We start from the raw sequence: 72,089 nt of genomic DNA on the forward strand, positions 1-72,089 counted from the left end.
CTAATGAACTCCAGTGAAGTCAGATCAAATTTATTTATGAAATGCTTTTAGCAAACAGATAAAAACAAGAGAAACAAACTCAAAGAAGAACAGCAACAACAGACAAATGAGAGTCAGAGCCAACATGTCCAGGCTTAATAATCCTCCTGCCCTCATTAGTGTTAACCAGTGTTTCTCAAACTAAGGGCCAGGAGCCAAAATGGGTCTCAGGCCCTGTTTGTCTTTCTGGGTCTCCACATGACAGGTGCACTAGTAAGTTTTAGTGATAATATGCACCAGAGCAAATATAAACTTGAAATCTGCGTCCCGGGCTCGAAAAGTTTAAGAATGGCGTAAAGCACGTCAGTTTTCGACTGTTTTAACTTGTGAGTCACCGAGGAGAAATCTGTTCAAATACGCTCTCCATGTGTCAAACCCCTCTTTCATCCTGCTGGATTAGCTACTTGAATTCAACTGGCAACCAAATGAAAAAAAAACCCACCACACACCACGTTTTCTGTTTGCGTGGGCGAGTCGCAGGTCAGAACGTGGAACTGGAACATTACCGTCCTGGATTTTCATTTTGCGTTTTTGCGTTCGCCAAGGACTGAGAAGACTGGAGTACGTGAGGTTTGGGGTCGCAGTTACGTGCCTGGTCTCCTGACAGCATGACTAATGCTACACACAGAGAGAGAGAGAGAGAGAGAGGGAGAGAGTGAGAGAGTGAGAGAGAGAGCTAGTAATGACTGGCTGCCCTGGAGCTTGGTCAGATCCAGGTCATGACGTCGACAGGCCTCCAAACCAGCTCTTCTCCCTGCAACTGCAATTACACTCACTGTCTGTCTGACACACACACACACACACACACACACACACACACACACACACACACCGCACACACACACACACACACACACACACATAATCTCAGGCACAATCATACACAAATGGAAATACACCCGCATGCACACCTGGAACAAAGTGCACACATGAAGCAGACACACAAGCATACATGCACACATAGACACATGCATATGACCCTATATGGATATACATGCACAAACACACACACACACACACACACACACACACACACACACACACACATACATACACACATACACACACCACACCGCCTGATCATCTCGAAACTACTCCTCACCTCAGCTCTTCACTGCACCCCGCCTCTCTCCTCAGAGATGTGATGCATAACTTTCCTCCACCCCCGACACATGCACGCACACACACACACACACACACACACACACGCACACACGCACACACACACGCACACACACGCACACACAACCCCATCAGGAGTGAAGGACATTTGTGGGGAATTGCTTTCCTCCTCTGATAAGGCCGCTGTGATGTCAGCAGCCCAGTCGCCGTGGGGGCGATGACTCATGTGGATCACTGGAGGAACCCCCCCCTCCCCGCCCTCCCTTCCCCACACACACACACACACACACACACACACTCTCCGCCCACCCAGCCTCCCGTCGGCCCACTGGCCCGCTTCACTTCACTTTACCTCCGCAGGACCGATTCCACATTCCCCCACGGGTTTCCCCCTGTTGAGCTATCAGTGCGGTAATTGGTTGCTTGGGTTTGCTTCGCCACATGGGGACCAGGGAGAAGGGGGATAAAGGGAAAAAAAGAAAAAAGAAAAAAACACAACAACATGGAGATGAGATCCAGAGTATGAGTCATGCGTCAGGGAAAGGAATGAAAGTGCGGCTGAGCAGAGCGGCTCCTGTGACATTTCTTACAGCCAGCCAACAGTCATTCTGTCTTATTTCCAGCCAGGAAACCAGAAGCATGCCAGAAGCATTTTAATTAGCCGTCAATAGCCCGCTTTTCCTGTTTCCACACAAAACAAGCCATTTAGTTTGTCTGTGGAGAGCAGCGATGGTGTTGGATGCCCACATTCGCCCGTGTGACCCCAAAGACCTTCATCTGCTGAGTCTGGCTGCCCCAGTTCAGTCCAAACCAATCCCAACACTTCATGCAAACGGGATCTTTAGAAGTCTGTCTTAAAGCAATACTCCACTTGGTTTTAACACGGGGGTTATTCGGCACTTGACCACCATGGAAACCAGAATATAAACTAATCACTAAAATGGATGCAGCTGGACGAGTTTGTAGCATTCAGATTTTTTACTTCCCATTCCCATTTCCCCGAAAAATAGCCTGAAAACTGAAACTTTGTGAACAGATTCAACAACAGATCCTGCTTTTAAGACATTTAAGGCATTTTTATTCTTGGTTTACACTAAAATGAATATTTAAAACAACTATCTCTCCTAAATGGTATCCCTCTGCTATGTTCTCTTCTATCAATAAAAATGCTATTTGGTGAAATTATGGTCTAAAATGCTGGACCAACAGTTCATTTAAAATCACAGTAGTGGGTTCTGCTGTTGAGTCTGTTCACAAACGTGTTAAATGTCACTTTTCAGGCTATTTCCGTGGCTCATTCAAATGAATGGGAAATAAAAATCTGAACGCTACAAACTCGTTCCCGCTGCATCAGATCTTGGTGATTAGTTTATATTCTGGTTTTCATGGTGGTCAAGTGCCGAATAATCCCCCATGTTAAAAGAGGAATATTGCTTTAACTGGTCATTATCCAAGATTATTCTCCACACATCCAAAAGCGATCCCACTCCACTGTTTGTGTTTGTGAGAAACTGGCAGCGGTCTCCGGATAATATTTGTCAGCAGTGCCAGTGCGAGCCGATGGGGATTCAAACCATTTTTTTTTTTTCCAAAAACCACATCCGGGCGTTTCTATTTTTTACTTACAAATGTGAGGCAAGGTGCGGACTTTGGATAGTCAAATGTTGATACTCAACTATCAGGTGACAGAAAGTAGATGTTCAACAAATTGCCACTTGCCTCTTCTCTCCTTCTCCTCGTCTCTATGGACCAGGGAGAGGCAACCATGTGTCATGGATATTAAAAAGTTTGGGAACCCCTGAGACAGATTTATGCTTTCTAAATTTAATGCTGCGCTGCTAGTAGACTCAGGTTTCTACACAGTCCAGAATTCACATCAAAGGTTTCCGCTCTAACAAAGCCACAGAGTTGTAGATTACACAATGCAAGTTTAACGATGAAGAAAAAGTCGTAGCAGTCCCAACAAGCCCTGTTTGGATTTCGCCATCTAATCAGGAAGCACATCCACACAAATCTTTCCAAGAAGAAGAAGAAGAAGAAGAAGATATTGATCACCAGCCAAGACTCATGTGTTGATGTTCTGCCAGCTGTCACACCGACGTTTCCGTCTTGGAGAAGTTAGCAAGTTAACAAGTTGTCAAGTGAGTATAATGTGTCACTGAAAGGTCTGATGAGTTTCAGGAGATACAATGTGTGAAGTGTGAAAATTAGTGTATAGTTATTCAGTGTCTGGGTTAGGGTTAATCTTAGGGTTAGGGTTAGGTAAGTAATAGGGGTAGGGTTACACAGTCTATAGTAGGGCTGCAACTAACGATTATTTTCATTGTCGATGAATCTGTCGATTATTTTCTCGATTAATCGATTAGTTGTTTGGTCTATAAAATGTCAGAAAATGGTGAAAAATGTCATACTGTCATAGAGAAGTAAAGAAACCAGAAAGAATTTTGACTTATTTTTCTTAAAAAAATGACTCAAACCGATTAATCGATTATCAAAATAGTTGGCGATTAATTTAATAGTTGACAACTAATCGATTAATCGATTAATCGTTGCAGCTCTAGTCTATAGCAGGGAGAGGCAACTGTGTGCCATGTAGGGCCGAGAGTCTGCAGGTTTTCATTCCAACCAAACACTACAGCAGCTGATTTCACTGATGAGTTCCTCCTCTCTGGTTCAAGGTGTGTTGATCAGATAAATCAGCTGCTGTAGTGTTTGGTTGGAATGAAAACCTACATTGCACACAGTTGCCTCTCCCTGCTATAGACTATGTAACTCTAACCCTAACCCTAACCCTAAGATTAACCCTAACCCAGACATTGAAAAACTATAGACTCCTTGTCACATTACTGTATCTCCTGAAACTCATCAGACCTTTCAGTGACACATTATACTCACTTGACAACTTGCTAACTTGTTAACTTCTCCAAGACGGAAACGTCAGTGTGACAGCTGGCAGAACATCAACACATGAGTCTTGGCTGGTGATCAATAGCTTCTTCTTCTTCTTGGAAAGATTGGTGTGGATTTCGCTTCCTGATTAGATGGTGAAATCCAAACAGGGCTTGTTGGGACTTCTACGACTTTCGTTAAACTCGTTAAACTTGCGTTGCGTAATCTACAACTCTGTGGCTTCGTTTTGAGAGCGTAAACCTTCTTTGATGTGGACTCTGGACTGTGTAGAAACCTGAGTCTGTAGCAGTGCGGCATTAAATTTAGAAAGCATGAATCTGTGTCGGGGGTTCCCAAAACTTTTTAACATCTTGGAGCCTAAAATAGATTCACATTACTGCAGGCCACAGATGCCCATAAGTCTGATTTGTCTGATGAACCTCCATCTCCATGTTGTTAGATATAATTTAAATCAGAACTGCATGACTGTCACTACTGTAGGAGGGGAGATGACACAGGAGAGAGGGAAACTTATGATCAGGATAGTCATTTTCTTATTGTGCAAGTAAACTGTTTCTCATTTTTCATTTTAGTTGAGGCAGATTCTGTCAGTCACCTTCCCTATCTAAATTTTCTGCAGGGATTCTTGTGACCTCACAGCCTCGCTTATCCTACAAAAAAAATAAATAAAAAAATAGATATTTGCTATTTTTTCATGCTGTGATCTCAGCAGGCTCTCTGACGTGGGAGAGGATGCGGAGCCAGGAGATCTGCAGTGCTTTCCTGCAGCCTAGTGGTGTGGTAAAATGTAAGCCTGGGCTCCTCGTAATGTTCAAATACGCATTTGGGGGAGTGACGCTGTTACAGTTGCCTTAAACGACCCTGGATGTACTGGATGTACTGGATGTACTGAATGTACGAAATATTAGGGACACTTCGTCTTTGCATGAAGCACGCTGATGAGGTGAATCCAAGTAGAAGCTGTTATCCCGTTGTTGATTTATCTTATTACATCTATACCAATCACAGAGAAGATTTAGATAGCGAGAAGCAGCAGAGTTAGAGAAGGATTTTTTAGACAACTGAGATGTAGATTGTGCAAACAGGGGCTCAGTATCAGGAAGATGACCCAAATATTTTGTACATTCAGATTTAACTTTGCTCTACGCCAGCTTTTGATTCTCCAAGATTTCTGCTGTGATTTTATTCTGTCTTCATTATATAATTGGCTGTCATGCCTTTTGATTGAAATGCCTGAAAAGCCCCGATTCACTGTACAAAGAGTAACACAACATACTAATACAGCATGAGGTAAATTCCCAGCTTTTCTTTTTTTTTTCCATTTTCTACATTCCACAGAGCGGTTTTAGCAGCACACTGGTTAAGCCTGTGTGGTTCCCAAAGTTATATCCCAACCTACAGTGTAGAAACGTAAATAAATCTCTATCTCTTCTTTATCAGCTATGCTTTTCGTTGAATAGCCTCTTGTCCAGTCACACCCTAAAATGGTGATTAGGTCCAACATCATAAATTAAAATGGATCTGGGTTCATTTTCCCCATTTTCCAAGGCATCGACTCACAGGTGAGTTGACTGTCCCCCCAATTCAGTCCATCACTACAGTGTGTATAGACATGATCCAAACACATTTCCATCAGTGTGTTGTGGCTTGATGTGATCCAAATATTTAAAAAGCACATACAGTCAGTGGTGTTAATTCTTACACATAATGGAGAGTGGAGAGTAGAAAGCATTATGGTTTTTAAGAGTCAAGTCTGATTGTTTCATTTCCAGAGCAGCTGCTCCCCCTAGTGGTTCAGTTCGGGACGTGCTGTGAGAAAATCTGCAGGCTGGGTTCATGCTGTGTGGTTTTGTTGTGTTGCATTCTGTCGGTGTGTCTGTTTGGTTTGTTGGATCATGGCACAGCAATGTTACCATGCATAACTATTTACTTCCCAATTGTGTTTTTTTTAACACACGTTAAAACTGCACTAGAATTTGCACTAATCACAATCACAATCCCCACACTCAATTTTAAATTTATTTTAAATGTATTAATTTAAATTTCTTACACTGGATAACACCACTCAGACACTGTGGACATTGAGACACTTTTAATTGTTTTATATTTATATTGTTATATTGTTATGTATATTGCCTACATCCTTTCTGCCCTATTCTTATTCTATTATTTTTTTTATTAATTACCTTCTCTTTGTTCTGCTACTGTACTGTACATTGCTGCTGTGACACCCGAATTTCGCCTAGGGGATCAATAAAGTGCATCCTTATCCTTATCCTTATCCTTAAAATGGCAACTAAGTAAATAACTGCCTCTCTTTCACTGTGGTAAGATGTAGAAGTAAAATAAGTATTTTGGATATGCTAATGATAGTCTGATAATATGTCTTAATCCTTTGTTGATAGATACTGTCCTATTGATAGATACTATTGTACATAATACTTATTTAGAATACTTACCTTAATACTACATAAGCTGATCATATCCCATGTCCTTGGCCTATAGATACCATTGATAGATAGTATGTCACTCAGTACTTAACAATATTTAACTTAATTACAAAATATATTTATTGCACATGTAGCTCCACTATTCACATTATTTCATCTGATCAAAGTGAAAGATTGGGTTTTCAAGGTAAGCTGTACTTTCAACATCCCCTTTTTATAAACCACTGCCTCTGTTTGTCCTCTAGGCTGCAGCATCACACTGAGTTTGACGCTCAGTGATATTTCAGTCCTGCATGCAGCCTGTTAACTGTCCTCTGCAGCTACTGCACTGTCAACAAAATGGCTCTTGTGTATCATAACATTCACCTCTGGAAATAAAAGTCCAACACCTTGGAGAGATTCTGTCTGTCAAGCACAGTTTAGGGCAATAACAAGGGTTTGATGCATTCACCTTCCCATTGTATTTTCATTTTAACTCATATTCTACATTTTTGTGCCTTCGTAATGAAGTGATAAATAGCATAAATTCTCATAATGGTTCATGGTTATTGCTATGAGAAGCATTTAGCTGTGTCAAAAATTTGCAGTATTTGCCTGTACACTTAATCTTTCCTTTATTATGATGAGGCCAGGGCACAATTCATTTGAAATGTTTGAAACTCCTTTAATATGCCTATGATGATTATGGATTTCAGCATTAAATGTTCAAAAGGATAAAAAAAGGGAAAGTTTCAGTTCAGAGTGTGAAACCCTGAACAGAGACTGTGATGAGACACGTCTCCTTTGATTTTTGACACAGATCCTAAACTCTTCAACAACGATGTGTCCACTTCAACACTTCCTTGTTTCTAGAGTGGAAGATAACATGTTTGCTTCACTTTTAAGACGTAAATAGCAATACATGTGGACACAACCTTCGTTATTAGCACACACAGCAAATCAGCCAGTATTTGTAAGTGTTGATTTTTCAGTGACAATTATTTGGAGTTGACAAGTGTTGATTGAACTAAAATGTTCAATTAACTCTGAAGGGTGTGAACTTCTATAAACATTGGCTAAGGCTAAGGTTTATCTTTTTTCCACTCAGAGTTAAATTCATTTTCTACTGTTGTCTCAAGTTTGACACATGGATATGTTAATATGTTTAAGACTGCATATTGGGCAATTTATCTTGACAACGCATCTTAGAAAGCAGATGACTTACAGTAAAGAGTTACCAAGAGCTTTTCGTGGAACTGAGGCTGCAACACCCTCAAAAGAGACTTTCTCACACTGGTGCAACATTGTGGTTTTGTTCAACTTGGGAGGTTTGTCTCTCTAAAACCACTTTTCACAAGCTCTGACCGCTTGAGAAGGATATTACATGTAGTGGATGCTCATGTGGCTTAGCAAAAAAAAAAAAAAACAACCAAAAAAACCCCAAATAACAAAAACACTTTGCTGTGTGTAACTTTCCCCACAGATTCCTTTGATCACAGAAATCATGTGATCTTAGCCAACAGATTTGTAGCACGAGTTTACAGTCTGTGTGACTGTATGAGTAAGAGTTTCATTCCAAAACAACACATCCACCATTTTGGAAAATGTCACCTACATCGACAAAATGATTGCTGGTATTAAAAAACTACTCAGTATTATTGCAGTTATTAACTATATTTCGCTAATAAGCACTTTACTTATAATATAGAGCAGTGGTTCTCGACATTTCAACCCATGATCCTAAAATATGATGCGATGGTTGCTGACATTTTCCTGTCCCATGTAAACACTAAGAATTGTGAACTTTGACACCAAATGATGATTTTCATTTTACCTTTACAAATTATTTCACTGGATTAATCATTGGGAAAAGCCTAGACACTGCAAATACTCATCATTTCACAAGAAAAAGGGAATATTCATTACAAAGTTTAAACCATGATTTGCACATGAAAACAATTTTTTATTTTCAGATTTTATGAAACATCTCGTGACTATCTGGGGGCCCACAACCCCTAGGTTGAGAACCACTGTTTTAGAGGATGTAAACATCTGGGTTTTTCAGCAATGGACAGAAGTTACTGGGGTTCAGCCAATATGGGTTGTTGAAGGCTGATACCAATATTTTATGCTGCTATTCAATCTTTACATTTTTCTACTTTTATGCAAAAAACAAGGATTCGGTGTGTTGTGTCTCTCCAAAATGTTATACTTTAATATAATTGTATATATACTGTATATAACTATAGTGTTTTAGACTGATACTCTTTATATTTATTTTGGGTCCACATGAGTCTTTGCTCCTGGGAAAAACAGACTGTTTGAAGCATTCAGGTTTGACAATCTTGGTGTTTTTATTGTAAGTATTGCATCTTCAACTTACACAGCTAGAATCATCATCAGAGTGCATGTTTTACAAAGGATGGCCACAAGTTCAGAACAACAGGGGGGGTTCCCTAAAGTGGGACTGCTCGTCCGGGAGCACGGTCGGGCCGACTTGACCTCGCCGCCCCGTCCGGGAGCGTCAAGTCTCCCACGCCGCGGAGACGGAGAGAGACGGACGCCGAAATGGAGTGTGGGTTAAAGAGACACACTGCCCTTCCACTTCGACAGGCTGTCACCTTTCTGACCGAGCTGCAAAGTCAGAACTCAACACCACTAAAACCCTCACCTTCACCTTCACCACACTCAACACCTTATGTCTAACCCTAACCTTAAATACAGAGGCAAAAATATAGCTTTTAAATCACCAATTTTCAAAGATATGTCGATTTTTTTTGACTTTGCAGCTCAGCCAGAGTGTGAAAACCACTTTACTCATCCTGATCCAAGACCTGGTGGGATCAGCACCAGAGTTGGGGTCAATTCACTGTCAACTCAAAATGTAAATTGCACTGAAACGGCAATTCATCAGATGATAGAGACTTCATTTGCTATAATCTCACACTGGATGTCCTTGTCCTTTTATGACAAATGCTATCCAGTTATTTGAATTTTAAATATCTGCTTCATGAAGTACATGAGTAGCTGGTAAACGGACCCCAACTGTGATCAGTGCGGACTAATCTGGGCCAGGCGTCTTTCCCGCACAGCCTTAGTAAAAACATGGAGAGCACACACACACTCACAGGAGAGAGGAGGACAGACCCGGGGTCAATAGCATTAAAATTATTCTTAGCGTTTGTTTTATCTTGCTTAGAGTACCAGATCGGAGCGGTTTGCCACGTAAGACGATACAATGAGTGCAAGAGAAAAAAGGAAAATAGTTGAAAGTCAATGTATTCTACCTTTTTGTGATTGACATCTTAACCCGACACCATCACAACTGTCCCGAAGCGGTAAACCCCACCCATCTGGTACTCCCAGCAGGTTAAAACAAACACCGAGAAGATCTGACCCAGGTCTGGAGGGGGAGTGAAAACTATTTGTTGTCAAACGTGGGCCCTTTTTCTCTCAGTAGTGCAGGTTCATAAAACCAACAGATGAACAAGAAAAAATAAACAAGGAGAAGATGGAGGTTAATAACTTAAAAAAAGAGGCAGAGTAAAAATGTAAACTGCCCCTCAGAGCGAGAGAGAGAGAGAGAGAGAGAGAGAGAGAGAGAGAGAGAGAGAGAGAGAGAGAGAGAGAAGAGGACACTGAGGTGTTCTGAGGTGGTTTTGGCGTTTTTGTTTGAAGATGGAGCACCAGCAGCGGTGACTTTCTGATTCAATGCCAAGTCCGCCGACATGTCAGACGATAAACACCTTAACGACGTCCTTCTGGGAAACCAAAAGATTTGTTCTGTGTTTTTTTTTTGTTTTTTTTAAATCCTCAATCGGAGGTCCTTGTAAATGTAAGACACATTTTGTCGACTAAAACGCAAGTCTAATAGAGACTACAATCCTCCTAATAGAGGAAAGTGGAGTTTTAGACCCCTTTATTGTGTAGTAGCCGGCTCAGTTTTTGCCAATTTGTCTTGGCTATTGGCAAGCCTTGTCCAGAAATAACCGCCTTTCCCCCCCGAGGCTCCACCTTAACAAGTCATTTAGTCTATTATCGAGTACTAAAATCATAATTTTCTTAAAACAAGTGAAAAAAATGACTCTTGTCTCCAATGCAGTTTCACTTGTTTTCTAGAAATGTGTCAGTATCTTGAAACAAGTCAGAATAAGGCAGATCACTGCACTACTATCAAGAAAACACTTGATTCTACAAAATACTTGAAACAAGTTGATTTGCGCTGGAAACAAGTGAAATTATCAAACCCCAGTGGCAGGTTTTTCACTTATTTTAAGAAAATTTGGATTTTAGGACTCAATATTAGACTGAATGACTTGTTAAGATGGAGTTGTTTTTCAGTGTGAGACACTTCAGAAGACCCAAAAACAACCGGACAGGTACAAGTGTGAGCACAAATGTGCATCGGCCGGCTGGGCACGTAGGGAAGTGGAGGTTCAGCCATTTTGTTTTGACCTATCCAGCTGCTTTAGATCTGCATCACTGTCCCAGACGTAGATGGGGGGGTCAAAGGTCGGCTTCGGACGAGGCTGTTGACTCTAAACAGGCGAGGCTCAGCACTAGGAGCAGCTTAGGGGCCAATTACATTTCAAGTGTCCATCGAATAAAACATCAGAAAGAAATGAAAATAAAATGGCTACATAACTTTTTTTTTTGTCCCCTCCCCTCCCAAAAAAAATAACAATAATCCATAACATATACAATTCTTAAAATAAGGAATGAGGAATAAGCATCAAAAAAGAGGAGTAAAATAAGACAGAACCAAAATAAGTTAACCTTTTTCTTTTTTTTTTTTTCATTCTTTGTGTTCGTTGAGGGATTGAGAAATAAATACTTAAAACAGTCAATTCAGGGCGGTGTTTTTTCTTTTTCTTTCACACACGAAAGGAGTCATGAGAGTTGAAAATGACAGTGGGAAAGAAAAAAAAAAAAAAAAAAAAACTGGTTGAAGTGCAAATTTCGGGGCGACCTCAGTAATGCCAGGGGAGTTGGGATGGCAAGTCATTGACATCATACCCCCTTTTTTTTTTTTTTTCCTCACACACTTCAAACTTCTGCTCCACAGATTACCAGACCACTAGTGGAATGCCATACAGCTTTTTTTATTCCCATTCATGAAAATTAAAAACAAGAGAAAAGAAAAAAAAAAATTCTAATAAATAAAACGAGTGCCACGCAAACTCAGCATTCAGGAACAGAAGTCCTGCAGGGTCGCTTTCCCGCAACTGGAGAGGAAGTTGTTCTGTCTCATTTTTGTCATCTCGAAGTGTAACTTTTTCTTTCTTCTTAGGGCAGCTACAGAATTAGTAACTTTTGAACGTTTCAACCAGCAAAATGAACAAAGTAATACTGTCCATGCCACATTCACTGCCACTCTGAAGAAGATAAAATCTTTCCAAAAATATAATTTAAAATGCACAATAAACACAGGTCAAACAGCAACAGAGGCAATAGTTCTATCCATGAGCTCTACCTTTTTTTTTTTTTTTTTTTTTTTAACTCCTTTTTTATCTTTAATTTATTAAGCTATTTGTATATATGTACAAAAAAAACCCAAGCAAGTTGAATTTGCTTTTTTGGACGGTCTCACACACACATGGGCATGTGTCTTTAGAGAGAGAAGAGAAAAAAAATGGGAGTAGTTCAAACTGACGAGACAAAAACGACTACAAGAGTTATTGCTTGTTACTGCTGGAAAGAGGATGGACATCTATTCCAAAGTTTGTTGTTGTTTGGACTTGACTTTTTTGTTTGTTTGTTTTCTTACTTCTTGGTTTGTGCCGGTTTTTATGAACAGCTCTAAAGTAGGCAAGTGCAGGATAGCTTGTTGAGTAGCTGCTTGTCGAGGGAAAAAAAAATAAAAATAAAACAAAAAACACACACAAGTTACAATTTCCACTCTTTGAAAATGCACCGAGCACCCACATTCGACAGGAATGTATATATTTTTTTCCTCCATTTTTTGTTGGTGTTTTCCTCCCAGGCTTGGATGGAAACAATCGCGGCAGACACGCTTGCTAGCTTTCGAAGCTTGGTTGTGGATCTGATCTGCTTCCCCCGTTGGTTTGTTTCAGAATAGCACCAATTCGAGTGTCCAAGCTGCTGCGGTGTCAAGCAGAGGTAATGAAAGACATAAGACAAGGATTCAATTTAGAAAAAAAAAAAGAGGACGTTTAACAGGGCCAAGCTATGTTGATATGGCAAGTTAACCCACAGTGTTCGTCAATGTCCAGATTTAGATGTGCTCCTGTTTATCCAGGTCCGACAGCAGAACGTTAAGATTGAATACACAGGATCAGCTCAAGACCCTTCCACGTACACACAGAACAAAGAGAACCAAACAGAAACTGAATTATTTCCATATGAATTTAAGTGCATTTTGGATAAAATCAGGGGTTGTATGTCTAAAAAAACCAACTCAGACGATTGAGGGTTCAAGGAGACATCGTCCTCAAAAAAGAAAGAAGTAAAATCAATCGTTCCTTTCGATTACGTGGGTTTAAAAATCAAGATGATGCTGATCATAGATTTTTCATATCAACCGAGCGTCTGATCTCCCTTTAAAAGAAGCTTAAACCTAAAACCAATTGGCTCTCGTATCGCGATCATCAGCTACTGATTGAAGAGCTGGCTCTGTGTTCGGGTCGAGCGCTGGATCCCTGGCGTCGGTGATGGTCTGTTCTGCTCAGAGGTGAAAGAGGGACTCCCAGTAGGGACTCCTCCGACTGTGGGTTCAGCAGCATGGAGAGGGGTGGAGGGGTGAAGGGGTGAAGGGGGGGGGGGGGGAGTGGAGCAACTAAAGGCTAGGGTGCAGGACGGGAAGTTGCTGAGAGGCAGGAGCGTCAGGGGGGCGACGAGAACGCCATTAGCTGGGGGGCGTGGTCGTCATCGGAGGCGTTGGATGCATGAACGTAGGCATGAATGGGTGAAGAGACGGGCGGGCAGGCAGGTTTGGCGAAGGAGGTGGAGGAGGAGGAGTAGGGGAGGAGGAGGAGGAGGGGTGTGCGGGGGGGGGGGGTCTAGGAGGAGAAGGCAAGTTTGACGCTGCAGGAGGAGTAGCCCTCGTCGCTGGCCAGGCTCTGCAGGCTGCTGTGGTCGTCCAGGTCGCTGGTGCTGGCCGTGCTCACACTGTCCAGCTCTCCATGGGAGAACTCCGTGCTTTCCACGTCCACCTCGATCTCCTCTGCAGCCGAGAGACGAGCGGAGAGACGGGGAGAGAGAGAGAGAGAGAGAGAGAGAGAGGGGAGGGAGAGAGAGACGAAAGAGAGATTAAACAACTATCCCTCACAAGAATCGCTTAACCTTTAATAATGACTGCTAACAAGAACAGATTCAGTTCAATTCCACGGAGCATTTGTGGTGATGACATGCTGATCTAATAATCAGTTTATTTCATCGTGATCTCAGCTCTCTGCTCTCTCTAGTTCATCAGCTGCCTTTTCTATAAGAGAATACAGTGCACAGAGATTACAGAGAGTACATGTTAGGCTCCTGGGCTTCGTAATCTTAGCAGCTAAACCATAAGCAAACATAGCACATCATAAAACATACAGAGAAGCATCACTTATACAACAATGTGTTTTATTGTACAGTGTTAAAGTATGTCTTGTCTTGTGGCCATAAAATTATTTAGCTATATATATCTATCGCTATGTACATCACTGTATTGCAGCAGTCCATGCAAACTAAAAGATGAAGAACCCAGAAGTAAGTTCGGCCATCGTGTGACATCGCCAAAACTCTTTTGCATGCGAAGAGGAAAATTGTAGCTAAGGTGTTGAGATTTGTACAACTTTTATGTTCCAATTTGGCTCTTGAAGAATACGGCACTGTGGTAAAAAAACAATAAAGTCTTTAATATATCGCTGTTGTTAGGTGAAAACCTCCTTCCTCAGGGAAGGTTTGTTTGTTGAACATGCTTCTCACTTTCAGCAACACCGTGCTTAAGATCTGGGTCCTGACCAGTATAACCAGTTCTACCGAGCAGCTCTACCGGAGCAGCTGGAGGTTAAGTGCCTTGCGGTCCCTAAGCTAAAACCCCGGTTAAAGCCTGCAGCCCGACTCACCTTGGTCAGAGTCGGAGCGGTCGGAGCAGAGGGTGGAGCCCACACTGTCCATGCGTATCCTCTCTCCGTCCCCCGGGCTTGGGGCCCCGGCACCGCTGCCTCCACTCAGCAGGTCCAGCTGGCGCTGGAGGTGCCTCTGCTCGCGCTCCAGGGACTCCAGCTGGTACTGGCTCTTCCTGTCCGCCTCTTCAAGTTTCTGGCCAGGGAAAAAAGAAAAGGAGAGAGAGAGAGAGAGAGCAGGGAAAAGGTTAATTACCTCAACATTCTTAGACCAGGGAAAGACTGCAATGGAGGCAGACTAAATGAAATAGTGTGGAGGAAGAGGAGAGAAAGGTGGAGATAAAGAAGAGGGTGGGAAAAAGAAATAGGTGAATGAAATAATAAATGGTGAGGGAATAGAGATAGATAGATGGGAAGAGAAGAGAAGCGACAGGGAGAGTGGGACTGTTACCTCTACCGAGGAAGAGATCAGAAAGAGACTGAGACGAAGGACAAGAAAATGACAGAATGTAGAAAAGTGAGTGATAAGAGTGAGAGAACGAGGAGAGTTGGAAGAGGAGGTGAATTACTTAAGAAATAGTGGTGAGATACGGTGGAGATAGATAGATAGATAGATAGATAGATAGATAGATAGATAGATAGATAGATAGATAGATAGATAGATAGATAGATAGATAGATAGATAGATAGATAGATAGATAGATAGATAGATAGATAGATAGATAGATAGATAGATGTTGTCGGTGATGGTTTATTAGTCCATAAGGAAATTCTTTTTGCATCACAAGGCTGTCAGATGAGAAACACAAAACAAGCGCTATCGTTCCACAGCGTCAGCGTCGGTCGGCACTCAGCCACTAAACTTATCTTGTCCTTTGGATCTTCCACCCGCCAACAACAAAACGCCCAGGTGACTCCCCTCACTCGCCTTGTTTACACCGTGTCGACCTCTTCACCAGATGCCTTTGTTTACGGCTGGTGCCATTACAATATGAGCGAAGGCCGTGGCGGCGATTGATACGGCCGTGTTGTGCGCTAACCTTGTCGCCTCGCGTCACGGTCGCCAACGGCGACGAGCGTGACTCCCGGCGACGGACCAAAACAATGAGCCGTCAATAAGCGATGGAGAGACTCAAGTTGACAGCAGCAGAAGCGTAGAGTGTGGGGGGGGTGGGACGGGGGATTCGCAACAACAATGTCGGCTTTATGCTTCTCCTCTCGGTTACGTGAATGCACGCTACGCTTGGCTTTCCACATGCAGACTGCTCAATCTCAGACAGTCACATGCTTGTTTTTAAAGTGGATGGGAAAGCGTGAGATAAGATGCCTGAACGGGTTATACGCTCCGACAATACTGGACTATCAGGGTGGGAAATTAACACCAGCGACCTGCCGCATGCTGGTAAAATCTGGCTGATAGGTTTGTGTCCACAAACCACTTTTTGAAGTCTGCGGAAAATGTATTATGTTTACACACCCAACAATGCATTTTTGTTGAAACAGTCTTTTAATGTGTTAAAGAAAAATTATATTTGAGTATATCTGACTTTCTACATGCCAACTTGGAACAACTGTAGCAATATGATATTTCCATTACTTGTCATTACTAGTCATTTAAGCAATGTGCTGTCTTTCGGTTTGCCTCCTTGTTGAGTTTTGTTATAGTTCAGTTGTGTCTTTGCCATCTTGATTTTTTCATTTTTTTGTGGTGAAATTTATCTTTGTCTTTCTCTCACTATCTCGCTTGTGATTTTTTTTTTTTTGTCCTCTTTCTCTTTTTCTCTTCTTTATATGCCCAAATAACTACACTGAACTATGCATCAACTGTGGATGGGTTAGTTACCTTTATGTGTGCTTTGGCTTTGTTGAGCAGGCCCAGGGTGGTGTGGCGGTTGCAGTCGGGTCCCAGCGGTATGAGGGTCTTCAACCGCTCCAGACACAGCCGGAGGTGAGCTCGTCTGCACGGGACAGAAGGAAAGGGAAAGAGAGGAAGAGAAAGATTAGATAAAATGACACTTTTCAACCTTTCCCAGTTTGTGGACCATGAATTAGAAAATTATTATTCCATCCTAAGGGTTAAGTGTCTTGCTCACGGGGGAAAGTGTGTTACTCATTCACTTTTCCTGGCCAGACTTTTCCGGCCGGTGGTGGGATTTGAACCGGCACATTTTGGTCACAAACCGGCTGTTCTAACTTGTAGGTTACCGCTGCCCCTACCATATATCTGATAGCAGGAGGTTCTTTAAAGAAAAGCCCCTCCAAAACCTTTTAAAAACTAATAACTTTTGAATAAGCTATTGGCAATGTACCTTCCATTTCTGGACTCATTTCTTATTCCCATGGATAACTGGCAAAACATCGACAACGTCACTTTGATATATAGAAAACTGAGATACTAGCTCTAAGATTGAAAACCACCAGTGAGAAAAAAATAAACTCTTGTAGATACAGCTGAAGTATTTACTGTTTTCCTCACTGGAGGTTTAGAGCTACTATCTCAGTTTTCTGTAGATTTGATTCCTGTTCCCAATGAGCACCTATAAACCTAAGGACTTCACTACTTTTTCTTAACCCACAAGAGCACCAAGTGTTACTTCTGTCACTTGGAGATATTTCCTGTGCAGCTACAATGGAGGTAGATAGCAGAAAAAGATGAATGATCACACTTTCTAGCTATTTATATGCCCTTACGCCCACCTTGGATGGTAAGCAGCAAGTTCACACCCCTTATCTAGGGGTTGTCCAATGTGTTTTTCTGGGAAACGTAAGAAATCACTAGCTAAAGAAGAAGTAGATGAGGCAGGTTGAGGGAAAGTGGGTGTACCAAAAAACTAATATAATGCATCGAACATCACAGACTGATGAGTTCAAACAGTGTAAGAGTATCAGAGGGTGGGTTTTTCCTTTAAAACATGCAGTCCAGGAACCAAACATGAATGGGATTCTCTCTCATTAAAACACGCGACTACTCTTGCCTTGTGAGAGCCCACCAGTGACAGACCCACAACTCACGTTAAGCCGTGACCTATAGTTCAACAGAACCATGGTTCACGTGTCATGTAAGCCTCGAGACGATACATTATCCTCTGCTGGTATTTCTCGCGCCCTGCCCAGGCTTTAGTTACCCTTCTAGCCTACATTACAAAACAACAAGTTTTAGCTGATAGGCATGGGGGGGAGGGAGGAAAGGTGTAATGGCATTTCCTGGACCCCGCTTCGGCTTCTACTCTCCATCATCCTGACAGTCCCTTAGCCCGTGACTGCAGACAGGCCCTGAGTACTATCTATCCCGCTAATGGCCCCGAGTTGAGAGGTAAAGAGAGATAATTGAGGCTATAACACAATCAGCGCTCCATTAGCAGGGGCTGCCCTTTCAGCTCGCCTGAAGGGAATGGCGGGGAGACATTAAGAGTCAGTGGACTCAGCGGAGCGACCCAGACCCAGGCGCTATCTCTGGGGAAACCCGGATGACAGGCCCAGAAGACCAGACCAGAAACTCACTGCACTTTTTAAACTGGGCTAGACTGCTATGTTCTGCCATGCTCTGCTGCTTTAAGACTGGTGGAGACATGTGAGCGCTGGCTGGCTGGAGTATGTGTGTGTGTGTGTGTGTGTGTGTGTGTGTGCATGTCTGTGTGTGCATGTGGAGGAGGGGAGTTTAAGCTATGCATGGATGGCCCTGATAAGAACACGAGAGCGAGCCATTACACCCGTGTGTGAGTGAGTGTGTGTGAGTGCTTAAACTATGTGAAAAACAAGAGCACTGCATGTCTGTTGTTGGGGGAGCGTGAGAGTAGGTGCCGAGACACTGTTCGTATCGCTACAAATAAGAAAAGCATAGGGGACACACACACACACACTCACACACACACACAAGTTTTCAGTCAGTGGGTGGGGGCGATACCTATCAGTCTGGCCCAGGTCATCTGTCTGTGTAATCATTTCTATTCATGGGGCTGAGCAGAGCCCAACTTCGCGCTTTATCAGTGAACAGTTTATCTGTGTCTGTCTCATCTGAAACCTACAACCATCATCTTCACCCTGCGGGCCCCCACACACACACACACACACACACACACACACACAGATATCAGCTGGCAATTAATCACATTCTCCTCTGTCACAGCGACCCAGGGTATTACAGGCAACCTCACCTAGGACATGCCACAGAAAGGACATGGCTGAAGATAGATCTGTATCATTATAATCCTTGCAAAATTATATTTCTGCACGTTTGCCAACTTTTGGTATATCAACATCTTGACCATTTTCAACTACAGCTGACCTTGTACATGAAATGAAATGTTTCAATTGTGCAGCTCTAGTTGAAGAGCTCATACACACACAAACTCACACAGCTTAACACTGCTTTATACAGATGTGCATTATGTGCAATAACAAAAAATGCACCTAAAAAGTCCCACTTTTGTTCTTAAACACAAAGCGTACCACTCATGCACGTGTGTACTCAAAAGCCACACTCTCACTCTTTAAGGCAGACACGTGTGTGCTTAGACAATCACTCACTCTCTTTCTCTCTCACCCATACAAATCCAAATAAACACCTTCTCTAACACATGCACACGGTGGCGTGGACTTTGACTGATGAGGCCGGCTGGCGGCGAGGGCAAGACGGGGCGGTCTGGATGTGTCTGGACCTGTCTGTCTGTCTGTCTGGGCGGCCAGGCGTCGGGTTAACAAACTCCAGACACCGGGGACCGACTCCTCATTCTCCACCTCCTCCTCCTCCACTCCCATAGAGATAAAAAACAACCATCTCAGCAGACAACCTCAGATAACCCGCCACTTACTACCCCCCCCCCCCCCCCCTCCGACCCACTGACATGAAGTGTGTGCGGAGGGGAGTAGGGCTACACTGACCCCAGCGGCACCGGAGAGTACCGCCGCGTCCTCCGGCACATTTCTAGGAGTGGCTGTGACCGAGATAGCTCATTATAGTTCTTAGGACTAAGACTTCTATGAGTGAGTGTGGCACGAGGCGTTGCTCGTCGGACTGCTGAATCACCTCTTTCTGCCGAGTCAGTGTGAAACCACAGACACCCTTCCACACCCAGATGACGATGATGATGATAAGGGTGATAAGGAGGAAGAGGAGGAGGGTGATGTCGGCAAGGCCGTCACTGGAGGCTTGTTCCTGCACTTTGAGCACAAGTCCTGTGTTTGTCCTTTCACAGCTACCTTGTGTACTGTGAGCTCTCCTCCCATAGCAACACTGGCTTCTGGCTGGCAGCATATTGGCTTCAAACACCCTCACTGTGCGTCTTATTGATAGGCAGGCATGTGATGTGTGTGTGTGTGTGTGTGTGCACCACGTTTGGCCTAATCTCTGTCTGCATGACACGCTCTTCTGTGGGACATTCCGATAAGTACAGAAGCCACAAACAGCATCAGAGGCAGGGTGACAGAAACAGACAGATAGAGAGAGGATATACTACATTCGTATCATCATACATGACAGGTGTCTTCATGACGACAGAAAAGCAGGGAAAACAAGTTATCTCCCCGATCAGAAATGATTGACAATTGTACTTCAAAAAGAAATCTCTGCAAATCAGATCCCTGGAGCCACAAACAGCACAACAGAGAGAGAGAGAGAGACAAGAGACAGATGGAGCAACAAGCAGGTCTATCACGGCAGTCCACATCACTAGTACTATCTCCAACTGTCTCACTAAGGGGGTTAAAGGTCACAAGCTCCTGGCCACTGGTGTTGCTCACAAGATAGGTCAAAGGTCCTAATCCCCGAACATGCTTGTTTATCATTTAGGCCCAGAGCCAAAGACCTTAAGCCCCTCACGGCTTACAATACGAGTGGCTTGTGAGCATAAATACCTGCGTGCGGCCACGTAGCACAGCAAAAGCAGTGTCCTATTGCCCAAGTTCTTAGAAAAGGCCGTGGCCAGTTACATAAACAGCTATGGATTTACTGTGCAGCCGATAACTTTGTCTCCTCTGCTGGTAGGCTGAGGATGCGTAGGGTAAAGTTTGTTCAGGGATGCGACATCACAGGATCCCGGGCAACATCAGTAGGATGCAGTTAACTTTGCCGATGTGGCATTTCCTCAAACAGGGGTTGTAGTGACCCCTTTTTGCTTATCAGTCAAGGGCACCTGGTTGCTGATGGTGAGGATGTTTCGACGCGTGTAAATGACATGTCCACTCCACTGCTTGATCCATTATAATCATAGTGCTGTTTATTGTTCACATTTTAAAGTCTACAGTTTCCAATACGAGCCAGACTTTTACCACTTTTCCAATAACTGTCTGCTTACCAATGCAGATGCAGATTTACCAGTTCAGAACGAAACAAACACCATTAAACGACACGACACGCCACGCCATGTCACGCCACGGTCTAAAACTGTTTGCTTCCCTCCATCAGCCACACCTGAGTGCCTCACCTGGCTGATTATAAGACCTGTCACAGTTCACAGCAGGGATGCCCCAAGTGGTGGGAAGCTCACAGCACAAGTAAATAAACAAAATACAAATGAAACATGCACAGAAATGGCTCTTACAGGGGTTAAATTGCTCTCCTGAGAAGAAGCAAGCAATAGTCTGTTAATTAGCCTCTCTTATTCTCTCTCTTATGTCTGTTTTTTTTTTTTATGTGTGTGTGTTCTTGTGTGGTGTTTTTAATTGCCTTTTACAGTACAGTACATTGCTTTGTTTACTGCCCTTTTTTGATGTCTCTTTTGTGTAAAACACTTTGTAACCTCAGTTTGTAAAGTGCTACATAAATAAAGACTTACTTACAGAACATGTGGCTACATTAGCCCACTGTTTTACAATTGTTACTTGTTATAATCATTGACTGTTTATTGACATTTGTTTTGTTTCATGCTTTGGCAATTTTTACTGACGTTAAACCATGCCAGTAAAGCTCTTTGAACTGAACTGAAATTGAAATGATAAAATGTTTAAGGTAACATTAAAACCAGTGATAAAAATAGAATAAAAAATAATTTGTGCAGGTGAAAAGACACATCACACCTCAAAACCAGTAAAACTAAAACCAGGACAATAAGCAGATCCATAACGATACAAGGGGAATAAACATAAATTAAAAATAGCTTTAATGCAGACTCATGGTGGCAAGGGCTATTGCTCTCTCACCTTGCTTACCTATCCACCAATGAATGGCATTAGCGAGATTTATCTTGCCTGAATGGGGAGTTCTCCATCTGTGGCAGATTACGTAACACATGGCCAGTTGCTACAGGACCTGTGCTCCAAACTGTCACGCACAGCAGGGATATCAAATCCCTCACTGACAGTAAGACAACAAAGGCAGATAGGCCTAGTTTTTCCTTGTATCCGGTGTAGGGGGAGAGAATCCTGGGAATGCAAGGGAAAATAATAGCATGGTGTTTTTTTTCTGCCTAGCGGGTAAACCTTTGTAAACAGCTGCTTTTTAAATCCCACACTCTCTCTGGAAGTCAGGCGGTGAGCTTCTGTGAGCCCCGTGTCTTAATACAGATCGATTTCTGATGTAACCGTCTATTCAAGGGAAACCACGCCTACTGCTGAAGTTGCTGCTGCTATGATGAGCTTCACTTCACCTTCACTTGTAAGTCAAGCTATTATGTGGTCATCTCTATTGCCTCATTGCCTGCTGCATGCTTCTCCTACACACCAGGGTCAGAAATTAATGGGGTTTTCGGGGCAAAAAAGGCCTCAAAAGTTCCTAAAATGAGTTTTGTATGTTTGTTTGATCAGAAAACAACCAATCATGCAGCCTTAAACAGTAGAAAATGTCTGATTGGTATGCTGTTTATGTGATTCTATATGATTTAAAATAAAACAAACCTTACTGGTACAAACTGAGTGTTTATTTACCAATATGTAATGAATATTTGTTGTCTCATAGTTGAACAAAACTGTCCCCAAAAAGGACCAAAAGGCCCCTAAAAAAAACAAAAACAAAAACAGATCAAGAGGGCAAAAAATACCCTCAAAAAACCCCCCCACTTAATTTCTTACCCTGCTACATAGGAGCATAATGCAGGTATGCAAACAGCTCCAATATACATTTAATGCAATTCTCTGTTTATCCCAAAGAGGCATAAGTCACAGGCTTGCCACAGACAGCCAGCCTTCCCTTTCCTCCTGAGACAATGGGGCGCTTCCACTCCTCCATTGCGTGTGTCTGTGTGCATATGTGTCTCTGACTGTGTTTGTGTGTGTGTGTGTGTGTGTGTGTGTGTGTGTGTGTGTGTGTGTGTGTGTGTTCCTGTGGCTTGTGTTCCTGATGGGCCCCAGATGGGTTCACAGGCAGGCAGCTCTGCCTTTTGGCTCTGCCGTGTGAGCGAGCAGCCAGCCGGCCCCGGGTCACTGCACCACACCTTTCCTCTTCACCCACCCTCCTTCCTCGCCCCGACTCCCCAGGAATCACGTGCACGCCCCGGCCTTTTTCTCCCAAACACCACCGGTCCCTGCCGTTTTTTTTCTCCCTCAGTTCAATTCAATTTAACTCAAACTCAAAGCTTTGCTTCATCGGCAAGGCCAGATACTATTGCCATGGTGGTTTGCATTACAGTTAGGGATGGGATGATACGCTTATCTCATGATACGATTCGATGCGCAATATGAGGTTCATGATTCGATACAATCATGATACAATGTAATAAATACAAGTTCAATGACAAGGTCTGACTGTGCAGAATTATGTTTATTTCTGAGCCACAAATCTTTCTAGTAATGGCACTGGCTTGCTAGAATCTAAACAATAATTTAAAAATGTCATGTGAAATCTCGTTTTTGATTACTACAACAGAGTAAAATGTAATTTGCGATTAATTGTTATGCCCCACGATACGTACTGTCAAATTTTTGTATTGCGATATACTGAATGTCAATATCGTCCCATCCCTAATTACAAAACATAACAATTACATCAAAGCAACAGAGAGATGTGATTAACCGATTCAAATCATATGATTGGCGATAGAAGAATACAACTATTTTATATTAAATGAGAACAAATGTGTTGTCGTTGCTGCACTGCTCTCCCTCTCACTGTAGCCGCCTCGCTTGTTCTCCGAATGCGTCAAAACTGCCTCCATTGCGATTGAAGTGCAGCCCTTTTTTAAAAGGAGCACTTTGAAGCTCTCCTTTGTTGGTATGGGAGAGCTGCCCACCACAGCTCTTACCTACGCACTACATACTTCTCTAGTCAGTATGGAGAACACCGGCTCTGCTCTCCCCCCCGCTGCCCCCCTTGTTTCCTTTCATCCAACGAGAGAGAGAGAGAGAGAGAGAGAGAGAGAGAGAGAGAGAGAGAGAGAGAGAGAGAGAGAGAGAGAGAGAGAGAGAGAGAGAGAGAGAGAGAGAGAGAGAGAATGCACATACACACACACAAATGAAGGGATCACAGCAGATCATGTGATTCTAACATCCTTCTATAGTTGAAAAACAAGTGTCAGAGAGACAGACAGAGAAACAGAGTTAAATTTTCATCTCGTATCTGAAAATCTTATCCAGAGTGACTTAAAACGAGCGCAACGGCAGATACAAGCTCCAATTCCTAGATCACCAACAAGACAAAGCAAATGACAGCGATCTGGCTGAAACGGTCAGATCCAGAGAGCTTTGGAAATATTCCTGTGACTCTGGAGGAATCATGTAAGAGAGAAGTGTTAGGATAACACAAGGAACCTGAAAGTGGCATTTCTCGCTCTTGTTTAAATACGAATACACTCTCTGTCTTGTCTTTAAAGGTATTAAACTGTATATGATGCTGACGGGATCTTCCAGCATCTTGAGGTTTTATTCCCATCTTTCTTTCTTTAAAAAAAAACAGAAAGCAGACCACCTTGTGATTCTTTCACTGTGCAGTGATGTTGTTTCGGAGGTCAATCTTGTGACTGAAATCATGCGAGTCAACATGCACATCCATTTTAAATTTGCTTCTCTACTGGCCCAAAGGAGAATCACGCTTGGTAGTCACCTATCTCGGCAAAGATCACTCTCTGCCTGAGACTGGAAAATATAAAATACACAATGAGGGCGTCATCTAGCAAATTCTACTCTATTTCTGCTCTTACCCTACAGGTGTATACTTTTTTTTTTCGCATTAATTTTCCTGTGGGAAGTGAGTATCGGGAGGGGAGGGGGGTAGGCAGGAAAAAGGAAAATTAATATTCATGTTCTATGTAGCCTATGTGTTCTCTATCTGCGAATAAAAATAAATGCCTTAAAAAAAAGAAGAGCTGGACATGGAGAGGGCCTAAAGCTGATATAGACAGAATAGTGTTTTTTTTTTTGTTTTTTTTAGAACAGCTGAAAACAGCACTGACAAACCAACGCTAGTTTCTGCTTATTTTTCATTCAAATTCCTCTGGAACCAACACCATTAGCCGAAGCGAGGGCGGCAGAGGAAAAAAATATGGCTGCCCTAGATTCCAAACTTGTGAATAAGTAAATAATGAATGACTTCTCAGGCCATCCAAGATGTCTGACATAATTACTGGATGTGCTCTTAAAGGGGAGGGTCAGATTTCCAGCCCAGATACCAGTCAATATACGCTTCCCTTCGGCAAATCCCTCACTCTCCCAGACCCCTTTAACACACACACACACACACACACACGCACGCACACTCTCGTACACGCACACGCATACACGCCAACCCCCAATTTGACCTACTTCTATCACGTGCGGAGGGAGAGGAAATGTGACCCTTCACCCAGTTATTACACTAATTACACATCACCAGTGACCGCCTCAGTGGTAAATCTCCTAAATTGACATGTGAAAGGAAATTAAGACATCATTACACAGGCCCGCTTAGCGATTCACCAGCCAAAAAAAAAAAAAAAAAAAATTAAATAATACAATAAAAAACACACAGTACTTGACTTTGCAAGAGTAAGGGAGGGAGTTCTTTTGTTCCTCTCCTGTCTTGCTCCTTCTCCAGTGTCGAGGCTCATTTAAGGCGGCCGCAAATCACGATTCGCAGCGATGTCAAAGATTATTGGAGTGATTACACTACTCTGTAATGCAAAGCCTCATTTAAACTAGACTAGGCCCTGTCCGATGAGCACTACATCAAATCAGCGGCAAATTATCTCTCTGCTACAGGGAGGGGTGGCAATCCAATCAAACACAGAAGAAAATGTGGGGACAGACGTTTTTCTTTTTGTGATTTGAGTGCTCTCATTTTCAAAATATGCTAATTCAAAACTTGCTAAAAGCGGTAAACGTGAGGTGCTGGTTGCTTAAATATTGCTTAGTGCAGTCGCCAAGGGGAAACCACATGTAGGGCCCCGTCTCCCAGATCATACGGAGAATGTGAACATGTGGCACACTGATCTATACTCTGCAGCTGGTGACATACAATATACATGTGTAGGGGCTCAGCCCACTGGCAGCCTATACATTTGTCCTATACGATGCTTTGTTGCGTGACCGTAGGAACCACTATTGTACCCAGAATGCACTCACACACGGGCGCACTGTTGAGGACGGATGATTCCGGCTAAAATGATCATCCCAATTACTTACTGGATTACAGGAACTTAATTGTTTTATCACGCTTTAGGCATTTTGAATCAACACGTCCACTATTTACAAGTACAGGTGGTGTTCTCAGTGAAATGAAATGAAATGAAATCTTTCCATTTGGATACTTCTAATTAGATGTAGAGAACAATCATTTGATTCAGAGAGTAACCCCGAAATGTGCAATTACACTTGAGTAATTGTGTAGCCCTGCTCACTGTAGCCCATACACGTGAGCGTTTACAGTGTTACACACTCACTCACACACGCCTACGCACCACATCACACCACACCATACACAACGGCTCTCTGTGTTTGCTCACCACCTTTGTTTACTGGCTGGCCAGGCAAACACAAAGGGAAGGGTTGTTTTTTTCTGGTAAAGATGCCTCTTCTAGGATTCTCTACTTTTTTATCCCTTCTGTCTCTCTCTCGTTCTCTCTTTCACAGAGTTGGAGGGGGGGGGGTCTTTCTCTCTCTCTTTCTCTCTCTCTTTCTCCCTCTTTCTCTCTCTCTCTCACATGACTGCTATGGGGTTGCAGCCTGGGTCACATGTTTACCCATACAGACAGACAGTGGCACCTGACTGAATAGGGTTTTTTTTTTAATAAGGGGAAACTACCACTCACTAGGTTGACTGCTGGAACAGTCATCAACTAAATAACAGCCTAGCTGCAAAACCGGAGCCCGCCATATGTGCTTTAGCCAACTACTGCTTTATTATCTCTGCTATAAATGGGGGAGAGTGTTCAGGAAATGACTGCAGATGGAAACAAGCTTATATCTGAAATGGGTCTGGACTTGGTTGGCAGAGGCTATTATTCTAGGTTTCCCTCGTTATGGGTAACTTCATGCGTTATGATTTGACGGATGGTTCTAGCATTAGCCCGTAGCTGGCACGTGATGTATAACTCACGCATAATGCCATCAATACCCATTGGACAATGCCATGATAAATTACATGCTTGTTACTGGGGCAAAGGTAAACAAACAGCCGGCCTATACATTGAAGCCAGTGTGGTGAAAGTAATATTTTGTCCGCTGGTGTCACACATCAGCTAATCCGTCACGTTTCTGGGTGCACACGCTCACACACACGCACACACACACACAGGCACAAGCACACACACACACACATACACACACAGGCACACACACACACACACACTCAAGATTAGAACAGTCTCTGCCCCACAGCCGCTGTAGGCTTTCTTCCACTGACGGACTGATGCTTCTCTCATCTCCTTTATGAAACATAGACAGATGGGATAGATGGAGAGAGAGAGAGGAAGAGAGGCAGAGCGAGATGGAGAGAGAGGGCGAGAGAGAGAGAAAGAGAGAAGGGGGGTTGTTCTGTCTGTGTAATCTGCCCAGAAACTAGCCTTCGGCACAAACGAGAGTCAGGCTGGGTTACACAAGGTTTACCAATGGCAAATGACTGAAATCTCTTCTGTTCATTTCAAGTTCCCTTTCAAATTTGAACATCAATGCAACATTTTCAGTCAAAAACTCTGGGCTGAACATAAAATACATGTGTGCCACTTTTATGACTTTCATCCAAAGCATCATGTAGTGCCGCGAGTGCATACATTTTAGGCATGGGTGGGAAACTGAACCCCTAACCCTGGCAGCTCGACAGGACAGTGGACTAATTGGACTGAACCGGTAACAGCCGTCCCTTTGTCAGTTTTGACAGTTAGTGCTCACAAGGCTACTTTGACTCTGAGTGGTAGAAATGTTCTGATAACCTCCAGCTCTTTCCCCCTGGCACCCAACAGGACAAAAGAGCAAGAGAGACAAGGAAATGGGAGTTTGTGTCTATTGATAGAAACACACTTTAAAACCATCAGCCCTTAAAACCTAGGATGCCTGGCAGGAAAAAAATGGTCCACTTGGATGCTGCCCTCTGAGTGTTTGTGTGTGTGTGTGTGTGTGTGTGTATGTGTGTGTGTGTGTGTGTGTGTAAGTTAGCCTGTGGCCAACGTCCTAACCGGTTCAATCGTCCATTGAGTGTTTTACTACGCTCTCCAAATTGACGGCCAATTGTTACATTTGACAAACAGGACTGAGGAATGAGGGGAATGCTCATGTCTCTCCTCCACACACACCCTCACACACACCCTCACACACAACACACACACCAACCCCCTTCCCGCTTGAGGAACGAAACAATTATTAACAAGTCTTGGAATTCCTCGGGAACCACGCCGGATGATGACCTATATTCTGGGTAGATGGGGAGGAACGAAAAAAAATGCAGAGGGGTGATAATTCATTGCTGCAAGTGGGTGGGTGGGTAATGGGACTTTGATTCCCCACCCTGACGTTTTTTTGAAGATTCACACAGTCGTGACCTCAATCTCCCCCCAAAAAAAGAGATTCAGTGTCTGTAAGAGAGCGTATCTTTCCGTTAAAAACACACGGATTCAGGGTTGAAACCACACTGGAAACTGGGAGCCATAAAACGCAAAGGGGAGCTTAAAAATCAATGCGGGCTCACAGGGACCCGCCCCCCAACCCCTTCCCGACCAATCCCGAGTCCACGAGTGGTAAATAAAGCGAAGCGCGGTCGATTGCGCCGGGTGGACCGACGCTTTCGTCACGCTAACCCGCTGAAGCCATGCCAAGCCACAGAACGGCATCCCTGATGATGCATAGCAACAGTGAAAAAGAGGGAGGGAGGACAGATTGGCGAGAGTGGAATGAGTGAGGAGCGCTTGTAGGATCAGAAGAGAGAGAGAGATGGAGTGAAGGATGGATAGCTTAAGAGAGGGAAAAAGGGCAGACAACTGAAAGACTGGTGTAGCAATTTGGCTCTGTTCAAGCAATCATAAGACATATAAATACATGTACGCACACACACACACACACACACACACACACATACAGAGAGTTCACTGGAGTAAAGAGAGGGAGCAGGGGGATGTGCAAGCTGTATGGTGTGTGTGGTAGGGCCAAGGGACACTGGGCTGAAACCCATCACTAACACACGGATTAGTTCACACGTGCACACTGCCTTTTAATCTGCTCCACTGACAAAAGCTCCACTCCAGGAGAGAGAGAGTGAGGGAGCGAGAGAGATAGAGAGGGAATGGGAGAGAGAGAGAGAGAGAGAGAGAGAGAGAAAGAGACATAGAAATAGAGACAGAGGGAGGGGGTGAGGGAGGGAGGGAGTGGGATAGAGTTAGTGAATTGGAGAGAAAGAGAGATGGATACAGAAAGAGAGAGGAGGGGGGGCATGCCTTTAGGTGGGCTGTAAAGACTCACGCCTACAAAACAAACACAAACACACATACACACACACACACACACACATACACAGTAGCAGGGATCACAACAGATCATGTGACTCTGATATCCTTCCCTACTCGAAGTTCCACATCTCCATCCATCTGTCCAACTATCTATCCATCCTTCCTACTGTCCTCTTCCTGGCTGCTGCCCACCCCCGCCCCACCCCCACCCCCACCCCCACCCAACAGCACCCAACACCACCAACCCACCCTCACCCTTTAACCTGGGGTGAACTGATGGGTCAGTTAGAAGCTTTGGATTAAATCTCCAATATGGCCTGGCTCCTAAAGCAGGCCTGGTGTAAACCCAGGGAGATCCAGCCAGATGTTGGCTCTGTGTGTATGTGTGTATGTGTGTGTGTGTGTGTGTGTGTGTGTGTGTGTGTGTGTGTGTGTGTGTGTGTGTGTGTGTCAGTTCCCTACAGCTGTGGAACTGTCCAGAGCTGCTTTACTACATCTGATGACGGGTGGGGGTGGGGGTCTAATCCAAATACTCTACATCCGTCTTTAACACACACACACACACACATATAAATACACAAATACACATGTACAGTATGCGCCCACACACACGCACACGTATAAGTACACAAATACACATCTACAGTATGCGCCCAAACACACACACAATCACTCACTTAACCTATGTAGGTTAAAATCACTAACGTATCTAGGTAAGTCACTTAACCCAGTTGGAACAGCAGTCACTCCACTAGGGTTAAGGTTTAGTCCTCACCCCGGAAATGGAAAATAACGACATTGTGTCAGTCTATGTGCTGAGGAAGCGAGAGGATGTGAGGTAGCTGTGGGTGGGGGTAGGGGGGTGGGGACTTGTCCTCTCATTGGTGAGCAGCTAACCTCTGCGATTGGTCAGAAGCGAGCGGTGTTTTCCCCTTTTCCCCGGCTGTGTGGCTAAAAATAGAACACATAGTCATATTTAGCCTAATTGAGTCTGTCTTGTGTTTCCAACAAGCATTCATTTTTCCCCCCTTTTCTCTCTCCATCTCTCTCTCCTTTAGGTACAGATTGAGTTAGCCAGGCTCCTAACAAGACACGTTGCTCCAGCAAAGGGGAAGGAACACAGGAGCATTCCTTCCTGGAACGCTATGCAACAGCGGCCCCATCCACTTGGCCCGTTGTGGGCTTATCAACAAGCCTGACACGCTACCGTTAATGGCACGGGTCGAAAAACAAGCTGTGTGGGAGGAGCTGAAAGCTTTGCAGGAGGTTGCAGGAGAGACTGAAAGCACCGTCCCTTTTTCCAAGCTGATTAATTTGACAAGTAACAAACCGATTCCAAACAAAACATTTCCATTTCTGTCCTTCAAAATGAAAACAACCCCCGAGTCGGACGCCCTGGGCTTTAACTTGCTGACTAAGCCCGTATGCCCGTCCGGCCTTGTTCCGTTTGGTTACACACTGTCCTTCCACAGAATGCTGTGAGGATGCAGTTTTGCTGTATAAGGGCACAACAAGAAGGCGCCAAGATAACATGAGTCAAACAGGCGGGATGTGAGTGATGGGTGAGCTGTCAAGCGTCGACACCTAATCCCCCGTGTGGTGCCTTCTCTACACCTGTCTTCTTTTACAGAGCAGTGGTGTGGGGATGTAGGGTGCTCAGGACGCGGGGCACAACAACGGTCACCTACGATTTTTCAATGTCTTCTAATATCTTTTTTCATCTGACAGCAGGCCAATGGGTATGGCTGGACATGTGGCTACTGAGAAATACGCTAAAAATGATTCATAATAATGCTTGTATTCAGAGTTGTGATAAGGGCACACACTGCGTATTTATCTGCAAACCTGTGTGGGTCGGCATTCAGACTTCAGCCTTGCCCGTGCACCAAAGCTCTCGCTAGGTGCCTCTCGAGCAGCTACACATGCAGGGCAGAGTTTCCCCAAAAAGAGGAGTTCCCTGACATCTCTGGGATTCTGACTCCGGGATTCTTTTCTACTAAGCGATGTCTGCTCTGGAAAAAAAGTGCTGTAAGTTCAGCAACCACTGTGTGTTTTTGATTAGCCTTGCATTCAATACCCAATAAAGACAACATCTTCATTTTCTTTAGCCATTTAATTTAGCCTTCAATATAGGCAACCTCTTAAACCTCAAATAATTTCCAGATTATAGCACTTGATATAAGCCCATTACAGGCCTTATGAACTAACAATGCAATGATGTAAGTCTATATATTATGCTAATTAATAAAAAGTTATCATATAATTAGAAATATGGCACGGCTTTTAGACCTATTTGATATATGCTATGATGCAAGAGAGGGATAATTTAAATATTCTCCCCTGCACTGCCCCAATTCATAGCTGTGTGCCCACATTGCAAGTCAGAATACAAGTGTCTTGTTTTACATAGATTTTATCGTGGCTGAAAGACGTAGGAGCATGACTTCCGTTCCCCAACTCTGAATTAGAGCCACAGTGCATATCAGTTATATATTGCAAGGCAGGAAGCCACAGTGACCAGTAAATCCCCCAATTCAAACTAGGCACTTTCACTATCTTACAAAAAAAGGAGACATAAAATCGTATTGGACCTCCACATAACAGCTGGGTACCGACCACAGTGGCTGGTAGAGGAGGCAAACCTCCAAGCCACAGCCACAATTAATCAGCATTTGACTGGTTGGTGGTGGTTGGTGTGAATATCCCACTCTGATGCTGGCTCAGTGCGTATCACTGTGTTAATTACAGGGTGGAAATGGTTGCACACACTGACACACTGGGAGTATAGATCAGGCTTGCATGCTGCTCAAGGCTTCCCTGAGTCAGGTGTGTTTGACCTATCCCTCTGCTCATCCCATCAGCCTGTCAATTACTTCCTCGTCCTCTGACACCGTCGTCAGTTAAGCCGAGGCTGGGCTAGGACCGGCACCGGACGGTCAGAGGGAGGGGGAACGTGCCCCAGCACGTGTGCGTGCTGTAGCTGGGCTCGCCAGACCAAAGATCAAGTCCCCTAAGCTGCTTTCCTGAGCCAAGAAAAGCTTACAAGTCGTCACGTTGGACAGAACAAATGGTCCCGGCTTTAGGCCCTGCAGCGAGGCCTCAGAATAGGCTGCGCTCGCTGGGCAAACAACAGAAAGACTGGTGCAGCAATTTGGCTCTCTTCAAGGAGCATCAGCACATCCAGAGAAAATGTAGCCCAGGCTTATTCATGTGTGACTGCTCATGCCACCCCAAGGCTGGAGCACAAGTATTAAGTTCATAGCCCACTGGTTGGAAAGAATGGGAATACATGAAGGGCTCCATTCCAGAAGGAGATATACATTAATGGAAAATGTGACACCTGCTCTAACAACATGCCAGGCATGACTCACTACTTTTATTCTACGATAGGCTTTTGAGATGAGACTCTTCATGTCAAATCGATTTGGAAGTTATCTTGTTTGCAATGAAATAACTTTCATTTTAAGATGGGTAAGAGGAATAATTAAACTCTTATCTGCCCATATATCAATTGGTCCAGACAGGCTCACATTTTACAGCTCACTCAGTTCGTGACAACCAAAATGTAGGCTCAATCCAAGTGGAAAGGTTGTGTGTGTGTGTGTGTGTGTGTGTGTGTGTGTGTGTGTGTGTGTGTGTGTGTGTGTGTGTGTGTGTGTGAGAGAGAGAGAGAACACCCACACCATTCCAAAGTTGATTGCAAATGAGGCGTGACTATCTTCATTTACCACGTGCCAGTGAGCCAAAACAAATACCAGGGGGGCACACCTCAGGGATGCTCTTTACATGCCACCCAAGGGCAACAGGCTCGGGCGAGAGAGAGACCTGTTAATATTCCACAAACCCACGCTACAAGGTGTTTAAGACACGCTGTTTGCACAGCTCCCCTCGTAAAGAATCGAGTGGAAAAACTAATAACGCTTCCATGACCTGGGAACTGGTGGCAATATCATTTCCCATCTTTATTATAAGCCCTGCCCTGATAAACAATATTAAAATGAATAGTGAGTAGTGGTGGAGGAGGGCAGATGATGAGTGACAGCTCCCTTGGATTTATTGTGGCGAGTAAAAGCCTGTCTTATTGATTATCCATAAACAGAGTCATCATAAATAAACATGCTAGTCGAATAACAACAGATTAAACCCAGTGCCATGTAATGCCTTAGCTCTTTATTGTACAGCACATCCTCCACATAACAAACAGCGCTCAACCAACAACTAACCTAAGCTGGCCTGTTACGCAGTGGAATTTGTCATCAACATGTTTCAAAGAGAAATGACTAATAGGCGCAGGCCTGGGTGATCAAAGGGGTGGAACTGCAACGTTATCTAGTGGGGGCATGCAAGCCCCCTTGGCTCCTAGCTTAGCACAGCATCTGTACATACTGTTAAACCCTACTAAGGCGGTGTAATTTTGTAGTGACATGTGGAAGTGAAATAGGGCTGTTACGAGGCACATGATCAAAGCTTCAGGGCCATGGCGTTATCTGGTTGCACCGCACTACGTGAGCATCTGGAATGCGTTTTTTTTTTTTCGTCGGTCCCTTTTATCTGGATCCTGTGGTCTCTGCTGACACGACTCTGCTCCTCGCAGGGGTTATCAAGGCCTGCGGTAGCCGTGGAAGGCAAAACGTCTCGGCCGCAGGAGATGTGAGGGGTTGATAAGCGTTGAAAAAAGGCCCCAGTCAGGATGGGCCATAAAGGAACCACCTCCAATTTACAGCACTTGGAAGTCTGCTGAGATGGAACGAAGGCTGCTCCTGTTGCAGAATCATGGTATAAGCCTGACACACTTGGGTGAACAACTATGCCTGATACATATAGCTTACAGTGGGGCATGTGCTTAAAGGGAATTGGATTAACTGCTGGCAAAAAAAGGGGGGGATTATAAGCGATTTTGACTTTAAGTGTTCTTCTTAAAAAGATGGATTACCATTTCAATTTTTTTTCCTCCTTCTTTGCTAATGGAAATTTGATTAGGCTTGTACTGTTCAACTACCAAGCAACAACATCACGCTCATTGTGTTGAGGTGAAAAAGAAGAAGGCGGTGGGGAACAAAACAAGATCTCAGTGTATCATGACTTGGTACAGTGGTGTGGTACAGGGTGACATGTTCCAGGCCTCTTCTGTTCTGCAGCAGATCTCTCTCAGTTTGCATCGCTTGCTTTATCTCTGCCACATCCCACACACATGCCCCAAGGTGGCAAGGTGGAGCCAGAAAGGGGAAGTGTGTTAAACAGCAAGTTTTGATGGAGCAGTGGAATGTAGTGACAAGACAGAATACACACTTTTTTTGGCTATAATATATCAATTTGATCATATTTTGACTTTTATGTTTCATTGTTTCAATTAAATAATTAAAACTGGTTCAAAACTGGGAAGTAGTCCATAATTCCCTGCTGTGCTGGCATGTTAAACCAAGCCAGCTGAGCCAGGATCGAGTCTTGTGTTAACACATTACTTCTGACCTGCCATCTATGGCTTTGAGTTACTTACTAGTCTGTTACTTTTGATTGGCAGAGCCGACTATAGGCTCCCGACTTGCACAGATGTGGCATGAACAAGCCATAATACAAAGAATGGCTGCAAGAACATGGAAATAGTGATGAAAAGTGGCTTTAGACTGTTTTGTAGGGACAAACAACAAAGGCTGCATCTATTTTTTTATGTGTTTGAGAAGGAACACTGCAGCCCCGTATGGGTGCCGCAATCTGCCGGGGCCAGTCAGCCGACCGGCTGGCCTTGTGTGGCAAGATGGCTTCGCATATGAGCACCAAGATGACACATCAACTCTCGTCTATATTTAACTCACTGGACGCCTCTCCTTCCAATGTTCCCATCCTTTTAGGAGAGGCTGCCAGGGAGAATGGCGAGAAAAACAGGCCGAGGTGATATGTAATTACAGTGAATGGATCCGGCCTCCCACATCCTTTCATTGTACCCACACCCTCAGAGATAATGAAATGGAAGGCAGGCTTTTTTTCTATTTACCATAAATCCTGCGAGTCTAGCCGCTCTTATTTATGGTCTCAAAGCAAACTCTTTATAGCTTGACTCTTAAAGCTTGCAAAGTCACAAAGCATAAACACCAGCTAGCACCCTATGTGGGTGGTGGACTCAAAATCTGATAAGGGCTTCTAAGAAACCACGGTCTTTGCTCTCTTCAGAGGAGACTGAGGTAAACCATCACAAGCAAAGGTCTCCCTCAATACCCAAATTTTCTTTGCTTGCAGATGCAATCTTGACAAAGAATGCAAAGATATATCTCAGTAGCTCTATGCTCGGGCTAGGAAAACACAAAAAAGATACCATCCAGGACTTCTTGTTTTGACGTAGGGACTGACTTTGCACCGATCAAAAAACATCACAACAAGCTCTGCACTTTTGTCTTTAGTTTCAGCCTGGCCTGCATGCACCCTAGCCTGTCCGTGTAACTCAAAGCCCTTAGCAACCACACTGTTGCGTAACTCAACATAGAGCTAAGAGTGTGTGTGTGAGAGAGGGGAGAAACAGAGGGAGAGAGAGAGAGATAGAGAGACAGACAGAGAGAGACAGAGAGACAGAGAGAGAGAGAGAGAGAGAGAGGAAGAGGGAATGTCCTTAGCTTAACACAACTAGGTCACCCTTTACTTTTGGCTTTAAGGACCTGTTGAAGAGGAAATGCTCGCTTGAGGACGGGCTAAATGAAAGTAAGATCTGAGGGACTTGTTTAGATGTCAGGGCAGGGTGTGTGTTCCCGCATGCTGCGTTCTAAGATTTAGAAGTGAAATAGTTTGAAAACTCAAAGCCGACTCACCTATTCTTCTCCAACTCATTATGTGTGGACCTGCAAAGAGATAAAAACAGAAGTTGTCATACAGGGAGGAAATATGCACAGACTACAGCTGTTTTGCATGCCAAGTAAGCAAAGTACAGGACTATCTGTTCCTGAAAAAGCAATGCGTTCTGTTAGGGGCTTAGGATAAATATGTATATAGGAGCTAGACAACAAGGGCCTGAGAGAGGCACGGTGAAATGGCTTTGTCTCATTTGAATGAATTTATTAATTAATCCCAAATGAGACAGAGTGTCAGCCGGGCCTGCACTGTTGCATTACACAGCCTCTTCCTCAACTACTGCACAGCAGCACTCTGTGTGTGTGTTAGGCGATGTGAGCACACACGCACGCACACACACACACACACACACATACCCTCTACACGCAGCAGCCAGGGTTCAGTGCTCTGTTAATAATGTAAAGTGAATCAGCTGGTCCCTAAGAGTGTCTTTGTGTGGCAACAAGCTGAAGGGAGACGGGCCTCCTCCTGATGCTTAAATGGCCGGGTTCCTCTCCACCCAAACTGCACAGCATGGGGTTTGGGGGGGGGATGGAATCAACCTCTCCTGGATCATGACAACAGCACCCCTCTATATTGTGGACTATGAATACCGCAACACGTTTCATTTTCCGCTCTTTTTTTTTTCCTGTCATACTGCGCTGACCTGATAGTCGGTTGTCTTTTTAATACGGAAGCAGGAAATATGGAGAAATGGGGGATAAGAGAGGGGGAGGAGGGGAGGATGGAGAGGAGGAGAGATAAGACAGAGGGATTGAAACAACAACGATGGCAACGTCTCCTTGTTGTCTGAGCGCTGAACGTCCGTGGCTGCGGGGGAGTTTGTGGGAGTTGGCTCTGCTTCAGAGATTTTTTTTTTTTTAAATATGTTTAATTATTTACATCAATAAAAACACCATATGTCTCCATTAGAATACATTACTGTCCGTGTAGTTGTGTATGCAAGACTGGGTGTCAAGTCAACTGTGGCAGTATATTTGATTTAACACGACAAGGTCTATGGCCAAGTGGACTTGCTGCTATCACAGCAAATCACAAAGCTCACATGTAAGCTGGCCCGGGCCGTTTCCTGAAAACCTGCTAGCGCCTAAGTGCTCACATGCGTGCTCCTGACAGGTTTCAACTTACATATTCTACAACCCCGTAGTAGTCATGGACGGCTGTGCTCTGCATGAGCCGACCGAGCCGCACACACAAAAACACATCACAAAAATGATTTATCTAAACCGGCTTTATCTGTAAGGCATCCAACCCCCTTCCCCTCCCCTCCCACCCTTTACTCTCCCCTCTGTAGCTGCCATTACTCTGAATCAGTGACAGTCCTCAGCCCGGCCCTGGTCCCAGCCCCCCACATCAACCACACACACACTACATCTTTGTATGGCCTCCCATTCAGAGAGATCAATCTAAGTCAGCTTGATTTCCTATAGGCTTTTATCATCGTAAACCCTTTCTCTGCCTCCTGTATCAGCTATCAGCGTGTCTGGAGCTCAATGACAATGCAATGCAGATTATGCCTGTTACAGTGGAAGAATAGGCACAAGGCCACACGCCAACAGCACACTTCCTTCTGCAGGCACGCATGCATACGTGTATGTGTGTGCGTATACACGTACACACGCACACACACAGTGGGTCAATGAGATAAAAGCTGCCCTGTAAACGGGAGGCGAGCGAGGACAGAGTCAGATAAGCCCATCACTTTAAGCCTCGGCATGCCACAAAGAAGGTGGCCTCACCTGGAGCAAGCCCAGACCTATATCTGATCATGACTGTTGCCATGCAGAACTAGGCAGCGTGCTGCACTCATGATGAGTAATGCGCAGTTCCTGTTTGTGGCCCGTTCTTACATTAATATTAAAAGGCTCAGAGAGCGAGAGGGAGCTTTCGTTTGATGTATGGCTGTCAATGGACAGATTAATGTAAGCGGCAGAGCAGCAACAGAGGAGAACACAAAGCCAGTGGGTCTTAACTTAGGAGATTCACGGCTGCTGCTCCTACTCCTAAATACAAGTTTCTCCCTTCAATAAAAGCATTGTACGAGACAAGAGCCTCAATCTTTATGACAGCGAATGATGTGATTATCAGGTTATGTTACATCGAGCTGCACAAGATTAGATTATTAAAACCATGTTCCACAACACAGAGCAACAGCAATGAAATACTGCATGCAAAAAAGTGCAGCCATGTTTTTTCTTTATAGGATAAAGTCATAGACAATGAAATAACAAATTGCTAATAAGTCTATATAATCTAAAAAAATATATATGCGATTCATAAACCCATTATCAGTCCTGCAAAAGGCTCCACGTATTCACCTTGGTTGCCTGCAAACAACACCAGCCATAAATAGCAGCTTTTCCCTTTTAGGGCTAGGGATGAAACTACAGTTCACTCCCACAGCGTAGACTACACGTGACGTGGAAAAGATGGGCGTTTCTAGCAGCAAAAAAAACCCCAAAAAAACAACGAAGATTAAAAAAACCCAATTATATTGTGACTTGTTTAATTGTGAATGTGGAGAAGATGTCACGTTGTAAAAGAGTTTTCATTTCGTTTTACGGACGTAACTTTCGACACGGTCCCTAACCTCCGCCACTGCAGTCGGTTTGACAATCAGCTGATGAAAAGCTAGCAGAGCTGTTGGTGCTTCCCCCTCCCCCCAAGCCAACTGAACAGCAATGTGAACGGTCACTATGTGCCCTACTATATTAAACAGGTTTCTCCCAAGTCCCAGTAACGCCTTTTCCTGAATATGTGCTAACTTTGTTTGAGTTAGAAACCTTGCGTGTCTTCGGCAACGTCCAGCTTCAGAGCAACGTATGCTGCCAGCAACCTATTATACAAACTGACTTGTTTACCACACGTTGCAATAAAGCAATGGCAGCAAGTGTGTAATCACATGCTGCCTGCAACATTGTTATCACCCCAGTTAACGCCATCACACGCAAAAGTAAAATCTCCTGATCTATGACTTTAGAAACAGCAGATATGCAGTGTTTACAATCATGTAAAACCACACTTAGCTATAGGGATCTCACATCATGAAAGGGACAGTAGTAGACGGGGCAGTTTCTTACCTATTGTGGTTATTGTTGAACTTCTTATTTCGGAATTTTCTTTGCCTCTGGTAGTTTGTGTTCTGATTTGACGGAAATGTCGAAGCATATCCGTGTTCACATTCTGTTGAAAGAAATTGCGGTTAGGGGGGAGTTTGACACTTTCTCGCTACCGTATGCCACACAATGCTGCCACGTAAACATACAGACAGTGGTTTATAAACTCTTCTAGATCGCGGTTATAGTGTTAAAATACACCAGCAACGCTTTCTTACCATGTCTACTAAAGCAGCATTTACAATTTTATCAAACTGTCAACAAAGCAGATGTTAACGTTGTTCAACGAGCATTTGTTAATTCCCAGCTTGACAGACCACACACATTATTTCAACACATTACCTCGTTCTCTCCTTTCTAGATATTCCGCAGCTTCCAATAACCGTTGGATATTTATCAGCTGAACAGCCGTCATTCTCTGCTATGAGGCTGGCGTTAACGTCAGCTATCCTCTCTAGCTTTTTAACTTTAGCTTTCCAAAAGACAGCTACAACTGGTCACTTTTAACGACAGCAAAGACAGTGTCTCGGTTAGTTTAACACAGAATGTTACTTATAAAATGTCTTATATTGTCTTGTCCAGTGTCTTCGCTGGCTCATCAGCCTTTGTCGAAAGCAGGAAAAAAAAAGCCAGTGTTTCCAAGCTAGCAAGCTGCAGCCAATCCTTGCCAGAGTTGGTCGTTAGAAAATCTCAAAACCAGTGTAGCAAAGTATTAAAAGTTTCTAGGAAACACGATAATAAATTGTACAAAAATGGGTATAAACAATATAAAATTTCCCCCGAGAGAGCCCAGAGCCAGCAAAGTGCCTGCTGCTGCTCGTTTCCTCTCCTCCCCTGTTTGTTTACCTAGCTGCACAGCTGAGGGGCGGGGAGCTCGAGGAGCGGAGGCCGGTCTAAACGCGAGGCATTCTGGGAAACTGAGTGCTTCAGTGCATTTATACCAAAAACGGTCAAACCTGCACAATAATGCACTATAACTGCAATTTGTCAAGCATTAACTATTGTCAGTTGTTACTGCATGCTATACATGCAATCCTGGCAGGTTAGTTAAATGAATTAATACACCAATGAGACAGTACAATAGGTTTACTTAAATTAATTGAGTTGATGTAGGGCATTGCATATAGTGCTTGTTATTCTTTGGAGGCTTATGTCGAGCTCATTGCTGCTATTGATGATGATGTGGAAGATGAAGAGAAAGAAGAGGATGAAGACTTTCATCATAAACAGCCTTTGGATTTTGGATCACATCCCTATACCAGCATACTGTATGGGGATGAACCATCATGTGTAGCCTACACATCACCAGTTTAGACAAGACGGCCTATCTGAACTATTACCAATCATTAGTGGATCGATGGGGGCGGGTATTCGATATTTTACCTATTGAGAACCAATAAAAAGCTATCCATTCACAACTTATCTCGCCATTTATTCCTCTTACATTCACTCTCTTCGCAAAAAAAAAAAAAACATAATCCCACAAAAAACCTACAAGTCCCGAGATTCACCGGTACTGTGGGGGTGTACTTGCCGGCCGAAGCCAGGCCCAGCAACACGTGACGTCAAGGCGACGCGGGCACTCGATTGGCGGGAGGCCGTGACAGGCGTCGAGGGCCGAGCTCGCGTTCGACCAATCGCGAAGCGGGACTCTGCGCCATGTGGAAGCCGTGCGGAAACGCCCACAAAATACCAGGAAGCAAACAATCGGCGAGAGGAAAAAGAGCAGAGCCGCGATCTGCTGCTGCAAGATTCCCATGTTACATTATAACTGGTGATATTATATTACTCAAAGGACTTTACACTGTTGCAATATGCATCTGTCTATATGTTCAACTATTTGCAAAACATATATATATATCTTTGTACAAACTGACGTACACGGAAGCGGCTAAAAATAACATCTGGGCATTTTTATTATGACTTAAAATCAAAACGACAGCATCGTTAATAAAACAGCCGGTGTTCAAATTACATTTCGGAATGAAATCATCTTTTTTAGAAATCAGAGAGGCCAGGTTCTCGTTGCAAGTGGAGTGTGCATGGTTTATCTTTCTGCAATCAAACCTATCGAGTTGCCTATAATTTCTGAAAGCAGTTATAAACTAATATAAAAAATAGGTAGGCCGGACATCCATTCATTTTTACAAGATGTCCAAATCAACAACTCATCAGTAGCTTTTTTGTAACGTTTTTGTTTTTTCCCCAGTCAGAGTCTGCGTGGGCACAATGACATCATCCTAAACTGAGTTGGAGGGCGCTGCAATGTGGTCAGATTTATCATATCGGACTGGTTGCCAACATGCACACCCACACACCCAATCATTATGTCATATGTATCTCTGCTGCAGGGGAATATTACAGACTCCTGGCTTGATTACTGTGCACGCGCAAAAGCGATGCATGTATTGCCCTACAAGCGTTTGCAGAAACAAATAATGAAAGTAAGCCACATTATGTTTATGCTCTCCTGTAATAGCATTCACTGGAGTACTTGTGTTAGTCTAGTGCAGCAGGCGAAGGCTGTGCTCATCATAGCAGGCAGTGGTGCTTAGTTGAATGAACTCAGCCCTTTGTTGTCTGAGTCTGTTGACAATGAAAGTCTTGTTTTCCTGAAATTCAGAGGCAAAGGGAACAGAGATCAAACGCAGCAACAAATAAAACTCACTTCCGTCCTTCCTCTCGGCGCTCTCAATAAAACTGGCGGCTTCCAGCAAAACTTGTACGTTTTTCAGAAAAGTGTTGATCTGCTCCATGGGGGAGTCTGCGGAGTTGAAGACGTCATTGAAAGGGCAACTAGACATCTCGAAATCTTGCTGGTCCAAGAGAGACGCCTCGGAGTCAAAAAACACCTCTTCGCTCTTCAGACTTCTTCTTTGCCTCTCACTTTTGGCCATTTTCCTCTGAGTTTGTGCGGCTTCTGGAGACTTTCTGAGCAGGATAAACAGTGAGGCAGCTACCAGGAGACGCTGCTCTTGTCAGATGGCTTTTTTTTTGTGAATGCGGGGTGTATAATGTGGAGCAGCGGCCAATGTCTGAGGATGGTGGTGCATGGGGGGGGGAATGAGAGCCCGGCCCCCCTCTGTCTGAGGAGCTCCGCAGGGTCCAAGTGTCCGCCCGATCATGGAAAAAGACTACTCACACTTTGTAGTAGCTACATCTATGCAAACAATAAATAAATAAATGGAAATATTTATATGTACATAAAAGCTTGTATTGTATTATATTGCACACAGTTATATTTTATATATAATCTTGACTGAGTTGGATTTCTCAGTATCTGTAGGTTCATTTTGATGATTATAATGATGTTGATGATGATGACTAGAGGTAGCAAAAGTATTAGTAGAAGTAGCCTAGTATTACACATAGTAGTAGTAGAAGTAGTAGTAGTAATAGTAGAAGTAGTTTTAGTAGTAGTAGAAATAGTAATAGTAGTATAGTAGAAGTAGTAGTAGTAATAGTGGTAATAGCAGTAGTAGTAATACTAGTGGTAGCAGTAGTAGATGTCGTAGTAGTAATGGTAGCACTAGTAGTAGAAGTAGTAGCCTAGTAATAATAGCAGTACTAGTAGTAGTAGTAGTAATAAAAATAGTAGTCGAAGTAATAGCAGTAGTACTAGTAGTAGTAGAAGCAGTAGTACTAGTAATAGTAGTAGTTGTATAGTAGCAGTAGTAGTAATATTGTGGAAGTGGTAGTAGCAGAAGTGGAAGTAGAAGTAGTAGTATAAGTAAGTAGTAAGAAATAAGTACTAGTAGTAGTAGTAATATTATAAGTGGTATATATTAGTAGTAATAGTAGTAGTATAAGTAGTAGTAATACTATTAGTTGAGTGTCTCTTTTTGCATTTGATATTTCAGGCCTGTGAGCATCAAATACATGACGTCTCCCTCAACAAAACCAGTCTGAACCTGAAAGAGAGCGACTTAAATAATTGCTTGCAGTATAATATTGGTATAGTGCGTCTGTAGAACTTCCTCCTGTATGTGACAGGCATGGTAACTGAGAGATAAGTCCTCAGCCTTGATCCTGTGCCAGTCTCAGCAGACCTTTAGCTGAGCTGTTTTTTCACTGCGGCAGAGTCCGTTTTGAACTGGAACATGTCGAGGCAGAGGCCTGTATTCAGCTCTGATACCCCCCTCCGCCACTTCAAAGAGCCAGCAGCGGCCCATGACCGTTTGATGTAAAGTTCACAGAGACAGAAACTTTCAAGTCCAACGCACAGGGGAATCTGTGAAGGTCCCTCCCGCCCCTGCCCCACCTCTCCACCCTCGGTGAGGGGTAGCTGTAGAGGAAGGAAGCCCATCTGAGAGCGGCACTGTTTGGAGTTTGAAAGGTGCCACCGCCGGCGCATTTACAAAATGAGTGGATTTGAAAAGCGCCCGGCCACATCCTCTTTAGGATATTAGGCCAACTTCCCCATTTTGAGGTTACTGGGTGCAGTTTTGTAGGCTGTGCTTTTTAAATGCTCCTTTGCTACAGCGCATAGCTGCAGGCCGTGTGGAGTTTCCCGCAATGCACAGACACTGTCACATCCGAGAGATGAAAAGTATAAAATGATTTGTTAAATCTCGGTGATAATCTATTCAACTTTAATAACAGCCACAGCAGGTTACAAGCCGCTGTCTGACCAGTCGGGCCTTGTTTTCCAGGCAGGGAACAGAGGAATGCTGCAAAGCAGGAGGGGGAGTCGCACGTCCTACTAGACAGCAGTGGTCACAGTGTGAAGGTAAAGGCTTTACTGAGACTGTAGCTCAGGGGTGTGGACGTCCTGCAGACACACACACTCACACACACTGTTTGGAGCCTTCCCCTACACAGTCAGGTCAAACCCTTCCCCTTCACGCTATTATTCCAATTAAAGGCTGTCCTATGCTCCTTTAATTAAAGGGTAACACTCGTGTCAAAACAAGGGGACCGGCTTAGCCGTAAAGCCATATAGGAGCAGCTCAGACCTCCAGAGGGGAGAAGGGGACAGAGGTCAAACATTTTCAATAACAGAGGCTCATTTTTCTGAGCCTAAGGGGCAAACCATAACAACCGGCTCATCCGCAAGGTAGAGGGCAACAGCGGTGAAGCGGCAAATGAAATGGTGGGCTGCAATGATGACTGTCCGTTGAATGCAATTCCCATTGAAAAACAGTAGGAATGGTGCTGTTGAGTGACATCTGCAAAGAGTGTTGCGGTGGAAAACAGCAGTGAAAATATTGAGGGTGATGATGATGACAATGATGAGCATGGTAATGGTGATGATAAAGATGATGATGGTAATGATGATGATGCTCCTGATGATGATGCTACTGACGACAACAACGAGAGCGCGTTAAGAGCCCATAAGTGTCATAAGATGGCATTTTTGCCAGGATGTGAGAAGATTTTGAAGCATTTTGAACACCAGTCTAATCACTTTGTGGCCTGGGAGGAATTTCAGTTTGTTTTTCCAGCGCCGTTGTGCGTCATTCTTGAGTCATCATCATCTGCTCAGCCTCTGTGGATCAAGGACATATTAGAGTATCTGGCAAAATGAAACTCTCAAATCTTCTGAAGGCGGCAACGTAGAGGCGGGAGATACATTGACACAATAAAAACCCTCGGCCATAATGGGTCTCTCTTGCCTGTTATTGCTTCCTGTGAAAACTCACTGACATTTTCCTAAATGTCACCGATTTACATCATTCTCGGAGGACCACTTCAGCCGGTGGTGTTCATGGGTAATTAGGCAACGTCCGCCACGTGTCCCACCGCACTCAGGGAGGTAGAGGGGGAAAAACAGAGAGTGACTGAGCGATACAAAGAGAAGGGCAATGCGAAAGAGTTTAGAAAAAGATAGTTGAGAGGATATCATCAAGTCTCTGGACGGCCCTCCAGAATGACACCTTTGTTCTGGCAGCGGGGCCTCGGAGAATCGGAGAGTGGCCATTCACACGGCTGACCTTTTTACAGCCCTGCATCCCTGTCCCTTTAGCTTCACAAAACACCAGGAGCACCCTTCTGCTTCCCATTCACCCAGTCAAGCTTTTGACCTCGGCCTACCACGTTTCCATCAGGTGAATGAATGAACTCATGAACCTCCATTGCACCTGAGGGAGTTAAAACTGGACAAAAAGCAAATAGAGCATGAAAAAACAGAAGGCAACATATTGGTTTCTTATTGTGTTGATGGATTTTTAATCTTATTCTGTTACTGCAGTTACCAAAGCACAATAAAAATAGTGGCATTCCAAGAATGAAGACGGACATGTGTGTGTCAGTTGCAGGGCAGCGGCACCGTAAATCAACCTGTGGCCTTTCTCTTTTGTTTTGGCCTCTGTCCACTGGTGTGGTTAACAAGGCCCCTGAAAGAGACCCTCATCCTCACCCTTTATGCCTCTGCCCCCATTAGCTTCAATAGGTATTTGTTCTCCATGGGAGGTCAAGCCTAAGCACACAAACACCATATACATGTCCTTTCTCATGTTGTATTTCTCCACAGATGAATTACACGATTACTGTAATTCCTTGGCTTACGTGAACCAGCCATGGTGGCTCTTTACATACACACACAAATGCAAATCCCATGTTTAGTTGTCCCAGCCACACAACAAATAGCTACCACTCTGTTTTAGTTACATCTTATTTGCCAAACTCACTGTGCAAACTGAAGGCAAGCTAGCACAGGTGCCTGTGTGTAATTGCTATATGCTCAAAACACCATCCATCAGGTAGAGGGAACGCTTGTTGAAGGAGAAACGGCCGGGTGAGAGTGACAAAGCGCTTTTTGGTGGGAGCCTCTTCGACTGACCCCGCGCTGACACCCCCGGCCATGCTACTGTCAATGTGCTTATTTTCCCGAGGGCCCGGGCCGTGCGGGTCTCTGCTTTGTCAGTGCTTTCTAGCCACGATGCTAATCTGTCTTCCATCAAGATAGCAGTCAGGCTTTTCTTTTGTTTGGCTGGGACCGTGCGGCCCCCGGGGAAAGGCTTCCTGGGTATTATCTCCGCTCCAGGATATTCTCAGCCCTTCCTTGTGATACAGTATGAAAACAACACATTATACAGCTGCACCCCGCCCTGCTCCTCCAATCAGCACCGCCGCTGCGACCACCACTGCTGCTGCTGCACCCCGCATTCTCAATTCTCACTCCCCTCCAGTCTCAACACTCCTCTCTCCACACATTTTCACTCTTTATTTTGTTGTGTATTGGTGTTCTTCTGTGAGAGAAGAGACCTGAAACACTCAAACACACACACACTCACTCACACACACACACAGTCACACACACACACACACACACTGCTGAAATGACAGGGTGAAACAGAAACCTGGTAGACGACAGAGTGACGTCGCCCCTCCCCAGGCGATTGCCCTTTGGCTCTTAGTGACCATTGTTCCCCTCTGTTCCCAGGCACTGACATCTGGTGACAATGGCCACGGCGGGAAAGAGGAAAGAGAGCCTATGAGTGCACACACACACACACACACACACACACCCAGAAACACAAATACCCACACACAACCCCCCACCCACCCAGAAACACAAATATACACACACACACACACACATACACTCAGAAACACACATACACACACATGTGCAGACACTTAGAGAAACAAACAAACTCCAGCATGCACATAAACAAAGAAACAAAGCACAGAAATTTGAGTGATAACACACACACACACACACACACACACACACACACACATGCGTACAGATCCACAAATATGCACAGATAAGGGAACAAACAAAATCCCTGCACGCAAATAACTAGGAATTCCAAGACTCAAGAATTGAACACAACATGAGTGAAAACACACATAAACACACACAAACACACACTCAAGCTTGCGCAAAGCTTCACACACTCCCTGTCCTTGGGAGGGTGAGAGACAGGGAGGCTGAGGGACACACACACACACACACACACACACACACACACACACACACACACACACACACACACAGACATGCACATACCCATACACAAATATGTGAAACATCCATGAATAAGAAGTTAAGGAATGACATAAAATCAACACACACACTCACACACAGACTCACACACTCTTTCCCAGTTACTCGACTAGACGGCGAGGCAGAAGGGGGGGTGGGGGTGGGGGTGGGGGGGTGGCGGGGGGTAGATGGGGACACACACACTCCCAGCATGCCGCCTCTCTGCTGTCAGTGCAGCCGGCGACAAACACACCAGTCGGGACGTTGTTTGCTTCAGGTCCCGGGCTAACCTGTCATTTAGCCACGGGGGCCTCAGACTGCTGTCTCTGGGGCTCCACTGGAGGTGTGGCCCCGCACCCCCCAAAACATTAACACCAACCCCCCCCAAATCTACCCCGACTCTCTGATGTGGGACACTGCCAATTTAGCCAGGAGGGCCTTGGGGCAGTGTGTCTCCTCTGCAAATTACAAGGGAGAGAGCGGAGAGGAAGATGAGAGAGGGAGAGGTCATGAGAGAGAGAGAGAGAGAGAGAGAGAGAGAGAGAGAGAGAGAGAGAGAGAGAGAGAGAGAGAGACAGTGCAAGTTGAAAGAGCTAATGATCGGACAGGGAGGGGTGGGATGGGGGGGGGGGGTGCAGTAATGGGAGTAGAGTAAAGGGAGAGCAGTGGAGGGACAGGGGGGGAAAGGAGGGGGGAAGAGGCATGACCTCACCCCTGTTGCTTGCCGGTCATCGCTCCTTCTTTCCGTCTGTTTTTCACACTGTCTCTCTCTCTCACTCTCTCTCTCAAACTGGGACTCCATCCAAGGATTTTTTTTTATGATGTATCGAATTAGAAAAGTTGAAGTTGGGAACGGTGAAATTGCCTAAAATTCTTTATTTGAAAAAAGGTTTTACCCCGCACTTGAAAAGGATTTTCTGTTATCTTTTTGGGGGACATTTTTGCCTTTATTGGATGGTCTGTAGAGAAGAAAGACAGGAATGATTGGAGAGAGAGAGAGAGAGAGAGAGAAGCGGATGACATGCGACAGTTCTCATCTTTCTTTGCAGCCCTAGAGGAGCAGCCTGAGACCCCAAGAGACACCATGGTGTGATGATTGCAAGCTCTCAGAGAAGCTGGTGGGGAGGTGAGAAGAGGAAGGAAAGAGAAGAGAAGAGGAGAGGAGAGGAGAGGAGAGGAGAGGAGGGGAGAGGAGAGGAAAGCACAGGAGAGGAGAGGAGAGGAGAGGAGAGGGGAGGAGAGGAGGGGAGAGGAGAGGGGAGGACAGGAGAGGGGAGGAGAAGGGAGGACGATAGAAGAAAGGAGAGGGGAGGGGAGGGGAGGAGAGGAGAGGAGAGGAGAGGAGAGGAGAGGAAAGCACAGGAGAGGAGAGGGGAGGAGAGGAGAGGAGAGGAGAGGAGGGGAGGAGGGGAGAGGAGAGAAGAGGGGAGGAGAGGAAACAGAGGAGGAAAGAGGAGAGGAGAGGACAGGAGAGAAGAGGAGAGTAGGGGAGGAGAGGAGAGGGGAGGGGAGGAGAGGAGAGGAAAGCACAGGAGAGGAGAGGAGAGGAGAGGAGAGGGGAGGGGAGGAGAGGAGAGGAAAGGAAAGCAGAGGAGAGGACAGGAGAGGAGGAGAGGGAAGGGGAGGGGAGAGGAGGAGAGTAGAGGAGAGGAGAGGAGAGGACAGGAGAGGAGGAGGTTGCTGTGGGAATCCTCCTTCGGTCGTTTTCACACCGACTTCCCGTTGTCACCGCTCCCATTTCCCGTCCCAGAGGGGCTCCTCTACTCCTCTACTCCTCTACTCCTCTACTCCTCTCCTCACACATCCCCACTTTTCCCCTCTTTGTTTTTGTTCATTTCACCGCCGGCTCTGCTAAATAATGTATTTTTTTTATTTACCTGAGCGTCTCCTCACCGCTTTAGCGTTCTTAATTGATGTTGAGTTGTGTGAAAAATGGATGATTTTCAGGTTCTGCGGGAGGAAAACGAACTGTAAAAAAAAACATGGCTGTGTATTGAAGGGGCTAAGCTGACTCCTGGATATGCATATGTTAAGCGTGACCTTTCCTGTGTTGAAATCCTTCTCATGTTTACCAATCAAATGGCCTGAGTCCCATGCCAGAATAATGGCTAATTTGATTGGGTCAACACAGTGAGATCCCCCCCCCCCCCCTCTTCCCCTTGCCCACCTCTATCTTGCTCCCTCCTTTTCTCTTTGTTGTTTCCCCAGTTACTGTCTTTCCCCTCCTTTCCCTTCCTCTTCACCTTCCTCCCCCACCCGTGTCTGTCTGCCCATCTCATCTCCCAGCATCCTCCTCTCCCTCCCTCCCCTACCCTCCCCTCCCCTCTCCTCTCCTCTCCTCTCTCCGTTTTGGGAGGCAGGAGGGCAGGGTGTGCAGTCTGGCTGGGGATGCTGCCTGCGAGTGGAGCAGTAACCTTTCTCTGGGTCCTTGCTGATTTCATTATTTTCATTATTGGGAGACTTCCACCGTGGCAATCCCATTAGGATAAGACGGGGCCCAGCGGGAGAGGGCGCGCTGCCTGGGGGTGGAGGGTGTGTGTGTGTGTGTGTGTGTGTGTGTGTGAGTGCATGCGGTGTGTGTGACAGAGGATAAGAGACTAAACTTTAGCACGGCTGCACTTTACCCGGATTGTCGGGGGGGTTTGAATTGCAAATGTCTCTGTTTTGATATTTGCCGAGGGCTGTTCAACTTCAATACCTCAACTTTATATTACTCATGAAAACTTGAAGAGTAATATTTCGCAAAGTTGTCCACCCAAATATATAGTGATGACTTACAAAGACTTCACATCATTGATTCAAAAGTAATCTCACAACCAGCAGGGAACCATGGGCTGATGCAAGACGCAGTGGAAAGCCGACTGACACTTTATAGATTTCAATTTATCATAAAATAAAACGAGCTTCAGAATAATGTTTATTGTCATTTTATGTGAAATTGCCCCTGACGCCACCGCTACACTCATCTCTCAGCTAGCTGTCTCTGGTTAGGCCCAGTGAGAAAGCTGGGGAGTGGATTCATCCATCAATCATGGCAGAGTGGCTTGTTGTTTACACTGCGTTCACATTGTGAGCAACTTAGTTAAGAGTCGCTCTGTGTGGACGGTGCGAGAGGCTTCGATTATCCATCCAGTGATCTGCAGCTGCAAAGTTTCCAGCAGGCAAATCATGTATTTTTTGTCGCTCTGGTGTTGCCTTTCATAACGTTACATTATTTTGAGTTGATATTGCTAGTTAGCAAGAGCTAATTAGGAAGCATTTATTGAAAATAAATAAATAAAGTGATTCTCAAACTTTTTCATATCAAGGACCCTTAATATAGGGCCACGGACCCCCATTTGATGAGATTTTGTCTCTCAGACCCAAATATGGGAATATTTTTTCCATGACTATCTGTATTATAGTAGAGAGATAACAGTGAAACTATGATCAAAACAGTCATCCTTCTACATTCTCTAATTGTGTTAACTTCTTGTAAATGAAATAATGCGGAAGTTTAACCATTCATCAATTTACCGGGGACCCCCTGGAACCCCCTCAAGGACCCCTGGTGGTCCCCGGACCCCACGTTGAGAACCTTTAGAGTTTACCGTCGACCCCAACGATGGATGCAACTTTCTCCCAGCATCAGTTGTAGGGAACTGGCAAGCTTTGAATGGCTGTAATCAACTTCTCGTCCATTTTGCACTTGTCAGGCAGAACTATTGTTCAGGAAACTAAATCACACCGGTAGGGAAACAAGGAAGCAGGGAAATCTGACCGTGAAAAAAGTTCAGCCAACTTTCCTCAGCCGACAAGCTTGTTGACCGTCCACGCATCTGCCGAGTCTCTCTGGTCGTTGAGCTGTAAAGGAAATGAATGGACCTCTGGTGACTTTTCGATCATGTTGCTCACAGTGTGAACTGTGAGCAACTATTGAGTTGAAACCGTTAGAGAGATCGACAAGTTAAATCCCCACAACAGCCGATGTGTTCGTCCTTGTCCTTGAGCAAACCTCTGCCTGGAGGAGGAGCACCACTGTTGGCTGCGATTGACTGACTGACAAAAATGATTCTGAATTTGAACTCTATATAATATGGGTTAATACTGAAGAGCCCTAAAATGAGCCTAGGGGAAATGCTATCTATCTATCTATCTATCTATCTATCTATCTATCTATCAGAGGTGGAAAGTAACTAAGTACATTTACTCGAATACTGTACTTTAGTACAATTTTGAGGTACTTGTACTTTACTTGAGTATTACCATTTTATGCTACTTTATACTTCTACTCCACTACATGTCAGATTTCAGAGGGAAATATTGTACTTTTTACTCCGCTACCTTTATTTGATAACTTTAGTTACTAGTTACTTTGCAGATACAGATTATTAATACAAAATATAATCAACTAATAAATTGTGATGTATTATTGTAGATTACTGTAAGATACCCAGCAGTAATTCAATAATATAATATATACTGTATTATTCTGAAATGGGCCATTCTGCATAATGAGTACTTTTATTTTTATACTGTGGTATTTCTACTCTTACTTATAAAAGATCTGAGTACTTCTTCCACCACTGCAATCTATCTATCTATCTATCTATCTATCTATCTATCTATCTATCTATCTATCTATCTATCTATCTCATAACTGCAAGAGCTCTAAAACAAGTGTGTGAGTAATGTGTGTTATCCTTTTAAGAGAGACACCACTAATTCAGCACCTTTACAGCCCCATCCCTCTGCTAACTTGTGTCTCTGACAAGGCTCAGTGAGATCCGCGGAGGGAAACGGCCGATGAATCATTTCGATCCTCAGTGGCCTCCTTACGACATCATCATCTGGAGCCCCAGTCCCGCCCAGCGCTCATCACCCTGACAGTTTAAACGCCCCATTTAGCGTCTCCCCCCCCCCTCCCTTTTTTTTTAGGATGTGTGTGTGTGTATATGTGAGTGAGTGGGGGAGAGAGTGAAGGGCAAAGGGGCCCCGTTTAGACCTAAAAGCAAGGCAGACAGACACACACACACACACACTTATACATACACATACATTCACACACACCAACACAGTAGACACATATGTACATACATGCTCACACACACCTTCGTCCACACAGGCAGATACACAGTCATGCACCAGCTACCAGTCAAAATTTTGGACACACCCGATTGAATGAACTATGTTTTTTCATTATCTTAAAGCTATTTTGATCTAAAGGCTTATGCTTAAAAACTTGAAATTTGTTTCTTAGACAAATATAAATAGTAAAGTTGATGCTTATGTATGAATTTCTTTCCAAAGCCTTTGCCTTTCCATCAAGGCAAAAGGGAGGCTACTTTAAAGAATCTAAAATATAAGATATTTTGGATTTGTTTAACACTTTTTTTGGTCACTGCATAATTCCATTTGTGTTATTTCATAGTTTTGATGTCTTTACTATTATTCTAAAATGTGGAAAATAGTAAAAAATAAAGAAAAATGTGGTGTGTCCAAACTTTTGACTGGTAGTGTAGATAGACACATATACACACATAAACACACAGACACACACACACCCTTCCCTCTGGCCCAAACAGGCCCCTGCCCCCCAAACTCATGACTGCAGCTGTTAAATCCTCATAAGTCTAATGCCTGGATGTTGCTGTCAGCAAAATAAATGACCTGTCTGCCATGAATTTGGTATTACAGGGAGCCTGGGTCACATAAGTGATGATCAAGGAAAATGCATGTATTTGCTGTGGTGCTCAATCCCCAATCTGAAATTTGGCAGGTTCCAAGTAAACATATAAACAGGATAAGAGTGGAGAACTTGCATGTGAAGGGAAAAGTCCAATAACGAAAATAGAGTTGAGACTGCAGTAAGCCATCTGTTATCTTCTCAATCACCTTGGAGATTTTAGAGATTACGTCATCAATGCCATCAATGCGGACTAGTTACACCCACCCACCCACCCACCCTCACTCACTCACACACACACACACACACACACACACACACACACGCACATACACACACACATGCACACACACATGCACGCACGCACACACACACACACGCACACACACACACACACACTTCCCATCTCCTGAGTGTCTCTTCCTGTTTTTCTAATTAAATCAACCCAAACTCTCCAGTATGGCCTGGTGGTATGGCTTCTAATCCTAAAATCAATCTCCCTGGCTGGGTTTCACTCTGTAAAGACAATGCCTGGGTTTGCCAAAAGGTATCTTAGCATCTGGTTTCTTAAACCTTAAACAATGGTTTCCATGAGGTCCCATGCAGGGTGAGACTATATTTGGTTATTTGGGTTGTGGGCTGAACAAATAAATATGTAAGAGCCCGTGTCTTGGGACCAGACCCAGGTCAAGTCATACAGGCAGGGCAGAGGGTCACAAATTTCCTGGCAGCCACATCTGGTGCCATCATGGAGGTCCAGGGGAGAATTAGCTGAGCGCAAATAATGGCTACATATATAACAACTGGACTGGAAACAGAGAGACGCCTGACCTGAACAAAACATGTTGTATGCAGTGGTGGAATGTAACTCAGTGCATTTACTCAAGTACTGTACTTAAGTACAATTTAGAGGTACTTTACTTGAGTATTTCCATTTCACGCTACTTTATACTTTTACTCCACTACATTTCAGAAGCAAATATTGTACTTTTTAATACAAATTATAAATCAACTAATAAGTTATGATATATTTTTATAGATTAAGCTACCCAGAAGTATATAAAGTAATTCAAATTAGCTCCACCTTTACCAGCTGCAACATTAAAGTGATGAACACGTTAATGCATCAATAATTATAGTCCAATAACAGGATATATATGATTCTGAAATGGGCCATTCTGCATAATGACTACTTTTACTTTTGCTACTTTAAGTATATTTTGATGCCAATACTTTTGTACTTTGACTTAAGTAAGATTTTGAATGCAGGACTTTTACTTGTAACAAAGTATTTTTACACCGTGGTATTGCTACTTTTACTTAAGTCAAAGATCTGAATACTTCTTCCACCACTGTGTAGATGTAGGTCAGTTCAGTCATGGTATTAGTAAAAGTGATTAGTCTGATAAGGTAGATTTGTTTCCATATTTAGGTTACTGTGACACAGGAAACTCTTGGCTTCATTTGGTCTGAGTCCCAACTACTAAACAGTGAGCTGCAGCTTGAGAAGAGGTCGCTCACTTAAGCAAAACAAACAGTTGGTTTCTGACTTTTAGGGAAGTAGCCATCAGGCTAATTTATCAAAGCAACCAAATGTTAATGTTAACATGCAACTATCAGCCACTACTAACACTAAGGTTTGTTCCTACTATATGTTAGCTAGTGCACAAATCAGACATGTTTACAAGAAAGTGATGGTTAGCTCCTAGCTAACAAGCTCACTTTATCTAGAAACAAAATCGACCAGATGTATCAGGTAACAGTGGGGAAACGGTCATTTCCTTGTCAAAACAGCACAAGTTGAGCATTTAGAAACACAATCAACTGAGCTGCGGACCTCCAATATGGCTGCCAGAGGGTGTGTTACATGCCCTGAAAGCCTTCTACGTTAGCAAATAATTCTTAGCGTTTGTTTTAACCTGCTTGAAGTACAAGATAGGCTGGGTTTATCTTGTCAATCACAGAAAATTATACCTAACATAAACCTTCCTGTGATTGTCTAAAACATTCTGACACACCGTATTGTCCTGAATTCTTTGCAAATACTATTTGACCCGGGGCAGTTTAGGACGAGGATCCTCTCTGTCCCATTGACCTACAGTGGAAATAGGATGGCCGTTAGCGCTCGGCCGTTTCTGGGTAAGTAGGTCCAGGATGGGCCCCGAGGCGGAGGCCCAGGCAAACAATAGGGGCCAAAGGCGGAGCGGTGGAGAGGGTCCTCCTCATCCTCCACAGCCAAAACTAGGTCTTCCATTCACTGGCCAACACAATGGGGCTGGATGGGGGTGGGTGAGTGAGAGAGTGAGAGTGAGTGAGTGAGTGAGTGAGTGAGTGAGTGAGTGAGAGAGTGAATGAGAGAGTGAGTGAGTGAGTGAGTGAGAGAGTGAGCGAGCGAGCGAGTTTATGGACATTGAGTATATCTGTGTCAGCACATACGTAAATGTTTAATGTGTGTGTGTGTGTAGGCGTGTGCTCTGCTCTCTTCAGTAGGAACCCGTCTACATGAACTCCACACACACACACACACACACACACACACACACACACGCTCATACACACTCGTAAACACTCACAGACAGAAGGAGCCCCTATAGCTAAGCCTTGCAGCCGGGCTTTGGGTGCCCCGCTCTCTAAATATGTCTCCCTATTGAACATCTGTGCTTTATCAAAAGCAAAGGGCTCTCCTCTATTCATCTCCTGCTCTCATAGCCCCTGAATGGTGATTTGATGTGTATTGTTCAGCCCTCTGGTCATGAACCCTGCTCTGTGATATTTTACTCCCAGGGAGGGGGAAAAAAAAGGCGGAATGGGCCTTTAGTATCTCATTTCCATGGCTGATTACATGTCAGATGTCACTTTTTTTTATTATTTCATCCATTCTGCCTCTACTTGGACATTAAAATGAGTTATGGGTGACGCCGCCGCGGCCGCCACAGAGGAGACGTTTCTTTCTTCCCTTTCACTTGTATCATGGTTGATATTCAAATTTACAAATCTTCATTCACAGCAGTTTGTTGAAAACGACTTTGGCGAGAAGTTATTGCTCCCTTGAATAATTCAAACATTATCTTTTGGGGAGGGGGGGGGGTCTGGGTCTGGTCGTTTTTTTTTTTTTTTTGCCAAAAGGTCTGGGCAGAGACAATGAGCTATGTGAACAATTTCAGCGAGTCAATCGGCAACTCCCAGGCAAACACAGGCGCTCATTGTGTGCCAATGTGATGGGAGAGACTGAAGAGAAGAAAGGAGAAGAGGGAAAAGTTGATATTTCATACTGACAGAGAGAGAGAGAGAGAGAAGAGAGAGAGAGAGAAGAGAGGGGGAGAGAGCTGAACAGGCCCAGCTGCGGAAGAAAAGAAAGAGCTGTCTCAATCTGAATTCTGCCTCTTTCTTTCTTTCTTTCTTTCTTTCTTTCCTATCCCCTCTCATACAACTGGACTATTTGCACTGCGTGGCAAATAAGCCAGACTTATGATGAGACAGACAGAGAATAACTGAGAGAGAGAGACAGATAGAGACAGGGAGAGAGAGAGAGAGAGAGAGAGAGAGAGAGAGAGAGAGAGACAGACAGACAGACAGATGGATAGAGACTGAGAGAGAGGGGTGGGATCTCTTCTCCCTCTTCCACCTTTCAAATCTTTCCTTCTTCCACTCTCTTGCAGGCTGCCATTCTAGTGTGTGTGTGTGTGTGTGTGTGTGTGTGTAGGAGTGTATAGAAAAGAAAGAGGGGTAGCTCCCCTCCCCAGACAAAGGGCGCAGATGGCTGGCCCTCCTCAGCTTTGGGGTGGGGTGGTGCGAGCAGACGCCTGCGACGGAGCACCATGCCCTCCCATGGAGTTCATTTCAGCTCCCCACTGAAAGAGACGGCAGACAGGGGGGGGGGGGCTGCTTATAACAAGAAGGGCTTAGAGACCCTCCGGACCCCACCCCTACGCCCCCCAACGCCCCCTCGCCACCGGCCCGTGACCCCTGCCCCCTCGCCGGGTCACATGCGCAGATACGAAGGTGGGAGGAATGCCAAGGCAGAGGAGGGAGAGAAGGAATGAGAGAGAGAGAGAGAGGGAGGTAGAGAGACTGAAAGATAGACTCAGCGGAAACATCCTGGACATAAAAACAGGCCGACACAGGCATGCCCATGGAGGCCCAGGGAGGCCAGACTGTTCTCATTTTGTCATCAGGGAAGAGTCTCACTTCTTTCTACACTGGAAGAGACATAAGACTTCGACAGAATAAGTAAAATATACGAGTTCAACAACCTCCGCAGGCTTCAAGAACTTCCTTATTTATGTTTCAAGAAGAGTCGGTGTGCAATTTTAGCTGCAAAATTTGTTGATTGTTGTTAAAATAATAATCTACATTTTCACATGGAAAATGCTAGTTTTGCCCTATTGTTATAATACAATAATGATTCAACCTATACCCAGTTCATGAAAGCTTTTATATTTGCTGCTCTAAACACCCGCGGCCAGGTGGGTTTTCCCCGGACAAAAATCCCCTGGTGCACAGAAATGATGTGTTTTATATTTCCAGTAGCAGCAACAGCAGTTTGTGTGGGTAGTTAGCATGAGCAGCGATAGCCGCCATGACTGAACAGACAAAGAAAAGAGCGCCACCTACAGAAACTCAAACTTCATCAACAGAAAATCCAAGGAAAAATACGTCAGAGTACTGGATACACTGTTTTATTGACAGGTGATCTCTGGGAAGTGCAGTGCAGGAACACCACAGCAATGAGCCTGAAGAAGAAACAACATTACCACTTAAAGGGAAATATATCTTATTCACATTTTGAATTTACATCACAATCACACTGGATTTAGCCTAGGTAGCTAACTAGTAGCCAACTAGCCAATAAACTGGCTAACTTCCCATTTTCTTTTCTTGATTTTCTTTCTTTCTTCACACCCGGAGTGTGACGTATGTTCAAAACGGAAGCTGTGGGAATAAGGTCAATGGGCAGCAATGCTAAATGAAGAATAACACTGTTGATAGCTAATCTGTTATCATTGCTCTGTTATCATTGCTCTAATTTTTGTCACTTTCTACTTTGGCAATGTATGGATTCCACGTGTCATGTCAATAAAACCAGACAAAATGAAGTTGAATTGAATTGACAGAGAGGGAGAGACAAAAAGAGAGGAAGAGAGAGAGAGAGAAAACAGAATGGGAGTGACTAAGAGTGAACGAAATCGAAACTAGGAGATAGAGAGATTTAGAGAGAGACAGACAGAGATAGAGAGAAGGACACAGAGAGACTAGGAGAGAATGAGGGATAGACAGAGACCGAGACAGAGGGAGATATCAGTCAGCGCTGTCCTCCCGCCTTATCTCAAAGCCTTTCTGTCTTTGGAGGGGGAGTTTGTTTCATCGTGCTCATGTCACAGAGTCAAGACCCGGTGATGTAACCGTTCCCTCCTGAACTTGACCCAGAGAACTTGGCTGCATTGTTTTGTTAACTCAACCTTCTGCGCCGATAGGCAAGCCTGTTCTTGTTTTTGGAGATCTCACCGGGCAGATGACGGGAGAGCACAGTTAAACCCTCACGATTCTCCCTGGGCTCTCTCCCAGTGTTCTCCCTTGGTGTCATTTCTCACAGTTTTCTCCCATATTTTGATAAAATTTCAAAATATGTCCTTTTACTATTATATGCTAAAAAACATTTAACACAAAAAAAAAATCTGGGCTCTAGGTCTATCACTAGCGTTTCTGCTTTTAATGGTCAACAAAATATGTTTAACACCAAAAATGTAGTGTGTGTCTCTGTGTTGGTGGATGGAGCCAAACATGAGTATACCGACAAAAAGAAATAAAAGACGGAAGAAAAGGAAATACACCCGCAAGTTTCATTTGTGGTGTAAGGAAAGGGGTAGCATAGAAACAGTTTACTCTTGGTAAGATATTCATTTTTACAATTGAAGTTCTACCTGACAAGGAGAGAGGTATTTTAAACCATCTGTCTAAATCAGATTCAATAGTTTTGAGAGTTAGTCTATAGTTTTCAAGACAATTTTTTCAACTGATGTATAGATATTTATACCCAAATATTTAAAATGAGTTACTACTGAGAAATTTTCACATTCCTCCTTAGATATTTGATTCAGTGGTAACAAGGAAGATAGGACACTTGGAAGAGATTGCTTGATATTTGAGAAAAACAACAAAACATCATCTGCAAATAAGGATAAATAATGCTTAGTGAACTTGATTGTAATTGGGTCAATGTCAATGTGCTGTGGTGTAAGGACTTTTAACTTAACTTTTTACAAGAAATAAAAAAATGCAGATACGGTTTTTGTACTATATTTCCATTGTTATTTTATACACAAAAAGTCACCAGAATGCAGAAGATAAGGTCTGAATCTTCAAATTGCCTTGGTTTTGAAAATCGAACAGTTTCTGGACTCTCAAGCTCGGCGAGTGCGAGCTAAACCCCGGATGCCGTAACCTCTCTCCGATAACACGGCCGACTAATCATGTGTTAACCGCCGTGTTTAGGCTACACCAAAAACATGTCAACATACATCGTCTACTTTCCCTAAGCAGAGTTTGATTAAGGGCAGCATTCGATAAGGGATAATCTGCGGGTGATTATCTGTGGCAGATAGGGCGAGGTGCTTGGAGAGAGAGAGAGGGAGAGAGGCAGGAGAGGGGACGCATACATAATGCCTATGTAATACACGGCACTTAGTCCCTTTGACCCAATGACCCATATCCTATCTTGTAGAAGGGGGAGCCTATATTGTGACACTGAAAGGCTTACAATGGCTTATCTGGAGGGACCTCGGGCACAGTGAGGCGCTTGTCAACCCGCTCCTGATCCACGGGGATTTGGCCACAATGTGTGCATTATAGCGGGCAGCGGGGATGGATGTAGGCACTCTGGCAGCTGTCCCATACACTGTACAGAATGTATAGTGGTCGTGTGTGTGTGTGTGTGTGTGTATGTGTGTGCTTAATGGAGAAAGAAAGGGAGGAAGGGGAGGGAGGGAGGTAGGGGAGGGGAGGGAAGACTGTTTGCAAGTCTAAGTGTGTGTGCATAATAAAGACAGTAAAGGCGGGAGAAAATGTGGTTCGCCAGCCGAAGGGTGTATGTGTACATTGTGTAAGTGTGGGCGTCTGCGTGTGTGTGTGTGCGCACGAGAGAGTGTGGGAGTGTGTGTGTGTGTGTGTGTGTGTGTGAAATGGAGAGAATAGGAGGGAGAAAAGACTCTTTGCAAGTCTAAGTGTGCATGTGGGCATCGTGTGTGAGTGTGTGTGTCTATAATAGAGAGAATAGGAGAATAGTCTAAAAGTTTAAGTGCGCATGTGGACGTCATGTGTATGCGTGTGTGTGTGTGTGTGTGTGTGTGTGTGTGTGTGTGTAAAGCTTGTGTAAGCCCGTTCCTGCTGAGGAGAGTGGAGAACATACACACACATATTAAACATTCATGCATATGTACCACCAGACACAGATTGTTTGCAATTCTGAGTACGTAAGTGTACATTGGTGTGTGTGTGTGTGTGTGTGTGTGTGTGTGTGTGTGTGTGTGTGTGTGTGTGTGTGAATAAAGGAGAGATTGTTCGCAAGGCTATGTGTGTATGTGAACATCATGTGTGTAAGCGGAGTGAGGGAGACAGAGTGCATCAGAAAAGGTTTTGTGTTCCCTGCTCCTGTGTGTGTGTGTGTGTGTGTGACGGAGGGTCCCAGAGTGTAGCGTTACAGTGAGTAGGGGGTGGATCCCTTGTTAGTAGCCGGTGAATGGAGGTCAGTGTGGCTGCTGAATAGAAGGGAAGAGAGAGGAAAACATGACAGATAGAGGATGAATCAACGCCTCATCTCCTCTCTTCCCCTTCGCCCTTCACCCTTCCCTCTCTCTCTCTCTCTCCTCTGCACTCGTCTCCTCCCTTCCCCCTTTCTCTCTCTCTCCACGCCTTGCATCCCCTGCTGCCCAGTGATCAACAGAAGAAGACTGTGGTTGCACTGGGTCACTCTGAGGTGTGAATGTATGTAACTGACATGCGGGTCAGGTGAACTGAAGATGCTAAATTGCCCATAGGCGTGAGTGTGTTTGTGTGTAGTATGGTATATGATCTAGTATATGATGTGTAGTATGTATAAGGTATAGTAAATAATGTTTATGATGTACAGTATATGACCTAGTATAGGATGTATATCATGTGTATACAGTATATATGTAATATGTATAATGTAATATGGCATGGTATGTAAAGCCTTTTGAGACTTGACTGTGATAAAAGCTTATATAAATAAATAAGACTAGACAAGACTGTATGAATGTAAAGCAGTGTGGTGCTAAATAAAGAGCATGCAAAACCTTTCCCTGGATAAATAAAGGTTATCGAGTGAAAACTTGCTTAGTACTTTGTAACCAGTTAGTTACATGCTTGCCAGCTGTGAGCGTCTTGGCAAATGAAACCATCATGATGAAAAATGCTACTGCTAACTACTGCAAACACACACTTGCAAGGCCTGCTATAGTAATGTTACATGCTTGCAAGACATGACAGGATTAAGCCCACTTACAACGGATAAGTCCATCAAACAATATGCAAAACCTAAATCAAACAATCTAATGTTGTAAAATGACAAGACTTACCTAATGTAGGAAACAGCTGAACTTTAAATTAATCTTCTAGTAGCTAGTGAAATGCTTCAGCAAGCAATATGGAATGTGTAGAAATGTGAAATGGAATAAAAGCAATCATCCAATGCAATTGCACTTAAAAATAGCTACAGCAGGAACATTAACTTACAGCCCATCAGCTGGCCTACAATGCTGCCATTAAGGGCTATAAAAATAAACTTGACTTGGACAAGGACTAATGAAAATCATACAGTCTCTTAGTAACACCAGCACATGTAAATGCTTTCTCTGTGGGAAGCATAAGATGGGCAAATTTTGTCTGCAAATATGATTAACATATTTTTTCCTCCTTTTTTTTTTTAGCATAACCTGCTATGCGATCCACATTGACTTTGTCTGATGTATCAGTCCCAATCATCTCTGAAAGCAATATTGGCATTTTACATATTTATCTGATGCCCACCTTCATTGCTCTATAAAGTTTATTTGTCACCACCTTTTGCTCTCTTTTTTGGTTTTTATTTGGATGCCGCACACCATTTTTGTATGTTGTGGTTAATAAATAGTGTCTATTTCTGCCTAATTGTGTCCCAGTAGCCTTGATATTTGCACTAGCTCAAACTCTGGGTAATGTAAATGTAAATGTACTTGGCAGTAAAGTAGATCCTGACTCATATTTGACGTGTCTTGCCGTATAAAAAGATTTTCACTATTTGAAAAAGTGCCAACCAATCTCACAAAATGGTTGCTGATATGAAAATGAAAACCCATTTTGGAAAAACATTTAAGTTGCTCACCGAACTTTTTGAAGATGGAATCGTGTATATCTTTGAACTGCATTTCAAATAGCAGACTTTTCCCCCAAAAAAAGTGTTTGTGTTTTGGAACGAAACCCTCCTTTTCATTTTCTTCCCCCCCGCGGCCTCGCTGTCTCTCCTCTGCCCATTATCTCTCTCTGTTTGTGTCTTGACGTCTCTCGCATCGTGAGCCCCGGCGCAGCAGCTCAGATTCCTAGATTGCACCGAGATATAACTGACCAGAAAGTTTGTCCTGATTCATATTCCTGCTGCCTCTCCCTCTGCTCCGCTCCACTTTCCACGTCTCTCTCCTCTGCCTACTACACCTTTCCTCCCTGGTGCCCTTCATTCCCTCGATCCACCTCTCTCTTCTTTTTTTTTTTTTTTTTCCCTTTCTCGCCTTGGCAGAGGGATGGTCACTGGGGAGTCACACTTCTGCCCCCCCCCCCCTCTCCTCCTCCTCTCCTCCTCCTCTCCTCCCTTCAATATCCCCTACTGTTGTTGTTGTTGCCCTCCAAATCTCTGTTGGCAGACGATGGAGAGAGTGAGAGAGAAAGAGAGAGAGACAGACAGAGAGAAATAGACTTCTGTCTTCCCCCCACCCTCCTCACCTCACCATCCCCCCACCGTTGTTGTTGTTGTCGCCCCTCCAAATCTCTGCTGGCAATATGGGGAGAGAGAGAGAGAGAGGGAGAAAGAGAGAGAGAAAGAGAGAGAGAGGAGGAGAGGAGGAGAGGAAGAGAGAGAGGCTTGAGAGTCTTCTCAACAGGGGGAGAGTTCTCAGGACGGCAGGAAATTACCCATGTTGTTTTTCGGTAATCCTTTTTTAATATCAGGTTTTGGGATAAGGGGGGGTGGGAGAGGATAAGAAGCCAGAAGGGGCAAGAGAGAGAGAGAGAGAGAGAGAGAGAAAGAGAGAGACAAAAGAGGGATCCGGGCCAGACAAAACGATTGGCGGCTCCCAGGGGGACGATATGGTGTCTGTGTGTACATAACACACATCTCAAGTGGTGGAAATGAATAGCATTATGAGACTCACACAGTATGTCTGTGCTGCTCAGTAATACCATTGGTATCCATTGAAATGAGTAAAGTGAATGAGCTTCGAAGGTTTTCTCATTGGGAGGATCTTTTTTCTTTCTTTCTTTCTTTTTTCTTTTTTTTTACATTTGCAAAGCTTCTTTCACAGAGGCTTTGGTTTCCAGCATGGCAAACAAACAGTAATCACTGAATGAAATACAGCCAACTATGTGCCAAAAGAAACCAAAATCAACTCAAGGGGATACCTTCAATTCAAAAACATTAAGTTGTTTATCCCACCAGAAAAGAATATTTTAGATCCTAAAATTCACTTGTTAGCATTCCACATTTTAACCGATGCAGCTTTGCAACTAGCTAAAACGCTAACAAGCTTTTTTCTGGCCAGCAGTGTCCCTTTGTTAAGACAATTAACATTAATAAAACCAAGGAACTGTTTTTAAGACAAAGGACAAATGTAGAGACACTATAGTAGCAAATTTGAAGAAAAATAACTCAACTTCCCAAAAAGTCAAGGCAGTCCCTTTGAAGGCATACTTAAAACTTCAAGGCAAGATAAGTGTGGACTCGTCCTGATAAGGGGGGAACGGGATCTGACTGCATTCCCAGCCATTAATCAGTGTCACTTAGGGAAATCCAAGCCTCCCATTAGCGTCCCATTGTAGAGATAGTGGCTGACACAAAAGAGGAGGATCACCCCACGAGACACGACTCACAGTAGCCCGGTTGTACCTTATTGACCCCCTTTTTTTTTTTACGGCCGACGCACCCCGTTCGTAAAGGAGTGGGCGTCTGTCTTGCCTTCTCTTCCTCTCCTCCCCCATCCCCCTTTTACAGAAGCTGCGCGGCAAGGGGCTCAATAATGGGGTGTGGTGGACAGAGAAAGAAAGAAAGAAAGGAAGAAAGAAAGAAAGGGACAGAAAAAGGAGAGGGAGGAAAAGACACAGCGCTGTCTCCATTAAAAGGCATTGTCAGCGAACACGTACACCCTCCTCTTTTCAGGGTGCCTGCATGGTCACCCCCGTTTTCAGTGCTGGGGGTGACACACGAGCACCCACAACCGTACGTGCATACACACACACACACACACACACACACACACACACACACATACCAGTCGTACAACACACATGAGGGTATTGTTTGTCTTAGAGGACAATTGTTGCAGGTTCTTGGGGGTCAGGGGGGAGAAGAGAGAGCAGGGCAGGGCAGGCAGCGATGGGTGTGTGTGTGTGTGTGTGTGTGTGTGTGTGTGTGGGGAGGGGGGTACTCAAGCAGAACCTGCCATGGGTGCCATCTGCTCCTTTGGCCCGGCTTAACTCAACAGAGTGCAGCATGGGTCAACAGAGGGCATGGAAGTCAAATCCAATTCATCCTAGTTAACCTTGTGGTCCGGTGGTTAGAGAGTCTGCCCCGTATAAACGCCCAGTCCAGCTCACTTCTTGCCTTAACTAATGTGGTGATGCACTTGGAGGGTCTTTTGTAAGTGACAGAGTGGCCCTTAAGTTCCCTTAACTGAGATGGGAAAGGTTCAGTCCCAGCAACTGAGCTTCTACTTGCTCAGCTAAATCCACTTAATATCTAAAATGTTGTCCCCTTATAGGAAAAATCCACCCTAAAACACATAAACACTGTTACTAATCAGCTATTGATGATTTACCTTGAGCATGGGCCCATTTTGTTGTTTTTTGGTGTATTTTTCCTCATCCCGGCAGATAACTGGCCAAATAAAAGATGACATAACGTCTATTTCTAAACTTTCAAAACATCAGTGATAGATGTCTGGCTCTGGTGTCAGTCCCTCAGAATAAAAGAGCGAGAGCTTCCTATGCTGCCATTTTGCACCGACGTTCAACAATCATACAGGGAGAAGTCCATCGTAATCCAATTTCTCCACTAGCCTCTAGCCTCAGTAGACCAGAATGCATTGCAGCCACAAGCAATGTTGCATTTTGACAAAGATGCTCTATACACACGAGATGACGCATTACAAGCTGCGCCAATGGTATGAAATGGTATACACTTCCTGTCTCCTGGGCGTGGTCGCCTCTCCCCCCATCCCTCCACCTCGTTTGGAAGTGTTATGAATGTCGTGTGGATGGATGAAAGCAGATATTAAGCAAAGAAACACAAGTTTTATTCAGGTTTTAATTTTTAACTTTTAATTCATGGTTTCACGTATAAGTCCCTTTAAATTTCTGTTTATCCAGTTGGAAAGCGACGTCGGCAGCACTCCAGTGAAACCAGACCGACAGGATATATGATGATGTTGCCAGATCTCGTGAGAGTGTGTTGCTGAGACAGAGACAGGTCTAGAATAAAGTTAATTTTCTCCTGATTTGTCTGTCTGAAAAATGTCATTTTATTGACAGAATGTTTGGAAGATATGTGGCTTGTGAAAAACGGGTCCAATATTTACTTCGGTGACTATGGGGCGAAAGAATCGGTCATAATCTGTGCTCACGTTCACTTCTCCCATTGGAGTGAATAGACTCAGGACCTGCCGCTAGTCTCCTAAAGGGGCGGGGCAGTGGCGAAACCCACGTGACACAGATACAGGAAATGACTCGCAGTTGCGCCGTCTCATTTCTAAACCGTCTCTGATTTTGAGGAACGGGTGCAGCTCACTTTTTCTCGACTGCAAAAACTCTCGCTGTCTTGCTCTAACTGTGGTGTCCTTATGTCGCTATACAGCTTCCTCCACCTATGTATAACCCACAGCTGAATGCAGAAAGTTCATGGCTGTTCTCTGAGGGCATTCTGGGAAATGTAAGAAAACATTAAATGAAGAAGAAGTAGACAAGGCAGGTTGAGAGAAACTGGGTACAGAATAACAGTAAATTACAACAGTTCATCCCCAAATAACTCCTAAAACGCAGTGGACATCACAAATTGACAATATCTAACTAACAATATCCAAGGATGAGGTTTTTCCTAACCCTAACCCTAACCCTGGACTAAACAAAACCAGTACAAAATATTCCTGTTCATTCCATTTTAACCCAATTTAGCCCAGTTTAGCTCAGCTCCATCTAGCAGTCCAGTCAAAATCAGTCCATTCCTATTCAGTCTATTCTAGTCCAGTCCAGTCCAGTCCAGTCCTCCCCAGTTCAGTTCCATCTAGTCGAGTCATGCCCAGCACAACTCAGTCATGTCCAGTTTAGTCTAGTCTAGTCTCCAGTGGGCCAGCCTGGCAGTCTGGCCCAGTTTACCCTGGAGTCACTCTGTCAGTCCTTCCCATCAACTCAACCTACATGACTACAAGCCGGCCAAGCTTCGATCAGCAGATTTCAGGCCCTTCTCTGTGTCTTCCTTCCTGGTTCCCTGGCGTCTAGAGATAAGGAGGTTAAAGGGCGGTGTGTGTGTGTGTGTGTGTGTGTGTGAGAGAGAGAGAGTGTGGGGTGGGGTGGGGGGTTGACAAGGGACAATGGATCACAGTAAGCAGCCATACTTCTTCCTGTTGTGCTGATGACGCACAAACACTCCCTTCCATCCTCCACTCTGTGAAAAAATATTGATCCTTAAACAGCTTAATAGCAATAAGGAATGATCAGGTCAGTTTGGTTTACGTGACGCGATCCTGTACAGCTCCATGGATCCAGCATGGCACCAACACTACGGGGTTAGGGGTTCGTTTCCCACTGGAGCCACCCATGCTAATGATGTAGTTACAGTATACTATGTTTATCTACCTATCTGGTAAGTTATCAGATCTGGTTTTGACTTCAAGTGAATCCTGCATGGTATTTCAGTATTGAGCAGAAGTCCATACTAGCATTTCATTGAAGCCTTGACAAGCGAAGAGGAAATAGGATGCTATTGATCTCCGATGCGGGATTAGATTTCTAATAGCAAAAGGATACAGGCGAATTGTTCTCATTCTACAATGGGAGGAGCGTGTGACAGAGTGGCCTATAAATAACCCATAGCAGGCTCTGGCCAGGGAGTCAATAGCCAGGGGAACAAATGATACCGTGGCTAAAGGCAATCTATGCTACTGACTCCGCTCACCGGCCGCTGCATTTGTAATACAGATCTCTTAATTGTGAGAGAGTATAAGCTTCCATCTGTTTCTAGAGCCGCAGTAGATTGGAGTTTCTTGTTTTTTTGTTTTAATTCTTTAAGGGCACTTTAATCTCCATATCACACACAGTGTAATTAACTATTTATTTCTTTGCAGATCCCTCTCATACATAATGCTTTTCAACAGAGCAGTCAGAGCAAAAAGGAACAGCCAGGTAGGGGTTTGGTGTCTCGGTCAAGGAAGGGATTAAACCTGTGTGACCTTACAGATACTGGACACTGTGGCACCCCAACAAACAGCCAAGTCTCCAAGTCTCCGAGTCTGACAAACTTGATTCAAATAGTAGGCTCTTTGCAAATCATTCTTGGTATTGGATTACTTGGAGAACCAGATCTGGACAATTCAGAAGCAAATCAGTGAGTCAAAATATACTCAAATGATAATACTTGCTTGTGATTGTCTAAGAAATTCTGATGTATGGTCATATGTGGCCAGAAACACACGTTTGACTCCTATGCAGGCTAAAACAAGCCATAAAATGTTTTGGAAAATAATATTTGGCCCTTATCTTTGACTTTCTGTGTGCCTCTCTCCCTCCACATGGTGCCATGGTGTGTGGCTTGGGGAAGGATGATAACAGGAAATATTGTTTTTTGAGCAAACAGTCTCTCACAGGTTCTGTGTTTTATTAATGTAATTGGCTGAACGATGGAGGACGGTGCTTTGAGTGAGACATTTTGTTCTCAAGCCAGCAAAGCAAATTACAAAGCATTATTATTACTGCAGCGTTTCGCATCGTCATATATCACCGCTTCATTAGAAGTTTCTGTTGAATTTCTGCTTTAATTAGCTTGCTTACTCATCTCTACTGTGAAAATGAGACTGTATTTGTACCAATTACAGGCCGCTGAGACCTGCTGCTGTTGCTGCAATTCAATGATCACTGATAGAGTTCGATAAAAGCCATAGATTACTTAATGCCCCTTTAATTTCCTGTATGGCTCACTAACTGGGCCTGGCTTCGATTCACACCCATGCTACAAGCGCATGTACTCATGGTAAGGCGCTTTGGATAAAAGCATCCACATCAAACGGCTCATGCTATGTGATGCCTTTGGGAAGCGGAGCGTGGTATGGAATCAAAGAAGCACAATCTGTCATTTAATTCATGGCTTGTCAGCCAGCGGAGGCTCCATCATGTTGTTTACTCCCTCCTTCACTCATCATATTCCCTCCCACACAGGAGGCATCTGGGATGAGGAAACTGTACCAACAGCCTAATAGCTTGCACTATGACTGTGTGTGTGTGTGTGTGTGTGTGTGTGGGGGCAGTCCCATGGGGTGTGTGTTGGGGCTCGGACCTAACCGACCCTTAATGTTGTTTACCAGTCCCTAATTCACCCACGATTCTCACACGGGGGCATCTGGGAATCACTGCACAGTCTATGGTAGGGGTTAAGCTATGAGTGGGGGGTGTGGGGGGGTGAAGAGGGGTGGGGTGGGGTGTTATCCCCGAAACAGGCCTATCATGGTTTCCTCAACCCCCCGGCAGGGCATCCATCTGGATGTGAGCAGGCTCATTGTTTTGACACTCACAGCATGGTGCTGTCTGGAGAGGAGAGGAGAGAAGAGGAGGAGGAGAGGAGAGGAGAGGAGAGGAAAGGAGGAGGAGAGGAGAGGAGAGGAGAGGAGAGGAGAGGAGAGGAGAGGAGAGGACAGGAGAGGAGAGGAGAGGAGAGGAGAGGAGGAGGAGAGGAGAGGAGAGGAGAGAATGAGATGAGGTGAGGAGAGGAGATGAGAGGAGAGGAGGAAAAGAGAGTGGTTGCCCTTCTATCTATCCTCCTTCTCTGCCTACATCTATCACCCAACACCCCTCTGCAGTCTCAAGTCCACTGAACATGATGCAACAGGATGTGTGTGTGTGTGTGTGTGTGTGTGTATGTGTGTGTGTGTGTGTGTGTGTGTGTGTATGTGTGTGCCTGTGTCTCTGTTTGTAGTCAGTGTGAAGAGTTTCATTTCAAATCACCATTTTAGACCACCTACCAATCCTCTGTAATTGGAGGAATGATTGAATGATCAACTTCAAGTAATGATTTTTCTGAAAGGACATTTTGCATTTTGGAAGGCTGATGGACGCCTGTAGTCATTTTCCACTTATCATCTATTCCTCTTTTCTGGTATATGGAAAGAGGAATATATATAATGAGAGATGAAACATTATTGATCCCCAACCTAATTTCCTCACAGGAATCAATAAAGTTTATCTTATCTTACATTCCCATATACCAGTTAAAGAAGCATTTTCTTGTAATTATAGGAAGAATGAACACAAATCAAATTAGTATTTGTATTGCACTTCAATTGTAAAACCAGTGAATCAACCTTATGTGGGATTTTGCTCAAGCATTGATCTTTCTGCCAATAACTTTGGCAATAACTTTAGCATTGATCTATCTGCCAATATCAGCCTTCCTATTTCCACAGTCATGAGACACACAAACACAAAGAACCACAAGGAATGCTCATACACTTTTATTGTTCATAGCAGGAAAGTTACCAAATAAAGTGCTGTATATCGATGTCACATTCACTGACGCCAGGACAGGATTAAAATGTGGTAAATACTATTGATAAATGTATTTGGAAGCTACACTAGTGACATGTGAAACTCATAATATCCTGAATAAAGATAGGGAAGTGAGGAGAACAAAAAAAGGGGGATTGGTCTAATATCTGTCTCATTCTGTCCATTCCCTCGCTCGCTCCCTCATGTCTCTGCTGTCTGGCCTCAGTGCAAACCAGACTTGGGTCAAATAGTAGCTATAAATAAATCTTGGTGCTTGTTTTAACCTGTGTGGTGTACCAGATGGGTGGTGTTTATGGCAGGATTATTACCTCCGCCAAGGAGGTTATGTTTTTGGTGCCGTTTGTTTGTTTGTTTGTCTGTTAGCAGGATTACGGAAAAACTACTGGCCCGATTTTCATGAAACTTCATGGAAGGGTGTAGCATGGGCCAAGGAAGAACCCATTAAATTTTGGAGCGGATCTGGATCCGACTCACGGACAAGCAATAATAGCACAAACCTTGGCGGAGGTCTGTGGTCTCTGAGTACCCTTCTAGTTTATATAGTGTCAGGTAAGTTGTCAGTCCCTGAAAACACAGTAAACTGAGACTTTGATGGACGTCCATCACCCAACACCACTCTGCTGAACGTGATGCAGGATGTGTGTGTGTGTGTGTGTGTGTGTGTGTGTGTGGTCCATTTGAAGAGTCTCATGTCAAAACGCCATTTGAAAGGAAAAATCCTTACTCTTACAAAAGTCTGATCCTGTAGCTATATTGGAGGAATGATTAATCATTCAATAATAACTTCAAGTAAATTGACCCACTGACTGGCCCTATACTAACCCATATATCTAGGCTAAAAAACATTACAATTATTAGCTAATAGTTAATATTAGCTAATATGTGACCCAGGTCTGGTGGATGCTGAGCTGTAAATCTTTTTCTTCCAACAGCGGACTGGGAGCTGAAAACAGGCCAAGGTGATAAAAGACCCCCTCCAGTGACATCATCAGCTCCTTCAAATTTCTAATATCATCTGAAAACAGTCCATCTCAAAAAGTGACAGACAATTATCTCTTTACCAGTCAGGTTTGGAAACGTTTCAAATAGTTTTGAAGTTCACTGCAGGAGGGGGTGGCGCTGGAAAACATGTGATAAGTGTTTAGTTGGAATATGAAGATTGAAGCCTTGGGCAGATACTCAAACACCAGAGAGAAAGACACACACCACAGTGAGGCTGCTAGCACACTATATCATGATGTAGGTTTTGCATATTTTATGTTTTGCATCTGAGGATAAATGCAGTCAAGGCACACTGGCTGCACACACACACATACAGTATATTCCCCCCAGTTGCCTGGATACTCTATGGAACAGTCCATGTTCTCTGTGCAATATAGACGCCATTTTGTGTCACGGTCTGTTTGCACCAACATGAGATACGACCCTAGAGTCTCTGACTGATTTGGACAGTGAAGCAGGACAGACTCTTTGGTGGTGAAGTGAGCATCTGGAGGTACGTCAAAGGAATTGGAAAAAAAGTGGCACCTACCCTTACAAAGTGATTGATAACACAAAATTAGATCACATTTACGGTACGATACTGTAAGTTCTAGGCTGACACCATAACATGTCTATGTCAAATAACAAAATAACTATACTCTATTGGAGGAATACTGAATGGTGCTTCAGGTAATGATTGTTTTCTGAATGGATATACAGCATTTTAGAGAAAATATTAATATATATTTATTTTTCCATACTCCAGAGCTGAAGAAGCCTTTTCTTAAAACAATAGGGACAATTTTCTCGTACAGAGCAAGTTAACGGAAGCAAGTCAGTGCATATCTTCCTTTGACTAACATACAGTACTGTGCAAAAGTCTTAGGCACCCTAGATCTTTTATATAAATTTTGTCTTACATGCTTATTTGTTTGTCTGCATTAGTGTGTCAGTAGACTGCTCTTTATAGTACATTTTGTAATATTTAGAAACTTTTCACTTATGAACTTATTTTTGAAAGCATCTTCACTTTTTCCACATGTGCCTAAGACTTTTGCACAGTACTCTATGCTGTATGTCGGTCAAAGGAAGTGTCAGTGTGGTCGCTCTCCACTTGACTGAGTTTCCTCAAGTGCTTTCACACTTCCTGACTATTTTGTGCCTCTGTTGCTTATTATTTTCACCC

At 44.1% G+C, this 72,089-nt stretch overlaps 1 protein-coding gene across 2 annotated transcripts; it reads right to left on the reverse strand.

Moving 5' to 3' along the window:
* Positions 1-13,441: 13,441 nt before the first annotated feature.
* mxi1 (max interactor 1, dimerization protein) lies at positions 13,442-42,411 on the reverse strand. Of its 2 annotated transcripts, none has more exons than XM_071526320.1 (6): positions 41,965-42,411; positions 39,261-39,363; positions 36,141-36,170; positions 16,410-16,524; positions 14,567-14,762; positions 13,442-13,683 (listed from the first exon to the last, which is right to left on the reverse strand). In XM_071526320.1, the coding sequence occupies exons 1-6, from the start codon at positions 42,191-42,193 to the stop codon at positions 13,520-13,522; spliced, it is 837 nt and encodes a 278-aa protein (XP_071382421.1). In that variant the 5' UTR covers positions 42,194-42,411; the 3' UTR covers positions 13,442-13,519. The 2 variants fall into 2 exon arrangements, with proteins under 2 accessions (XP_071382421.1, XP_071382423.1); XM_071526322.1 differs by lacking the exon at positions 41,965-42,411 and adding an exon at positions 39,639-40,031.
* Positions 42,412-72,089: the final 29,678 nt, after the last annotated feature.

Source organism: Centroberyx affinis, unplaced genomic scaffold (assembly GCF_046629955.1).
Source record: "Centroberyx affinis isolate AG114_WGS23_722 - 3 ecotype Tasmania unplaced genomic scaffold, CSIRO-AGI_Caff_v1 ptg001399l_1, whole genome shotgun sequence".
In the NCBI taxonomy this organism is placed as follows: Eukaryota; Metazoa; Chordata; class Actinopteri; order Beryciformes; family Berycidae; genus Centroberyx; species Centroberyx affinis.

What these genes read in the sequence shown, in the direction of transcription:
- mxi1 (XM_071526320.1), bottom strand. Translation starts at nt 42,193, where the DNA reads ATGGCCAAAAGTGAGAGGCAAAGAAGAAGTCTGAAGAGCGAAGAGGTG. An exon ending in TTCAACAATAACCACAATAG is followed by an intron (nt 36,171 to 39,260) that starts GTAAGAAACTGC and finishes ATCTCTTTGCAG; the next exon opens with GTCCACACATAATGAGTTGG. An exon ending in AAGCCAAAGCACACATAAAG is followed by an intron (nt 14,763 to 16,409) that starts GTAACTAACCCA and finishes TTCCCTGGCCAG; the next exon opens with AAACTTGAAGAGGCGGACAG.